Here is a 60,916-nt window from a genome sequence, read left to right as displayed (position 1 = left end):
ATGCACTTAGATCTTACAAGTTGTGGCAAATGCAGACTGTGGCACATGGGGGCGATAGGGAACAAGATGTCCTAGCTGTGAATTAGTGCAAATGGCTATCACAGGGTGCAAGCTGTGATGGGGGGGGGGGGGCAGGGCTGTCAAGGGGTACTGGCTGTGATTGAGGGTATATGGCTGTATAGTGCATTTGAGTGTCACAAATATTTAATTCAGTTTAAAGACCCAGAACATGTGATGGTTGGCTTCAAGCACATTCTACTCATACAAATAGAAAATCTGCATTTTAATGTCACGTTGACTTGTAATACATGTCAAGGACAGAGAATAGAAAAGAAAGAAAAATGACAAATGTTAAGGTGCATAAGATTATACAATTTGCCTTGTTATAATACATTGATACATTGGAGTTTATATTGTAAAAGTAGGAAGTTATAGGCAGATTGATTTCAAGCCAATTTTAAAATGCTATCACAAGAACAAAGCATTTAATAAATTCAAGCGTTGTCTCCTTTATAGAAATTTTCAAAGTAACATAAGAACTTGGCCTTGCAAAGTTTGCATTTAAAGAAAAAGGATTAGTTTGACAGAACAAAAATCATAAAATGCTATATGAAGTAGAATTTTCCCATCCTAGAGATGGAAGCCATTTGGCTTCTAGAGCATTACATATAGCGAGTTAACCACCTGTGACTACCATCAGTAACTTCTGAAGCCATAATGAGCACTTTTGTTCTACGCTGGCACCAAAATTAGTTTTTCTTTGCATGGCAGTTTACCAGGATTATTTGGATTTGTTATAATATTTGAACTGAATTTTAGAAAAACCTTAGAAATCACTCTGACCTCCCAAAAATGTAAACAAGGGAAAGGACATAAATGCAGTACATGTACCAACCCTCAAAACAAAAATGTAAACAAATCCATAAATGTAAAATTTGTGCTGTAGCTGAATTATTTTAATTACAGTAATTTAATATGTATAGCAAAGGGCCATGCTGACCAGGCAGGTTGGCAGCTTTCAAGACTTTTGCAGCCATGTTTATTTGTATGTACACTGACACTAAAAGTCACCCAGTCATACAACATTCCTGTTAGGCATTTTGCATTTCTTTTCCAATTTTGTAACTAAGAATCTTGTTCCAGTCAATCTTCGTGCGTGTCACTGGCAGTTGCCGGCGTAAGGCTTTGAAGGTAGTATCAGACATGGTCTGGTAGTTCTCACTGATTGCAGTCTAAAGACAGGAAGAAACACAAATGGTTAAAATCATGACAGTCAAAAAGTACAGGAGCACTAGATTTACAAAGCGGTTGTATGTAGTTATTCATAATAATGTTTATTAAGTCAAGACAGTTTAAAACTCAATTTTGCAGTTTTATGCTGACACCAAGCCTTTCCAAAATGTCTTTATGAAAATACAATTTTTTGTACTTGCCTTATTTTCTTGGAGTTTGTACAGGGACACAGGATTCAGTTATTTTGCATCAACTGGGTTTTATTGCCGTCTTAAGGAGGAATTGGACACTGGCAGGCAAAAAAAAGCCATTAGCCAGCCAGGTGTAACTTCTCTCACTCCAATCTTGCCTTTTTTTGTAGAAAAACAGTTAGTAGGAGTAGATCACAAACATGGTGGGTTGGGACTTGTGTCCTTTAATGAACATTTAATGAAATGGATGTAATGGCAAGTACAAAAACGGGATTTTTTTTGTACTCACCGTAAAATCTCTTTTGAGTTCATTGACGGACACAGCTGCTGCTGCTTCTTCTTAATCCATTACCAAGCAGGGTTTTATAGCCCCTCCTACAGGAGTAGAACACTAGGCAGGAAAAAAAAAAAAAGACCTGGCACCTCCTATGGGTAGTCCTCTCTGGGTATAAAACCCTCTCTCTGCTATAAGTCTCCAGTCAGTCTCAATCAGTGTTAAAGGAGACATCTCCATAGAGAGGTGGGTGCTATTGCCATCAGTGAACTTGGAGAAAGGGATTCTACGGTGAGTAAAAAAAAAATCCAGTTTTCTCCTACGTTCATTCACGGACAGAGCTGCTTCTTAATCCATTACCAAGCAGGGATGTCCTCAAGAAGTGCCATAATGAGAGGTTAGCACACCGATCAATGGGGAAAAAAACCCAGGGCAAAATGCCAACACTCCAAAAGGACCCCAAAAGGGGTGCCCAGGAACCCTAAATAGCCACCTCCAAAAGTAGCATTGGAAGATGGCAACACATCAACTTTTTAGAACTTGGTAAATGCATACACAGACAAGCAGGTTGCTGCTTTGCAAATTTGAGAAACAGACACCTGATGTCGGAATGGCCAAGAGGCGCTAATCTCCCTAGTGGAGTGCCCCGTAACCAGGAAAGGAGGTTCTCGCCCTCTAATAGCATACGCCTGTACAATCGTCTGCCGAATCTAACAAGAAATAGTTGCAGAAGAGGCTGCCAGGTCCTTCTTCGGACCATGCATGAGTACGAAGAGAAGATCAGACCTCCGAAAAACAGCCGTTAAAGAAAGGTACACAAGAGTCGCATAAACCACATCAAGGGAATGCAGGGCCACCTCTTTAGGGTGTGTCGGTCGAGGAAGAACAATATCCTCATTCAAATAAAAATCTGACACCACTTTTGGAAGAAAAGAAGAGGAAGGTCGAAGCACCACGGTGTCCACAACCATTTAAGGCCAGAAGTGATAGCGACAAGAAAGGCAACTTTTTGCGAAAGCGTAAGCATGGGTATGTCTCAAATGTTCTCATAGGGAGGCTTCTGAAGAGCTGACAGCATCAAATTCAAATACCACAGTGGCAAAGGGGAGAACACAGGTGTGACCACGTGACGAACCCCCTGAATGAAAGTGTGAACCAAAAAAAGTGCAGTGAAGGGTCGCAGAAAGAAAACAGCCAGAGTAGAAACTTGACTCTTGATCGTACTCAACGCAAGCGTCTAATTCACACCACGTTGGAGGAAGGCAAACACCCGAGCCACAATGTAGGAACGAGGATGGAACCCCAAGGCTTCACACCAAATATAGGCTTTCCAGGTGCGATGATAAATCTTCCGGGAGGTAGACTTACGGGCCTTCAACATAGTAGAAATCACAACCCCCTTTCCTTCAGAACCTGGATCTCAAGAGTTACACTATCAAAGCCAGCGATGGTAAAGCAGGGTGGAAGACTGGCCTTTGCAACAGAAAGTCTTCCTGAAGAGGCAGCCTCCACAGAGCATTTGCCATCAATCACACTACGTTGGCGTACCATGGACGAGGTCAGTTCGAAGCCACAAGGATGACCGGGATCCCTTGGGCCTCTATCCTGCATAGTAGACGAGGAATTGGAGGGTTGGGAAGGCGTAGATGAGAGTGTACTAATCCCATGGTGCCACTAGTGCATCCGCCAGGGGATCCAAGGTTCAGGCAACAAACCCTGAAACCTTCAGATTGTGCCGGATGTCAGAAGACCCATGTCCAGTATCCCCAGGCAGACACAGAGCTGATGGAACACTTCCAGATGTAGGAACCACTCACTCTGATCCAGTGTCTGACAACTGAGATGATCTGCTTGCCAGTTTGAGGCCTGGAATGTGTATGGCAGACAGGGCCGGAACAAACCTTCGCCCATGACAGAATATGACATATCTGTAACGCCGCTGCTGTACTTCTCGTGCCCCCCTGATGATTGACATATGCCACCGCAATGGCGTTGTCCGAATAAATCCTGGTTGGCAGACTGGACAGGTGATCTGTCCCATCTGTCAGCGATAACCTGATCGCCCAAAGCTCAAAGCGCTGCCTGAAGGAGCTAATAACCGAAGCTGGTATCAGATAAAGCCTGAACATCCACCTAGTAAAACTTACATAACGGGTGCACAGAAGAGCAGGTGGTAGTCTTCCAAATTTGGGAAACAGCTGCCTGATGCAGAAAAGCCCAACGGCCCAACCTCGTAGTGTGCCTTGACAGGAGAGGGTGACCCTCCACAGTCAGGGTGTCCAGTTATGTAGGGATAACCAAATCTCTTGCTGCATGTTGATCAGATGAGATTTTTCTTTCACCTGCCCCGACAAAGTGTCAGATTCCTTAGCCCTTACAGAAGATTTGCTTTTTAATTCCAGACCAGGACAATTTGGTCTGTGGTGTTAGGAGCGTTGGTTTGTCTACAGATTAAAGAGATTTGTCCCACAACGACAGTGTTGTGTTGCGGGGTCTGGAGTGAAAGTGAGCAAATAGAACTCCTCAAAAGACGACTATCATCACTCTCCAAGAATAAGTGTTGGATGGTTACTGGACTGTACAGTCCTAGTCAGGAAGCATAGAGTGAAGTTTTTCTTCGGGCTTGGGCTGTATCTAGGATGAGACCCGGGTACTGCAAGCAATGTGTTTGGTTTTCTAAAGGTTTAGGATCCAATCAAACCTTTTAGGGCCTGGAACATTTTCAGTTAGTGTTTGTGCCTATCGCTCCCTCAACAGGAGACTATCCTGGTATCCTACAATGGGAATACCCTGGGGAGCGTAGAAAGTTATCACTGGTGTCAATACCTGGGAGAATAGAATTTTAGCTTGCAGCTCCTGGAAACCACTTCTTACCCAAGCATCCAAGGTGTTTTCTGATCAGGTGTTGACAAACTAAATTAGAGATATGGCAGGTTGCACAGAAGGGCCTGCTTGCAAAAACAATGCATTGGGAAGGGATTTCTAAACGTTTGTCAATGGGATCCTTAAACACTGGCGCATCCTCACTATATATGGTCAGTGTTTTATTAAGGCAGGACATCGCTGGATCTACAATAAGAAAGGCTCACTTCTTGAAAAATGCCTCCTCAAACAGGTATTGGTCTGTAGAGTGTTTGGGAGGAGTGATTAGTTTATAAGGAGTTTTTCGCTCATCATATAAAATGGGTTCAAGTAAGAATGTACCAAAAAAAGTATTGACAGCCAGGAACCCTAGTCTATTAACACTTGTAGCAGCTACAGGTTGTTCTAATTTTAATTTGGTGACATACACCACATAAATAGGAACCAATATAGCATCTTTATGCCAGAAAACAATGTGGCTCCTCAATAAGAAAAGTTTACATTAAAGTGTTGCTAAACCCATGACCCTGCATTCACTATATCTGGTCTCCCACAGTACACACCAACAATGGAAATGTTTTTAGTAAAACTATATAAACTGCTAAATACATTTTCTCATCAGCAGTATATAGCCATCTAGTGACTTCTATTAGGGTCTGGCCAAGCACTGGTTAATCTTGTAGGAGTTTTCATTCTCCTCTGACTGTCCTATGTGGCTGCAATATCCCTGACCCTCTGTCCAGACAGTGCTAAATGGCCCTGTGCCGATCACATGCACCCTCCAAAGTAAAAAAAAAAACCCTCTAGCAATAAAAACTAAATTGAGCATGTGCAGAGCAACTCCTAGGGCTCTGTTCCATCAGCAAATGGATTGGGGACTGTGAATGAAGGGGAGGATCAGATATGACTGTATCAAAACAGACTTTTTAAACAATGCAGAGGATATACTCCTTAGGTTCCACAGTGAGTATAGCAAGCATGTTTTACTGCATATACAGACTGATTTTACTGTTGTGGGTTTTTTTTTCTTTTTGTGGGGTATAGTAGTAATTGCAATTTGGCCAATAAATAGAAGTACGGCTGCTGAAAGTTCCTCTTTGGATAAGGCAGATGAAGGGGGCAACAGTCGACAGAGCTACTGAAGACACCAAGGAATGTATTGCTCTCCTTGCACCTACGATCCAACATTTTCACTGCTGAACACAGGCAACTTAATTCACATCACCAATTAAAAACTATGGGTACTCACAAACCTGCAGCTGAGATCCAATAGCCAAAAGGAGAGCAAGTCACTGTAGGCGTCAGCAAGGACTAACCAAGGTGAAACCTTGCAAACAGGAGCAATGTCGGGAAGCAGCTACCTCATGCTTAGAAGGTAGGAGCAGAGTGTAGACAACCCTCTTTAGCACTTCATTTTGGATACAGTAAGGGAGGGTTTATAACCACTGTCAGATTTTTTTTTTTTACATCAGTGTCCCATAGGGGAGATATTCCCATAGCCAAAACAGGAAGTGAGAAGAAATCCCTCCAAAGTGAGGGAATCCCAGCGTGTCACCAGAACTAGTGTTCGCAATGGTGGATTTCCCCTCTAGTACTGTTGCAATCTCTATCCAAAAGCTAAAAAGTTTTGCCTTTAGTTACACTTTAAGCCACAACAAACATACCTGGTATTCATTTTCAGCATCCTCTACAATCTTAATGAACTCCTTTGCAGTCTGAATTTCATTCTGATAAATATAAATATAATAAAAAATCAGAAATGTGTACAAAAGAGAAACTGGGAAAAGGTTGTTGGCAGAAAAGTTCCTCACAATGGTATCATGACCCAGTTTTCTTGGGACAGAACTGAGGTATAACCAACCAACCATAAATCACAAAGACAAGTGTTGCCATCCAAAGTACTGTCACCAGTCAGGGAGTAATATAATGTAAAAACAAACAACGAACTTACATAGTTTAAAATCAATTACAGCACTGGGTTATCAATCTTGATCCCTGATGACGTCATTTGTGACTAAATGCGTCGGATGGAGCTTGGGAATACAATACAATAACCATGCACACGTGCACGCTCGCGCCCATCTTGGAAGTGGGAACACGCGGAACCTTTTTTGGATAACACAGAGCTGTAATTGATTTTAAACCATGTAAGTGCATTTTTATTTTGGTTCAAATAAAAGTTTAAATGATTTTATGCTATGGGAAGCTTTTTCATTCCATGCACATGCTACTTATATGCCTGACAACGCATGTACCGATGATCCATTTGGAGTGGGTGAACGTATCTGAACCATCATTGGAGATTTTGAAGGAGGCTGGAGTGGTTGCCATATGATTGTTCTTGTGCCCATTTTGACCACTCTATAATTTGATGGTCAAATATATTTGTAAGCCTTGAGTATGGAGTGGGGTGACACGTGTTTCACTTGGATAATATTTGATCATCTATCAACTGAAGAACCATGATTGCACATTAATATATTTTTTGAGTGCTCTTTTGGCATTGGGACTTATAGCAAAAATAAGAAAAATAAAGTGAAAAAACTATTTCTATTGATTTGCAAGTGTTGTCACTTTTGGTTTCACTTATGTATAGTTAATGTTATTAGACTTTTTGCACTTTTAGCACCACACTTATAATTGTAAAACAATAGAAGGCTTCCTTTCATGCCATCCATTGTATACAGTTGTGTTGCTAGCTGTAATTGGGCACAATGATTATATGGTAAAGACGGGGCCAATCATAGCCCATAATCAATAATAATGTGTAAAAAAAAAAAAAAGAAAAGAAAAATCGATCATTTCCCCACAGTACAATGTTACTATGGTAACATATTACTCGGGTCACAGTGTGTTAGGAAAATAAAAAAATAAATATGTATGTGAATTTTTTCTTTTTAATTTCTTCAATTTTCTACAAAACTATGACAAAAAAATGACAACTTTAAAATTCTCGCCATACCTCTTTCTAAATACCTCGGATTGTCTACTTTCCAAAAAGGAGTAATTTGGAGGATATCTGTACCATCCTGACATTTTTGGGCCTCAAGAATTGAGAGGCGTCCTACTGTACTGACGGCCTATTGATTTTCAGATATATACACAATAGTTTGTGGACTCTAACTTTCCTACAGACTAAATACAATACACGGATTTGGGTTATTTTCACCAAAGAAATGTATCAGTATACATTTTGGTCTAATTTTATGAATTTATTTGAAAATTTTATAACAAACAAAAGAACCCCCCCCCCCTTTTTTTTTTAGTCTTTTTTTTATTTAGCAAAAAAATTTAAAACCCAGTGGTGAGCAAATACCACCAAAAGAAAGCTCTAATTATGTGAACAAAATGATAAACATTTCGTTTGGGTACAGTGTTGCATGACCACTCAATTGTCATTCAAAGTTCGACGGTGCTGAAAGCTGAAAATTGGCTTGGGCAGGAAGGGGGCAGTATTAGGTCACAATTTATGTTGCTGTAACGGGCATAACTGATATCTTGCAGTTCTGCACTTTTACAGGCTAAAATTAACAAGTAAATTACGGTTAATCAGCAGATTATATTTTAAGTTTCTGACTTCAGTTACTGAAATCTTATTGGCTATGGATCACTGCATGTTCTAATGCTTTCATGGGTGATCCTCAATGGTATTCAGGCATCTCAGCTGCTATTCTAACCATCTGCATCTTTTATCAAATGGGACTGCAGTCCTGTAATTTTTAAAGTTTCTAATATAGACAGAGATCCACACAACACATTTTAAAGAAAAAGGGCAAAAAAAATCTCTACCACACTACAAAAACAACAACAAACTATACTACATGCAATTATATAAATAAGAATGATGGTCACATAGAATGGGGAATTTTTAACCCTGAAAATTACTGAAGCTATAACCAAGGTTATTATATGAAAAGTGGATATAGTACAGTATTATGAGTGGTCTTTTCACTGACCACAATATCCTTAGTTGCCCATTTGAACAACAGAAAGCATTGAATAACCAACACAACACTCCTCAGCTACTGATATAACGTACACTGGCTGCATCTGTGCTACACCAGTGGTTCCAGCTGTACAATTAACCAAATGAATAAAAAAAGTAATGATTTGTAGGTCTCTGGATACTATCCTGTAATAATCCTCTGGGATATTCGACCAAAGTTTAGTAGTACTTTGTTAAAAATAATTTACTTGTCTGATCAGATTTAGAATCTGGGGGACAAATAGAATTGCTTTTGAGAAACATCCTGCTAACCTATTAGTATTTAAAGGTGGATGGATATTCTCAGTGTATTACTGAAACACAACAATATGCCATTTAATCTGGATGGGTGAAGAACATACTTACAGACACGGTTAGTGATTCTTCAATATCTTTATGGCTCACTAACTGTACATTTCCATCTTCATAATAATGGACCTATGTAAAATTTACAAAATTCTGTTATGCGCTACAGGAAGTACTACCATGCTGAGGGATTTAATGAAAGAAATAATTACTGATTACATGTGCAACCAATCAGTAAACAAATGCAAATTAGGAAACACTTAAAACGGTGTTAAAAGTCAGAACGCTCACTTAATTTTTTTTATACCCTAAATTCTGTGTATTCCACTGCAGGATGAAAGCAGTTATTCCATCACAGTGGCTCTAGAAATATACACCCTGATGCCTTAGTTACCTTCACTCTTCTTTTTTGCCATTCACAATTTAGCATCCAACAAAAGGTTTGAATCTGACAGATGCTTGTGAGAAGCCTCTTAGCACTGCAGGTGAATGGTAAGGGTGGCCCACTTAGACACCCTAGCAGTCAGCAGCTTTGAGGCAATCACTTAGGCTGTACTACTCCTGCACAATACATTCTGCATTGGAAACCAATGGGGGTGTCCTAAGGCTGCCCGAAAAAACCTGTACAGTGAAAATAGCTGAATGTTTGTGCAATATTGTATAATAAAAGTAAATAAATAATACTGTGTATTACAAAACATGTTTGCATTTTGGGTGAACCTTAATGTAATTGATCAGAAAGATATTGCTTTAAAAAGTAGGAACTCTCAAAATCCCGGTATTTAACATAATCAGATTTATATTTACAGTATGTCTCTGAGCCCACCTCCTTCAGACCTAGTGAACTAAAACAGGCTAAAGGGGAGGAGTGACCACAAGCAGAGGTAACCTCACTTCAACAAAAATGGGGGCACCATAAAAGCATGCTGAGCTTTCAAAAACTGTAACTCTCATATTACTATAAAATAGTGCTTACCAAAGTGTTATGTTTTTAATCTTTGTAGTCAAGTTATTTGAATGAGGAGCCTTGGGCAGCTCCAGCGATTAAACAAACATTCAGCCACTTGGATTTAATTCACTGCACATTGCAATATGGGCCATGTGGGAAAAATATGTACCCTCTATCAAACAAAAATAAATATAAAAACACACATGCACATTGCAATGCCCACGTCAGCAGCCCCTATGCGGACCTTTTGACACTGTCAGACACCCAAACTTTGTACAGTATGCTACAAAGGCAATCTGCTCACAAGCCCCCAGCTTCAGATGCACCTTTAAATGGTGCTACATCCAGCCATCAGATAAAAGGAGTATCTGGATCACAGCATCCTTTGCAGCTGTCATAACCTAGCAGGGGAATTCAGGGACTGGAAACTTCCCTGTATTTGGCAGTCCAAGAAAGATGTGAATGGGGCTGGAGAAAATGTGAGAAGATCTTCTGTGTACAATACTATACATGGAGTTTGGGTGATAGGTGACAGAGCAGTGAGATTGTTTTCCACCCTCCATGCAGATGTCAGATCAGTTTAACTCTTCTTCCCTACTCCCCCTCATAATAATAATAATAATAATAATAATAATAATAATACTACTTCCCCACCCCCCCCCTTCCCCAGCTGCATATGAATGTGTTTCAGAGTAAACTTAAAGACCCATTCACACCTTAGCGATCCCTTGCACCTTATTGTTTGTTGTGTTAAGGCAAGCCATTTCTTATGGATAGGTTGCCAAACCACAACGGAAAAAAAAAATAGACATTATCAGCAAGGCAGGGCACGACAACACATGGTATGCAGATTGTGGTGTGTTGCATTGCATCTCCTGTACATTGTGTTGGGGTGCCAAACACAGTGAATAGCAGCGCACAGAGTGGGTGTATTGCAAACCATTATGGTAACTCATACATTCTATCATACTTTGCCACAAGCACAATGGTGGATAGGCCCTAAGAAATAATCATCGTATCTTTCACATCAACTAACTTAAAATATCGGCTGCTTCAAAATATACAAAATCAACACCAACTCCATATTCTAATATTTACATCAATACAAATAAGCAGTAAAAATGAATGTTTATGATATTTACATGAACAAAAAACGGACTGCAATATACAGTATAAAGGTTGTATTACCACCACAGAAAGGAAGACTAAATATTAGTTAAATACCTGAATTTTCAGAATTCCCACCACTTTTGTGGTAGACTGTGTGATGGTAAATTTCCATTCTGACCTCCAGCGTCCATTCCTGGAAAAAAAGAATTGACAACAAACGGTTTCATACTGCACTATTGTTCAAATACAGTTACTGTAATGTTACTAATTCCTGCATGCTATGAGGCAAACAATCATTAACCACTTGCCCTCCTGAGGATCTACCCCCCTTCCTGACCAGGCCATTTTTTTGCATTACGGTGCTGCGTTACTTTAACTGGCAATTGTGCAGTCATGCAAAGCTGTACCCAAAAGAAATTTACATCCTTTTTTTTCCCCCGCGAATTGAGTTTTCTTTCGGTGGTATTTGATCACCTGTGCATTTATTTTTTGTGCTAATAAAAAAAAAGACCGACAATTTTGAGAAAAAAAACCCAAACCTATATTTTGGACATTTTGGTATTAAACATGTCAAGTAAAAAAAAACAAAACAAGTCATAAATTTAGGCCAAAATGTATTCTGCTACGTTTGTGCTAAAAAAAATCCCAATACGTGTAAATTAATTGGTTTACGTGAAAGTTATAGCAATTACAAACGGTGGTATAGATACTGGAAATTTTTTTTTTCTTTTTATACTAATAATGGGGGCGATCAGAGCTTTTGTGGAAGTATAGTTTTGCTAAAAAAAAAAGCTAAAAAATAAAAAACGCTGAAAAACGTGACAAAACTTTTGTTTTTAACACAGCATTCTACAGCTACTGGCATTTTTATAACGTCCAGAGTTCATGAAGTCTTATAAGAAAGAACAAAAATAACCCACACAAAACAGAAACAAACCCTTACCAGAAGTTTTTAGCTTGAAACTGATGACTCTCTATACATACAATTATTGTTTGCTGTCCATCAATTGTTTTGCCATATACCTAAAGTAAAATGCAATAATTATTAAAAACGTGTGTGACTGAAAAGAAAACTATATCGATGTTTGCCTAATTTAGAGAGAAATCCTGAAAATGAAAAGGTTTATTTCTACTTACAGTGCTAACTCCACTAGGATAATGATCTTTCACGTACGATCTCACTGCACTGTCCACAACATTCCTCCAGGATTCTATGGCATTTTCTCCCTCATGGGGCCTGGGATCACTGGCTTCCTTTCTTAAGTGATCAAATTTGAATGAAATCTTGTTCTTTGGGTCCAAAAACCTCCCATTACCAAGGTCTCCATGTTCTGTTATTAATACCTAGGGAAAAAAAAAAAAAAAAAAAAAAAAAAAAAGTGTTAAGCTGGCCATACACATGTAGCTTTTCGGACTAGACTATTCGTAAGAAAAAGTTGTATGAAAATTCTTAGCACATTCGATGAATGGACGAAGGTTGTTCGAAAATTGTCTTTTACTTTTAACATATGATTTTAAAATGAACGTAATTTCTGAATGATAACCACATACACAGGCCAACAATTATTTGATTGAGTAAGGTTTTCCTTCCTACCACTTTGAATTTTCCTGACACTGTTGTCGAAAATGAACATTGATTTGACCCCACTAATTAGAAAATCAAACAAATATTTTTAAAACGAAAATCCTCTAACAAAAATCTATACGTGTATGGCCTGCTTTATGTTTGCTTCTATTATTCTGGGAAGAAGAGTATAAATCTCTAAAAGCACACACACCATTTTTTTTGTAATATATAAAAGAAGATGATGTTATGCCAAGTAAATAGATTCTAAACATGTCACGCTTTAAAATTGCGCATGCCCGTGGAATGGTGACAAACTACAGTACACAAAAATCTCTATAGGCAATGCTTTAAAAGCCTTTACAGATTAACAGTTTAAAGTTACACAGGAGGTCTGGCACTAGAATTATTGTCCTCGCTCTGACAATTGAAGCAATATCTCATGTGTAGTGCACTCACTGTTTACATATACGTGACCTATGTTTGTGTTCGCATTTGCATGTGGCCACAGGGAAACTTAAAATTTTATTAAAATTTTTTTTTTTTTTTTTTTTTACACTGCCCCTAAATTTTTTTTTTAATCAAATTTTTTGCTATCACAAGGAATGATCAACATCCCTTGTGATAGCATAGACTGTGACAGGCTTTTTATGGAGAGATCTGGGGTTTATTAGACCCCCATATCTCTCCTATGGCCTCAAAAGCATCTGATTATATCGAGATTGGTTTGATCAGATGCTGTACATGCAGGTAATGGCTTTTAAAAAATAAACCAAAACCATAAGTGACAAAATCCATGTAGTTTCAGGTTTCTTTCATCATAGAAGGAAGGGAGTGCTTCACTAATCCAATGGGGTGGCGGTACCGGGTAGGGTAGGGGGCCCCTTCAGCACCCTGTAACAAGGGGTTGGGCAGCTGTAGATTGGATCACCTCTACAGAAAAGCCCATCACTTGCTGAAAATTTTGGTACTGGAATGATAGCTGCAACCATCATCCCGGGGCAGCCAATTCAACCCGAGGACGTACGGGTACGTCCTAAGGGGTTGAAGTGGTTCAGAGAAAACAAGACAAAAAAAACAAAAAAACAAACAAAAAAACACACAAAAACCTCTAAAATGCACATAAAAAAAAAAAAAAAAAAAAAAAAAAAAACACACAGCACCAGTGCTCAGTGTTTATTATTCTCATGTAATTATGTTTTGTTTTTTTTTTTGTAAACTTTTGTTTCACTTTTTAAGCAAGGCTGCACTGCAATCTCACAATATCTGGCAAGATCACAGACAACCTTCCCCTTCTTCTCAGATCACAGCCATGAAAAAAAAAAAAAAAAAAATCTCTTTTCTGCTAAGAACATATGTATTCATGTTCATAAACAGAGAAAGTGTTTTTCCAGAGAACTGGCAAGAACTGAGTTGAAGATAAACTACTTCAGTTTCGCAAACAAACACCTTTATCATATTTCTCTGGGAAATCTTTAGGCACATATACTAGTTTCTTTAACTACTAGCCTACAGGGCACTTATACCCCCTTCCTGCCCAGACCAATTTCCAGCTTTCAGCGCTGTCACACTTTGAATGACAATTGCGTGGTCGTGCAACACTGTACCCATATGACATTTTTATCATTTTTTAATGACAGATAGAGCTTTATTTTTGTGGTATTTAATCACCTCTGGGTTTTTTTTTCTTAAACCAAAAACCACTGAAAATTTTGAAAAACAAAAAGTTTTGATTTTTGTTTTCAAATTTTGTAAATGAGTGTTTTTTCTTCTTCACTGATGTGCGCTAATGAGGCTGCAGTGATGGGCACTGATGGACACGGATAGGTGGCACTGATGAGGAGGCACTGGTGAGCACTGATGAGGACGCACTGGTAGGTGGTACTGATGGGCACTGACAGGCATCACTGATGGGCACAGAAAGGCAGCACTCCTGTGGCACTGACTTGCACTGTTAGGCGGCACTGATGCACACTGATAGGCAGCACTGACTGGCATTGATAGGTGGCACTGATGGGCAGCTCAATGGGCACTGATATGTGGCATTGATGTGCACTGACAGCTGGCACTGATGGACACTTGCAGGTGGCACTGGTGGGGCTACACAGATCATCAGTGCCGTGATGATCAGTGTACATGTCCCCTCCGAGGAATGCAGATTACCAGCTCTCCTCTCGAGCTGTCAGCAGGACAGCTCGTGAGGAGAGAAATGCCGATAACCGGCATTTCCCTACTTACATGCGATCAGCTGTGATTGGACACAGCTGATCACATGACCGAGTCGACATCTTCGGCCCTCGGTTGCATGCGCGGTTAGAATGGGAGGACGTCATATGACCTCCTCCCAGAACGAGAGAACCGCCTTGCACCCGTCATTGTACTATATGGCGGGCGGGAGGCAGTTAAAGGCCAGTTCTCCATTTAGATGCTTTACTTATTGGGAAATACAAGGACAATTAGGTGACATCCAGTGAAAGACCCACAAATGGCCTTTGAAAGTTGGCATTTGGGACAACTAGAAAGATGCCACTTTAGAGAATTTGGCCAGAGTTAGGTATGCCTGATAATGTATGTTTGAATCTGACACTCCCCTGCATATAAGGATACTTTAGTGGGTGCCAATAAACATTCCTCTCATTCTTTTTCTCCCTGATCAATAATATCACTTAACCAGGTCTCATAAGCCTTCTGAATTGTGAACTTGGCCCTCATGCCTGCTAGCTATCTATAACCATCTGTAAAGTTCTCCTATTAGACCTTTCCTGCATACCAGGTAACCAGTGGAACTTGGGATTTGGTCCTGTAATGATTCTTGAAGTTTTTGCCTAAATTGCAGGTAGTGAAAATAAAAGGAAAGATCATAGCTGCAGTTAAACTGAGAGTATGATTTCACGGATCCTGATGAGAGTACATGCCCCAGAAACATGACTTTTAGATTATATAGTATAGTCGGGCATTGGGCCATTTTCTCAGTTCAGGTAGGGCCATGTAAAGGGAAGATTACAGTTAAAAAAAAAAAATGAACAAAAAAAATATTATTCCAGTCCCATATATGAACAGCCCATCTAAATATAGTAATGAGAAAAGGGGTCATGCTATATTTACTTTTAGGCAAATCATAACAACCATGCTTGCCCATGTTGACCATCAAAACCAAACAATTGTGATTTGTGTACACTACCCTTCTGTAACAAAATGTGCAACATGAGAAAGGGCCAGTCTCTCTGGATTGGAGGGGTTAGCAAATACCTGAAATGGGAGCTGAAATTAATTATGGCTTCAGACAGATTATAGGAGTGGAACATTCAATTTCTGGAATGGAAAAAAATAATATATACCAGAGAAAAAGTACGCTATGCAAACAGACATACCTGTTCTTCATAACCTTCAGTTTTTACTGGAGTGAATTGATCCAAGTTGTATTGTGCAAAAGCACTAAATATAACAAGAAAAAAAAAAGTAAATACAAAAAAACGGAACTACCATAGCATAAAAGTAAATAAATAAAATAATTAAAAACCACATGTCACACAAACCAATAGACCATATCAAATTCCATTAGATTATTTTCTTTTTCAAGCCATTCACCTTAAACCTAGAGCAAGAGCACTGTGGACGTTTCAGGTCATTTTACCACTTCAAGTCCGGACACTTTCACCCCCTTCCTGTCCAGGCCAATTTTCTGCTTTCAGCGCTACCACACTTTGACAATTGCGCAGTCATGCAACACTGTACCCATGTGAATTTTTAGCATTTTTTTGAGAGAGATAAAGCTGTATTTTGGTGGTATTTATTCACCACTGGGATTTTTTATTTTTTTTGCTATATAAATGAAAGTCCAAAAAGTTTGAAAAAAAGTGTTTTTCTTATAAAATTTTGCAAATAAATAATCTTTCCTCATAAATCTTGGCCACAATTTATTCAGTTAAAAAAATAACCCAAATTAGTTTATAACCAAAAATAATTTTTTTAAACTTTTTTTTTTATTATTTATGTTTTGTGGGGGGTTATGAAGATTTTTTTTTTTTTTACACTAATTGATTTTACACCTATAAAGGCTGTAAAAAGCAATCATTTCTCCTTCTCTCTGGCTGCATTCTTGCAGTCATTGACAAATACTGTGTGAGCTGTGATTGGTCACAGCTTGTCACATGGTACAAGGAGTGACATCTTGCTCACTACTCTTCATGTGATCACTGATTGGCCAAATCAGTGATCCCATGACCGGGACCTCCCACAGAGGTCCCGTACAACAATCTGTGTTCCATTGTGTCCGGAGGACACAGCGGGCACTGGATTGCGGTGCTGCGCAACCCCCCCCCCCCCCACAGGGATCGCGCACAAGCAGGGGGCGGGGAGGCCGTTTATAAATGGCCACCCGCTCCTGCACTGCCACTGTCTGGCCGTTTATATACATGGGCTGGACAGGAAGTGGTTAATGACTGCTGTCTACTAGTTTTTTTATCACATGCTTTTTTATTGAGTTTTTAATGGTTTAATGCAACACCAACAAGACAAAGCAAAAAAATATTCAGTAGTTTCCTTGTCATAAAGCTGATTCAATCATTAGTGCCTTGAGTAGCTTCTTCTATATCTTTTAACATATACAAACACAATGAATATGAATGTTCCCTCAGAAAGAATAATCCCCCCCCAAACTATCAGAGTTTGTCAATGTCTTTGAGGGTATTATTGGCATAAGCATTTCAGACCACAAGAGACAAATAGAACTTAATCTTTAACACCCAATACCTCCAGAGCTAGAGGGTATTAGGCCACAGAGATAGCAAAAACAAACATGAAAAAGCATTTCTTATTTTAGGGATTAGTGTGACAGTTTGTTTAGGTGTAGTGGTAAGCAACCCAGGTCCATGTTATTCACTGAAGGAGTTACTGAAATAGGCTTTGTTTAATTAGCGCAACAGGTCCCAGGACCTGGCATGGACCATCATGGGCCAACAGTTTAAGAAATTCCTCTCTGCTGGAATACTGGTTTCTCCTTTTGAAGAATGACCAAAATAAATTCATCTTTTTCCAAAGATTGGTGGACTGGGGACAACCATTTCTGTGCTATTAATTTGTGTGCCACGAATATGAGCCTAATAATAGAGGACAGTATCTGTGGGGTATAATCTTCATCCAATGGGTTCAGTTAGCATATGCAGGGATCCCAGGGTTTTTTAACATGGAAGATAAATATTAATAGTGTCTATCACTGCCTGCCAGTGTCTAAAAAGGTTGCGGCACCTCCATAGCACATGAATTAAGCATGTGGGACCATACTATCATCTAGGGTAAATCAGAGCTGTTTCTGTGGTGCCACTGAAAGTGTGTGGGGGAAATTATTTTTACTTTTTTTTTTTTTTTTTTTAAATTTGACCGTCTAGATTTGGATTGATGAAAAGCGGGTCAGCAAAGCAGAACCTACCCATGTGCAGAGCAAAGACAGCTGCCAGTCACATACACAAAAACAAGATAATCAATATATTAGTGTGGAATGACAAGCAGATTAACATATATGTATTTCAATACTGTGTTTAAGGGGTTGTTACATATACGCAGTGAAGTGACTAGCCTCAGGGGATACAAAGAGATGCAACAAATCCCCCTGCATAAGTTATACCAGTCTCTGCCTTTTGCTCCTCTCTACATTCATACAAAGTGCAGAATTTATAAAGCTTGTCTGAGAGTTCAAAAAGGGAAAAAAAAAAAAAAATGGGGCGGGGAGCTGAAGTTACACTCTGCAGAGCTCAGCAAGGCGAGTGAAGAGAGCTCTAAGAGCTCTCCCCCACAAACACACGAGCAGAGTTGAGGCGGTCAATCTGCAGGAGATCCCTCCCTGTCACCATTTTTCTCTTGGTGTCAGGAAAACTTGTCAAAAGTGACTCCTGCTGATAGAGGAACGAAGCAGCAGACAAGTACACACTATAGAGGGATAAACCTTGTTCATAATTTATGTCTGAGGCATACAGTCACTAACGGATTACGCTTCAAAAAGATTTGTGCTTCAGCTTAAGTTTTCATTCACACACACCACTGCCATACTGCATAGCCAGAAGAGAACTCCTCAATTCCCACTTCCACCTTTACAGTTTTAATGCACTGTCCAATAATCAGGCGGCTAAAACAGGGCACCTGCCTGGATGCATAGTGAAGCAGAGGTATTGTAGATCACAAAACTGGATGAAAAGACCAAATCCACCATTAAAAAAAATAAATGCACATATGTTTGCAGGGAAAAAAATGTGCATTTATAATTTTTTTTTGCATAGTTCCCTGCAAAGCATTGCAACTGCAAATACTGGATCGCAGGTGCAAAGCCAGGCTCCTGCAGATTCTCTCCAGCTCTCTATCCGTACTGAGCTACGGGATTTCAGTTGAAGGAAGTGTCAATGGATTGAGAGTACAGTGATCGCCACACTCAGGTGCCACTGAGAACTACAATTAGGCCACAGAGGCATACAGGATATGTAGTTTTATTCATTCACAGATACCCAGTTTGGTGGTGGGTACACCATGTTACATCCTAAATATGGGTGCATCATGGTGTAAAAGGTGGACTTAGCCTTTAAATCCTTTAGCATATCAAATGATCGAGAATATGCATTTCAACTTTATATTTAGACGTTCGCCTGAAATTTTGCTATATAGAAAAGAATAATTATTATAGGTTTGTTACTTTAGCTGTTCCCATTGGAAAAATCTCTTATTTTATGTGTGGGGACAGAAAAGTAATAAATTACTCTAATCTTCTCAGCAGGGACAAAGCAAGCCACAAAAACCTGACAGAGGTTTGAACCCTACCAAGTTTATCCCCATTTAAGATGTAATTGATCTAAAATTAGATAAACAAGGATGAAAATTGTATACTGATACTGGTCATACAGTACCTGCAAAGAACATTAAACTAATAGTTGCATACTGCAGGGAAATTAGGTTTTACTGCCAACAATTATGTGATCAGCTGTATATCACTTAATTTCCTTGTGACTTGAGAGGATGAACTGTAACTGATTATATATTATTGATCAGTGCTCCTTTGGTGGTTTATTGTTAGGGCATACCCACCAGGTATACTAGACAGGATTAGAAGTACTATTTAGCAATAACAGAATTATGAAAAATCTTTCTGAAAAAAGTGCTCTGTCAGCAATTTGCCAGGCTCATATCAACATATATTTTTTAAAATTCTTATTTAGAATATTATTTTGTCTGTCAGTCATTTTATTAGGAGGTTCTTAGAAGATTCAATAAGGAATTTATAAACTAAATGAAAGAAGAGGTGATCTGCTGGCAGGAAAAAAAAAAAAAAAAAAAAAAGGCTTTATACTTGCTGTAAAATACTTTTCTTCTTTACTTCATTGGATGGCACAGCAGGCAACTGGTAGGTATCTATGCCAATGTCCCTTGGCAGTGGACACCAATTAAGCACAAGTAATCAGAAGCGTTGCTCTTCTCTGTGGAATATACCCTTCAGCACATCTAAGAAATAGCTAGCCATCAAGTAGGTGTACTCAATTAACCTTAAAGAATTGTAATTTGGGCAGGGATCTGTGGCCCCAATAAACTACTTAACCACTTCCCGACCGGCCGTTGCATATAAAACGGCCGGAGGTTGGCACTGCAGGGTCGGGTGGCCGTTTATAAACGGCCTCCCCGCACCCTGCTTGTGCGCGCTCCCTGGGAGCGCGCAGCACCGCGATCCGGTGCCCGCTGTGTCCTCCGGACACAGTGAAACACCGATCGTCGGACGGGACCTCTGTACGAGGTCCCAATCATGTGATCACTGATTGGCCAATCAGTGATCACATGCAAAGCAGTAAGCAAGATGTCACTTGCTAACAACAGGACCCTGTACCCAGTGATCTTTGATTTCTCCCATGTTGCTCCGGTAGATCTCCACCTTCGAAAAGCCATCCCTTCTGTAAGCAATGTCATTTACAGTGCTAAAAAAAGAAGTGCTACTCGATTTTCTCATCGTGTATACCAGGCATAAGACTTGGGCAATGGCAAGGCACAAGAAAAGCAAATATAGTTACAGTTTCTCAATATAAAACATTTTGATAAAGTCAGTGCATGGTGAAATGTAACCACAGCTATTAGGACTATCAAAGACTTGTAGCTATAAAAGTAGAAATTAGTCAGGCCACTTTTGTGCCAACATTCATTCTCTTAACTTTCATAATGCCATCCTGGAGTAAACATAACATGAACACTTACTGAGCAGCGCCTTCCCTGAGTAAAATGTCATTGTTAAGTAGGAACCGAACATCTGTACAGAAAATGCAAGAGAAACGTATTAGAATTATTACGAAATCAATTATTACTGTTTTATATGTATAATCATACTAAAGAAAAAAGTCAAGTTCACAGCTAAAAGTAATACAGGTTTTTCAGCGAAGGCTTATTTCTGTACATTTAGATGTATGCAACACTGCCCACTTGTTGGCATCTACTACAACTTGTAAATATTACAGTCATTCATACAGCACACTAAAATGTTAAAGCAGTAGTAAACCGCAAAAAAATAAATCTCCCTGCAAGCTAAGAGCATAATGTGCTAGTATACATCACATACTAGCACATTATGAAAGACTTACCTGAAAACTAAGCCTCCAGCGGAGTGCTGTCACGGCTCCCCGGGGCTTCCATTTTCAGCCAGTCTTCCTTTTGGGTTCCCGGACTGCAGTCGTTTGACTGGCCGAGCCGTGGTGACATCACTTAGGCCGCGACATGGCTCTCTCAATGGATGGCATGCCATTTGACTGGCTGAGCTGCGGTGACATCACCCAGGCTGTGGCATGGCTCTTTCAATGGACAGCATGCCAGTCATTGACAGAACAGTAAGCATGCACCGGTGGCATCACTGGCGCTTCTGAAGTAAATATACACAGTTTAAGAGATATTTACAGTACCTACAGGTAAGCCTTAACCACTTGTCCTCCAGAGGATTTACACCCCTTCTTGACCAGGCCATTGTTTCTGTTACGGCGCTGCATTCATTTAACTGACAATTGCAAAGTCATGCAATGCTGCCCCCAGATTAAATTTATGCCCTTTTCCCCCCCCACAAATTGAGCTCTCTTTCGGTGTCATGTGATCACCTGTGCATTTTTTTTTGTGCTATAAGCAATTACAATTTTGAGAAAACATTTTTTTTTGTCTTTTTGCTATTAAACATGTCCAGTAAAATTAAAAAAAAAAAAAAAAAAAAAAAAAATTCGTCATAAATTTAGGCCAAAACGTATTCTGCTACTTCTTTGCTAGAAAAAAAAAAAAATCCCAATACATGTAAATTAATTGGTTTACGTGGAAGTTATAGCGTTAAATGGCGGTATATATACACACACACACGGATTTTTTTCCCCCCCCTACTAGTAATGGCGGCGAGCAGCGACTTTTACCGGGACTGCGGTGGGCATTCTGAAACGGGGGGGGGGGGGAGACTAACTTGGTGTCACGGACATCCGCAGTGACACCAATACAGTGATTAGTGCTAAAAAAACAGCACTGACACTGTACTAATGACACTGGGCTGGAAGGGGTTAATGTGAGGGGCAAAGGGTTAACTGTGTGTAGGGAGTGTTTTACTACGGGGCGGTGCTTCACTGTAATCACACTGCTGTGAATGAATGTGCACAGCCATCCCGAGCAGTGTGCCCAAGCTGACAGGGAGGAAGGCTGTTTGTAAACAAAACAGTCTTCCTCCCCGTCAGTGATTGTTGGTAATCACCTGCCACCGGCGGGTAATCACCGGCCTGGACCCGGTGGTTGACATCCACAGCTGCGAATGGCGGCGCAGATAGGGCTTGCGTGCACCTCCTACCTGGAAATGCAAAATCACGTATATATACGCATGTGATTTTGTGTGCCCATGCCACCGTGTAGAAATATATCTGCTATACGGCGCCGGGTAAGCAGTTAATAAAAGGCTGACCTGTAGGTAAAGCATGAAAAAAAATGACTTTACTACCACTTTAAGGCAACATGCCTCTATCATACCAAAGAAGAATTTTTTTATGTTTTACTGAAATCAGCCACATAGTAGTAATGCATTGTGGCAACTGTCTGCTTTGGGACAGCATGAGTAAGCTAGTGCATGGATACAAGGAAGAGAGTTAAAAAATAGACATAGTAGAGCCAGATCTTAATGTTTACATGCGACAAGCCAGCTGTCTTCTACTGCATGTTTTTTTTTCATGCATGCGCAGTGAAAACTCCATTAACTTCTATGCAGCAGGGGGAGAGTTCCCTTCTATCTGCCCAATAGAAGTAGAAAGGGTTCTAATGAATGTGTATGAGCAGAGGAAACAATTGATTTTTTTAAACTTGCCTGTAAGAAAAAATTTTTTTGGACATTTTCACGGGACACAGAGCCATCAAATTATTCCTAAGGTTATGTGCCAGCTACAGGCGATATATACTGGCAAAAAAAACACCACACACACACACGGTATGAATCTCTGTCTTGTGATGAAGAAATTAATTTTACAGGTAAAAAGTACAAAACTCTAGGATTTCTTTATCATACATCATGAGACACAGAGCCACCATAGAATTCATTGCTCATTGGGATATCCCAAAGCAATGCTTATGAGGGGAGGGAAAAAACAGCCACCACAGACAGTAGCCTACAAAAATACTGACACCAATGCAGTATGTCCAATGACTTACACTCATCTGGTAAAACCAAACAAGGTTTGAACTGAAACAGCCAGGTTGCAGCCTCACAGACTTGAGACACTGAAACCTGGTGACAGTCAACTCAGAAGGCACCAACTTGTAGAGCATGCTGTCCCCGGAATAGCAGAGCCCTTTTTTTTTTTTTAAGCCATAGGCTTGAGAAAAAAAAAAAAAATGCTGTCAATTCTAAAAACGGTAATGGTTGACTTGATAGCTACTTGACCCTTCCTCAGTCCTTCAGGAATTACCAAAAACCAAGTGTTACTGTGGTAGTCAAATTCAAATACACTTAATGTATGTAGGGCCTAGCAACGGAGACCTGGGAAAAAGAAAAACCATTGCTATGGTTTTAGATTTTGAAAATGTGACTGGACAGGCTGCACCATGCACATGACCTTTGAACAAAGGCATGCACCCAAAAATAGGAAGCAATAGGATTTTTGAATTTGAACTGCCAAGGCAAAAATATATCTTCGGATTGTGCTCAAAGCCAGAATCATATCCACTGAAGGAAACCAAAAATCTGGTCCACAACCTATTTTCAAGGATAACATCTTTCTACCATCTCACCATGCCACATAGGATTCATGGTCCTGTGTCAAACCCACAGGCTCTCAAGAACGTGTGAATGACTGTGTCAGACATCCCCTTATCCTTAAAAAAAAAAAATCTGGCTTTAAACAGCCAAGCCACCAAAGCTAGCGACCATAAAAAGGCTGGAAGATCAGTCCAGAAGATCTGACTGAACTGGAAGAGTCAGAGTATCATCCATTGACATGTGTGTGATGTCAGTATACCAAGTTCTCCTTGCTCAAGCTGATTTGACCAGAATCACTGATTCTCACTCCATCTGAGAAGAACTGGTCAATGTCACTAGGGCATCTACTGCAAAGGCCTGAAGATCGCTAGACCTGTAAAAGAATATGTCCTGCCATGCATAGCACCTAGATGTCAACAATCCACATCTGATGTGCTGCACTGTTGGCAGACTGTCCTGAATGCCTCCTGGTGAAAGGACCACTCCCCTGGAAATGACTGCCTGTGCTGAGGAAGTCCACTTTCCAACATACTACTTTCAAAAAGAGAACCACGGACAGATCTAAAACATGGGATTCTACCTTGGACAGGATGAGAAACAACCTCTTCATGGACTACATTGTTCCCGATGACCTCCTGATAAATATGCATGTTGTGGCATTGTCTGATTGTACGCTTACCAGAAGTCCCCGCAACTAAGCAGGAGAATCACTCATATTTTCACAATATTGATAGGGAAGGTCTTCTTCAACAAGTCCCCGTTAAGACGGCATCCAGCATCAGCATCTTCATCTTCTAAGATATGGGGAGAATAGATTTCTGTCTCCAACCTTAGGGGAGACATCCGCCAGTCTAAGGACTTTAATGGTGTTGAGACTTCAGCCATCTGTGACGGAGTCTTCCGGTCCCACACTAACACGACATTCTCTTGCAAAGTTCTGAGAGAAGAAACAAGCAAAAGGAACCACCTTAAACAAGGTGACCATCTTTCCTAATACTCCCAACACAGAGATAAATCGAGAGTTTTCTCAGGAGTTCTGAGAAATTCCATCAAGTACCTCAAAGCTTCACACAAATCAGAAAGGATCCCCTACACCTAGACCGAGTCAAGGAGACCCAGACACTCCAGACGATGTATTGGCACCAACCTGACTTGTGGAAATTGAGCAGCCAGATACCTTCCCCAGAAAGCGTATCATGAGAGACACGTGCTAGATGATGAATTGATCACTCCTTGAGCAGAGTATCCCAAGAGTGGTATTCTCCTTGACCTCTACAGGGCCTAGAATCTGAGCAGAAATATTTGTGAATCCCTGGGTGCCATGGACAGGCCAATAAGAGCACCACGACAGAACATGCTGGCTTTTACAGCAAAGTGGAAAACGCCTCTTGCAGAGGGAAGACCTGGACAAGTGGGTATGCATCCTTTATGTCCACTGAAGTAAGGACCTCCTGTCTGAAACAAAGCCATTACTGTATGCCCTGATTCCAGAAAACGCCTCTACACTTGGAGACCTTTGTTGAAATACTTGAGGTCCCATATGGCCTGAACATTTGACACATAGAACAAATTCAAATACAACTAGTGAAAATGCTCTGTTCTCTGGCACAATCAGTCCCAGAGAAGAAGGTGATTGAAGACTGGACAGAAATAATCTGTTTTGCCGATTGATAGAACATTTAAAGCCTAAAATGTGAAGGGGAAAATCTCGGAATACCAAATTGTAACCGTGAGCCATTGTATAACAGCAATGCCTGCAATCCTACCCACCTAAACGTGTGAGGGCACCCCTCCATTGAGAGGGAGATTTAGTGATCAACTTCTTCGCCCTGAAGGATGAAGTCCACAGGAGTGGAAATAAAGGGAATCGGCACCCTATAACATGTTCGTTTTACTCCTCTTATGCAGAAGTCCAAATAATGCATTCCTTCAAAATGAAAATCCTGCCAACAATTTCTTGCAGGATGAATCCAAAGACCAGCATTTTAGCTCAAAATTCTGTGCATGTGTACAGACAAGTCCTAAGCACAATATTTGCTGAATGGAATCTTCCAAAGCATCCCTAGCAAAAGCAAAGAGCCCAAGGGAAATCTGCTAACCTTAACCCAGGTCAGCCTTACTTGCTGCTGCAGTTTTTGTAGCTGCAGACTTTTCATTTTTTTACATAGGAGACTGTAGCTCTGCTTTAAGTAATCACAGCAAAATCATGTTCACTGAAGAAATAGCAGCTCCTGCAGCAGACTTGCCAAGCGTACAGCCTCACAAGTCACAAGCTCAGGCCACATCTCATCCCTTGGTACCACTTTCCTCATGAAGGGGAAACAAGAATACTCTAAAAATAACAGGCAGCATAAAACAATGTAACCCTCTGGGACACTCACCAATCTTGCCACAGGATTCTCCCAAAGGCAGGCAAGGATCCAACCTTCACCCATCATAGCGGGCTGACCCCCATGGACTTGATCCCTGTAAAGCACCCTACCAGAAACACCTTGGTCAGTTATTACTACACAGGGTTCTGTATTTGCAGGGTCCAGCACTGAAGAGTCGCATTGCAGGCAATCCCCACTTAATTGTTCCTCTTCTCTTGTAGAGGGGCCTGGGTACCATCCATCTGAGCAATATAGCTGTAGGAATGGATCCGAATAGCACCAATCCCCTGATCCCTGTTGGAACCGTTTGGGTGTCTGGCAAAATTGTGGAGACCTGCATAACAGTAACCATCACCTTCAGATACTGATGAAAAGAATTGAGGTACTTTCTGTATGGGAGGGGTTATATAGGGGAGGACTTTGTCTTTATTTTTGGCAGTGTCCAATCACCTGTAGGTGGTGCATAACTGAGTAAAGAATAATATGGTGGCTTTTTGTCCCTTGGCGTTTATGGCACTTTGGTGGAACCTCCGGAAACCTGATGCCAAAACTTGGTAAAGTATTTGGTGGAAGAAGGCGATGGTGAGTTAGATTGACAGGATGAGATGAGGGGAGGGGGAATGGAGACTGGGGGAGTTTAAAGACATGCAAACTTTCCTGGGATCTTGGAAAAATAGTTATACAGTACACTGAAAAGACACTTAAATTCTCAGGCTAATAAAAATGTTCTAAGAGAACATGAAGGATTTACTGCACTACAAAAAAAATGAAATAACTATGTATGAAACTCTCCTGTGCTGCTTAATAAAATAAGGAAAGAAAAAAAAAAAAAAAAAAAGTATTTTGCAGTTCAGTTGCGTGGTAAATCCTTCCTATCCTGGGTACTTTTTTGCCAGCAAGATGGATCAGACAAGCAATTGACCGTGGTTGTAACAGCAAGATCCCTTTGCAGACATTTGCTTGATTTTTATCTGGTAAAATATGTTCTCTTCAGTCTGTGCAGGAATATACAGATAATCTACATGTCTGTGCAGGAATATACAGATAATCTACACATCATTAAAAAGTCCAGTTTAACTGTTCCACTAAGGATCATAACTTATATTTCCTTGGAAACCAATCCCGGGCTGCAAAGCATTTTAAAAGCTGCCTATTGGTTTTAGCTGTAAATGTCAGTAAAGAGCAGCAAATAGAATGACATTAGCTGGATTACTCACCATTAAATACTTCGTTGAATTCTCCTGGTGGAGCATGGACGATGAATTTTGCTGCTACACGTACCTAAAACAAAAAAGGCAGACACAATAAATCTCAATGATAAACACACAACTATAGTATAACACAAACACACACACCCCAAAAAGAATCATTGATTAGTTACAAATTTATTTTTAAAAGACATTGTCAAATTATCTTGTACATCTTTGAACCAACACAGAATAATTGAACTTCTGGTGCACCAAAATTAAAATACTGGACCAAAACAGAAAATTTAGGATGCACTTGGCCTAAAACTGAATTAGTTTCTTTTTTAACTCCTTGGTACCGAGGGTATGCAAATATGCGGCCTCTCAGTGGTTGGGCCTTGGGGGCTGTATATTTGCGTACCCAATGTAAACAAAAGATGTGCCGAGAATGCACGCCCCCGGCACATTTACCAGCACCTCACAGAAAGGTCTGATCGCTACTTGCGGTCGGGAGCTTTCCGATCATGAGACTGCCAATCACAGCAGTCACATGACCCTAAACACCGCCCCACCTCCCAGCATCACAAACCCCTTAAATAGTGGGTTTTGTTTCATGACAGACAAGGCTACCTTTTGGCAACAGTATCTTGTAAAAAGTATGTAATTTTTCCATGCAATCTAAGACCTCACGCAGATAGACGATTTCAGGCATAAAATATGCCTAATGTAAACCCCCCCCCCCAAAAAAAAAAAAAAACAAAAAAAAAAAAAAAACACACACATGGCATTTTACTGTGCCCAGGGAGCCATAGATGGGGTATACAGTTGGCCATAGAACTGAATAACTGTACGCCCCTATACTTGTGTAAACATTGATGTTGATGCTTCTGTGCATGGGCATTTACCCGCACATGCACATACAAAGTACTTTCCTAAATTCGGACGTTTGAGCCGATTAACCTAAACAGCTTGTCTTTGGAGTGTGGGAGGAACATGGAGTACCTGGAAGAAACCCAGACAAGCACAGAGAACATGCAAACTTCATGCAGATAGTGTCCTGACTGGAGTCCAAACCCAAGTGCTGCAAGGCAGAAGTGCTAAACCACTGAACCACTGTGCTGCCCTAAACCTCCTTTAACCTTATATACCATCACCCTGTTTTGTTTATTTTTCTTAATTTAACCTTGTTTATGGATTGAGGAGTTTTTTTTTTTTGCTTTAGCCCCTGTGATGTTGGGGGCAGAAACAAACCTACATCATTAGAAGCCGAGAGCAGGACGTATCCACTGAGGCAACCCGTGGCATTTCTAATGAGCCCTGAGCCTACTGATTGTGTCTATATGTGGGTTCGGGTATGTTGATATTTCTGTGGGTGAGTTTAGGTGGCGACAGGATATGTGACAACTTTCTTCAGTGGGATAATACTGTCAGCATAGTTGTACAGAAGAGCAGCCCATGTTAATATTCCAGTATTCTGGCATTGCTTGAATTAAAAGCAGCATACACAAGACTCCTGTTTAGCAAGGCTTCCTCTCTCCCCACCTCTGTTCTGTGCTTGTATACAAGGCCCGTGTGACACTGCTAGCACAGGAAGGAAATGATCGTAAGAAATGTAGGAGCCCGGCTGCACAGCTTAGACAACACAGCCTCTTCCTCTACCCCACCTCTGTGCAACTCCACTCCATGTTCTGACCTGTCATCACCTGATGGAATGCAAAGGATCAGGACTGCACAGCTCAAAAAATGCTCAGCTCCTGTGCTGGTACTTGTGTCAAATTATTATGGACTATCTGTGATGTTGCTATGACACTGGTTTGCTTTGTAGTTCTGCCTGAAGGTTTTTTTGTGTTTCCGTTTGCTCTGCTAGAAAGTCTTGTTAATTGTGGTAGTGTTCAACCTAATGTCGGCAAACAGGAAAAAAAGCTACAAAAAAGGAAGATTCACTACGTCCAAAGCCACAAACGCTGGAGCACTTTTGCTAAGGGAGGCAAATGCTAAATAAAATAATTTGTTGTCTGTGGCTAGACTTCTGCTTTAAACTCTCACTAACCAGCTGACCCAGCACAGCTTTATACCAGCTCTGAAGTGACAGGCTCCAGATCAGCTTCTTTTCTGGTGTGATGCAATGTCAGCCTTGGAAACACCAACAGCCTGACAAAGTTCACTTCCTACTACTTTTCTGATAAAAACAGAAAAAAAACAAAAACTTGGATTTCAAGAAAAGTATTATTTCATGATACGAAAATGCACACAGATGTAAATTGGTCTGTTGACATATTTAATAATACAGGTGTACCTCGGTTTACAAACGCCTCGGTTAATATAACTTTCTGTTTACGAATGAAAATATATTGAAAATAATGCCTCGGTTTGTGAATTTTTTTCGCAATACGAAGTGTATGTCAGTGTCGATTTTTCAATACAATTGCCGGCGTTTTTTTTTCCTTCACTATAGCTCACAGAGCTGTCACTTTACTAAAAGGAAACATTATTTCCCAAAGTTAAAAGAAACAAACTAAAAAGAAACGCTCTTTTAGCTGGGGGGAAGTGACAACTGAATCTTTGGAAAAAAAAACAAAAAACAAAAAAACAGCGTGGGGTCCCCCCTCCCATTCTTACCAAGCCCTTCAGGTCTGGTATGGATTTTGATGGGAATTTCCATGCCAAAATTAAAAAAAAAATAAAAATAAAATAATAATAAATAGTGTGGGGGTCCCCCCCAAAATCCATACCAGACCCTTACCCGAGCATACAGCCCGGCACGTCAGGAAAGGGGAGGGGGGGGACGGGGGGACGAGCAAGCACAACCCTCCTGAACCATACCAGGCCACATGCCCTCAATATGGGGGGGGGGTGCTTTGGGCCCCAAAGCACCTTGTCCCCATGTTGATGGGGACATGGGCTTTTCCCCACAACCCTGGCCGGTGGTTGTGGGGGTCTGCGGGCAGGGGGCTTCTCGGAATCTGGAAGCCCCCTTTCACAAGGGGGCCCCTGGATCCCAGCCCCCCCCATGTGAATGAGTTTGGGGTACATGGTCTCCATACTCACTCACAAAAAACAAAAATTGTAGTGTGAAACGACAGGGCATGGTCTTTGACAAGTTCTTTATTAAAAGAAAAAAACTAAAAGAATGTCACCCACAGCAGATCCAACGTCAATCACGATGCCCACCGCCTCCGACCCCAAAAAAAATAAAAATAAAAAAGGCACTGCTTCCGACGAAGGCTCCCGCTGTCTGCTCCTGTGGTTTGACAGTTCTTAAAAATAGGTAAGGGGCGAGGCCACTCAGGGACATCACATATGTGACCCCACCCCATGTGACATCAATGTCACATTGGGCAGGGTCACTCACGTGATGTCCCAGGGTCACCCCGCCCCTTACCTTCACGAGGGCTCAACACAAGCTAAAACGTGGATGAACTCAGAGAAAACAGTGATTTCACTGATCTGTATTAGAAGCAGTATTACACTCTCCACATAGGGGAACAACTTGGCAGCAGTTGTTGAGCACCAATGACTTTAACAAAACACAGAAGAAGAGGCAAGCATGTCTTAAAAGCTTGTACTACAATCTATTTAGTTAACCAAGAAATGGCACCAATCTAAATCCAAACTTCAAACACCACTACTACTTAATACTGAATCTTAGCAAAAAGGAACCTACAGGCCTACAGATAGTAAATTGCTTGTGCATGCCATTCCACCATTACAATGATGTTAAGCTATTGGACACGTAGTGTACATCAGCTGTTCCATCAAACTTCAACTGGCCATTAGAATTTAGTATGAAAATGTTAAATTTTTGGAACATTCATTCAATTTTCTAATGGCGGACAAACCAATAGTCATTTTTGACTGCAGTGTTGAGAAAATTCTCAGAACAGTAATTTTTTCTGGAATGAACAAATATCTAACAGTGTATGTGGTTTTCATTCGGGTAATGACATTTATTCCATAATTGATTGTTAAGTTAACAATATTTTCAAGTAAGTTTGAAAGACATCTGACAAGTCTCTGTAGACATTATGGAATGCACTGACAAGATTTTTCAAACAAACATTCGTACAAAAAACTACTAGTGCATGGCCAATTTTACCCTCGGTTCACGCTATTGCCAACAGCGTTAGCTCGGGTACAGTAGCCTATTCATTTGAATGGGCTGCTGTGCCTTGCATTTCTGCACAAAAAAAAGGTGCATGCATCTTTTTGAAAACGAGGCCGCAGGGAAACCACATGGTCAATTTGACCATATGGTTTCCCTGCAGTTCTGTACCCATGCTGTGCACTGAGATGCGTGGGAGTGCCATTCAGAATGAATGGCATCCCCATGCACCTTGTAAGGGGAGAGCGATTCGGTTGTGGATGAGGGAACAGATGCCATTCCCACACCTGCAACCAGCCCGTATAGTGTGAACTGAGGACTACACAAGCTAGTTCAGGGGGCTGGGCTGATCCAGGAATGTTCACTGTGGAGAAGTACAAAGAGCAGATCCAGAATAAAGAATCTCTGAAATTTGACATTTACAGTGTGGTCTTGCAAATGGAAGTGTGGGCTGCCTGAGACACTGACACACACATACAATCCAAATCAATACGGTGGTAACACATTTTATATATGTTGATGTGCTGTGATGGTCATTGTAAATGGCATCCCAATACACCTGTGATGCTGGGAAAATTCTGCAGGACCATTGCGTTACATTAGGCAGCCCATTCAAATAACAGAGCTGCCTTAAAAGGTTAAGTTTACCTTTTCGGGCAGAATTTCACTTTTCACAATATATAGGAGCATTTCTTAATGCCATTTCTGGGCCAGCCATTCAAATGTGCTTAAATCTCACTTACCCCATCTACAAAAGCATTGAACTTTTTTGTACACAGAGGTGAGACTGGTTAATGGGCCCTTACTGGCAAGTCTAGCTTCAACATTTTATCAAGGGAAAAAAAAAAAGAAGAATCTTTATGAAAATTGGGTGAACATAAAAAATATATGCGTGCATAAGAGAATCTTCAGCTACTTTAAAACAATATTAGAGAGCAGAGGTGTTTACTCGATGCTGACAAAACGGACTTATTTCAAGTCTTACTGGTTGATCAATAACCTACTTCACAATCATATTGGAGTGTTCATTAAGTATGTGTAGGGTGCGTGCCCATGCCATCTGCACAATCACACCTAAGGCAATGCAAATGTGTGAGTGTGAATGGGCCTTTATGGTATCCCTTTAAAAAAAACACAAATGCATAGATGTGAACCAACCACAAAGGAAAGAACAGAATTAACACATGATACATCTCATTTGGTGTACAGCATGCTGGGAAATTGACACTCCCAGCAGTCTTGATCTCTTGCATCCCCCACAGCGTTCACTCCTGCCCAACTATGTACATATACAAGTCCCAGCAGTGATACATGGGTCAGCAGGAGGAACTTCTGAGTGCTTTCAGGGATACAGGAGATTGACACTCCCTTAAAGTGGTATCAAACCAAAAACTTTTTTTTTTTTTGTTAAATGCTCTATGGTGCAGTCACCCGATCCCTACGCTGTGGCTCCCCTGTGTCAGTGGGGAGCTTGACAATGGAGATGAATGCACAGAGCCCACTAGCTTCCGTTGTCACCACCCTGCATGGTCAAAGCTCAACCTCAGCTTAGGGATTACCACGTCAAAGGGCAAAAAAAAAGGCATTTACAAAGCTATTTTATAAACAGACATTTTTGAAATACGGCGCTGCATTACTTTAGCTGGCAATTACACGGTCATGCAACGCTGTACATAAATGAAATTTATGTCCTTTTTTTCCCCCACAAATGTAGTTTTCTCTTGGTTGTATTTGATCACCTGTGGTTTTTTTTTTTTGTTTGAGCTATAAACAAAAAAAACAGAGAAGACCAACAATCAACAATTTTGAAAAAAAAAAAAAAGGAAAACTTATATATACCGTATTTTCCGGCGTTTAAGGTGACTGGGTGTATAAGAGGACCCCCTAATTTTCCAGGTAAAACAGGTTTTGGGCTATACCCGTCGTATAAGACTACCCCTCTTCCAAGGCAACACCATTTAACCCCTAGCCTACAGGGCACTTATACCCACTTTCCCCCAGGCCAATTTTCAGCTTTCAGCACTGTCACACTTTGAATGACAATTGCGCGGTCATGCAACACTGTACCCATATGAAATAGGTGGCACTGATGGGCATTGACAGGCATCACTGATGGGCACTGAAAGGCAGCACTGATACATGGCACTAATAGGTGGCACTGAAAGGCAGCTCAGATGGGCACTGATATGTGGCACTGATGGACACTGACAGCTGGCACTGCTGGGGCTACACTGATGATCAGTGTACATGTCCTCTCCGCGGAAAGCAGATTACTGGCTCTCCTCTACTCTCCTCTGTCAGCATGACAGCTCGAGAGGAGAGAAATGCTGATAACCGGAATTTCCCTGTTTACATGTGATCAGCTGTGATTGGACACAGCTGATCACATGATCGAGCCGACATCTCCAGCTCTTTCCGTGATCCGCTGTGTCCGAGGGACACAGCGCATCGCCGCGCATGCGGAGAATGGGAGGACGTCATATGACCCAATCACAGCAAGTGATGTATTCTATAAATGAATACAGAGCCTGCTCGGATTGGCTGCGTCAGAGAGGCGGGCTGATGAGGTCACAACTTCAGCCAATCCGAGCAGGCTCTGTATTCATTAATAGAATACATCGCTTGCCGTGATTGGCTCAGCGCGGTACACTGTATGTAGCTGAAGCTACCGTACAGTATGAAACGCACATCCAGCAGTTCTATACCCGGTGTATAAGACGACCCCCAATTGTTGCGGTATGTTTTTAAGTAAAAAAAGTCGTCTTATACGCCGGAAAATACAACACACACACACACACAATCCAATTTATTCATAAATGTAGGCCAAAATGTATTCTGCTACATGTCTTTGCTAAAGAAGAAAAATCCATGTAAATTAATTGGTTTATGTGAATGTTATAGCATCTACAAATGGCAGTATAAATACTGTAATTTTTATTCTTTTTTATACTACTAATGGCAGTGATCAGCGACTTATAGCGGGATTGCAGCGGGCATTCTGGACACTGGGTGGGAACTAAGCAAAAAAAAAAAAAAGTTTTCTTTGTTTCGATTATAAAATTTTGCAAACAGGTAATTTTTCTCCCTCACGGATGTAAGTTGATGAGGCTGCACGGATAGGCAGCACTGATAAGGTGGCACGGATAAGCAGCACTGATAAGGTGGCACGGATATACGATTGGCACCGATGGGCAGCACTGACGGGTGGCATTACTAGGCTTAGGTGGGTGGCACTGCTGGGCTCTGATCATCAGTGCCCTGATAATCTGTGCCAATCCGTCCTCTGACAATTGCATGAGGAAAGTGCAGCCGACAACCGGCAACTGAATTTACCGGTGATCTGCTGTGTCATTGGACACAGCTGATCACGTGGTAAAAGGCTGCTGTGATTGGCCTTTTACCACATCATATGATCAGCTGTGTCCGCAGAACACAGCAATCACGGAGATCGCCAGGTGAGCGCCCCCGGGTGCACGTGGTATGGCACTTTCTGGGAGGACGTCATATGAAGCCCTCCCAGAACTGGACAACTGCGCTGTAGCTGTCATTTGGCAATAGCACGGTTTGCAAGTGATTAAATGTAAGGAATCCAACTCATTCTTGCTGGTAGTTAGAATCTTTAATATTTGCAAACCAAATGAAGGTTTCCTTTTAAGAATAATAAGCTGTCAGGTTATTAAAACAGTGATATTAGAAACAATTTTAGGATACTAGTTTAATCACACATAGCTGGAGAACTACTCAGATTCTTTTATTTTTTGTTTTTTCTCATGGTTACTGTGAAATTGTGTGAATCAATGCAATGCATGTTATCTCAGCTTGCAGAGCTTGGATTCACTGAATGCGGTTACAAAAAATGTAAATATTGCAGAATATATAGCCTCATGCTACATAACTAAACTCCATTTCATGCTGAATAAAGTCAATTATTAATTTATCCTTAATAGAAAAAAAAAACCAAAAAAAACAAAAAAAAAAAAAAAACTATCTTTACATAGATTTTTACTCCAAAAGAATTTTATTAAAAACAAATTTGCTAAAAAAAAAAAAAAGAAAAAAAAAAAAAAAAATCAATTTAAATAAAAACAGATTTTTAAAAAAAAAATCATCGATTTTTATCCACCCTGGTGCTTCCACTATCCTGGCATTTCAGGGCCAACATAAGAAGCTTATGCCAGACATCACCCACTTTTCTAACCATTTGAAGACCAAGCCTTTTTTGCCACTTTTTGTTTACTTGGGAAAAAAAAAAACTTTTTTTTGCTAGAAAATTACTTTACATTATATATTTTTAAAAATCAGAGGCCATAAAAACTTTCAAACACCCACGGTTTTAATTTCTATGTCACACAGTATTTGGGCAGCGATTTTTCAAATGCAATTTTTTTTTGGAAAAAAATACACTTTTTAGAATTTTAATGCCCAAAAAACACAACATATTGCCCAATTGTTTGATAAAATATAAGATATATTACACCGAATAAATGGATACCCCACATGACCCATTTTAAAATTGTGCCCGCCCGTGCAACAGTGACGAATCACGTAATTTGTAATATCCATAGGTGACGCTTTAAAAGCCTTTACAGGTCACCACTTTAGATTTACACAGAAGGTCTAGTGCTAGAATTACTGACGTTTGCGGTGATACCTCACATGCATGGTGCAGTCTGTTTACATATCGGCATGAGTCCACTGCTTGTGTTTGCCTTTGTGTTTGAGCATGGGGTTGAATTTTTTTTTTTTTTTAATTATTACATTTATTTTTACACTTTACCTTTCATTTTTTTTTTGATCACTTATATTGTTATCACATGGAATGTAAATATCCCCTGTGATAACAATAGGCAGTGACAGGTATTCTTTTCTGAGACATCTGGGGTCTATTAGACGCTAGATCTCTCCTCTGCCCTTAAAGCATCTGATCACACCAAGATCGGTGTGATGAGGTGCTTTCCCAATTTAAAAATGTTCATATCTGGCGAAACTGAAATAATGAAATGCTTGTTGCTTCCGGTTTCTTAGAACATAGAGAATACTGGAGCCATTCTGGTCTCTGATCAACTCTATGGTCAGCCGGTGGAAACACCAGCTGCATTCTCGGGTTTCCCAATGGGACGGGAGAGCCTGAGAAAGCTGAGGAAGGAAGGGGGGTTGGGAGCGTCCTGTCCCGCTGCTTGTAAAAGCGATCCAGCGGTTAATTACCTGCTAGGATTGCTTTTATATGAAAGCCATCTGCCAGCTGAAAAAAACGATACAAGGAAGATGATGCCTGTAGCTGCAGGCATCATCCTGGTTTAATCACTCAAAGTCCAGCGACATAGCATTACGTTGCTTGTCCTTGTTGGGCATATATGTCACAACAGAGAACATGGACATAAGATGAATTGAGTCTGTGGACCAAAGTGACCGCAATTCATTCTTTTTTTGTTCAGGCTTAGGTCCAAAAAAGTTTTAAATTCGGAAACCATGATAGGTTTCCATGCGAATTGTCTGGCAAGAGCTGAATTTGGATAGACAGCAATGTATTGTTTGTATAAATTGGTTTGGCCCATAATCAATTGATACAAATCTCCTGTGAAAAACAGCTAGTGCTGGCAGCGAACGGGGCTGATCATGCTAACACTGCGTTTTTGAGGACACTATACTAAGGGGGGTACTAGTATAGTTATGTTCTTGATCAATATATTGATCCGTACTAGTAATGGGGGGTGATCAGCGAGCTATTGCGTGAGCGCGATAGTGTGCAGGCGATCTAACACTAGCTGACCCTGACGCTGTCTGATGTGGCTAGTAGCATTAAGCCAGTGATCAGTGAAAAGTCCTATATACTGACACTAATATTGGTGCTGGGTGATGGGGTGATTAAAGGGTTAATAGGGGCGATCGAAGTGTTAATCTAACATGCGTGTATAAAATGTAGTGGTGTTCTTTCTTTGCTCCTTGGCCCAACGTGGGGAAGCAGGAAAAGCACGCATGTACACTCATAGCTGGAAATAGCGACATAAGGGTACATCGCTTTGCCCAGAGCCGCCGCTTACCCGCACATTGCAGGCGGTCAGCAAGGGGGGGGGGGGGGGGTTAGTGATCTTTTTTTTTTCCTTTTTACACTTCACTTTGCAGGAGCAATAAAAATGATTGCTTCTGCAATACTTGCTTTGAACTGTCATGAATGGGTTAAGTTCATGACAGGTCATAATACTAGTGATCTATTAGCTACAGCTAATCACATGGTACAGTGTGCTGTGATTGGCTCATGTACCATGTAAGAGCTGTGAGTTAATCACAGCTCACTAGGCAGGGAACTTTGGCTAGACTTACACCGTAAAGAAGAAGGGCTAAAGTCTCTTTTCTAGTTTGAAATAGAGTGGGAAATTAGATCTTGTGTTGGGTTTTTACTGCTATCCAGAGCCTATTCAGTACAACCCGCCACACCCAACAGGGGGTTTTAACCACTTTACACCCACCCTATAGAAGTTTTGCTGCTACAGGGCAGCTCTCCTGTGCAAACTCACTTGTATATATACGTGATTTTGCATATCCACCTCACGGGGGTATGCACCGCCAGCAGATTGCTTCTGCCGTGAACTGTCACAGCAGAAGCGAATCTGGGAGTCCTGACAAACAGATGTTTGCCGCACCCACAGATTGTCGGGCAGTGAGGAAGAACAGAGCTGTACCTATTTACATAGGCACAGCTCTGTTTTGACAGGAGGGGTGATCGATCGTGTGTCCCTGCAGAGCTGGGAACAGGATCCATCACTTCCTCTTGTACCAACGCCATCAAGTGTACACCAAGCACATAGCTAAGCCACACTTAACCCTTTCATCACCCTAGATGTTAACCCCTTACCAACCAGTGTCATTAGTACAGTAATCAGAGTATATTTTTAGCACTGATCACTGTATTGGTATCACTGGTTCCCAGAAAGTGTCAGTTAGTGTTAAAATGTCTACCCACTATTAAGTCGCTGATCGCCAGCATTACTCGTATTTAAAAAAATTCTAGTATATGTCCCATAGTTTTAGACTCTACAACTTTTGCTCAAACTAATTCATACACGCTTATTGGGGGTTTTTCAAAATGGTCAGTCTTTTCTTGTTTATAACTACGAAAAGAAAGCTCTATTTGTGGGAAAAAAACAAACAAAACAAAACAAAAAAAACCACACACTTCATTTGGGTACAGCATTGCATGACCGAGCAATTGTCAGTTAAAGCAACACAGAGCTGTATTGCAAAAATGGCCTGGTAAGGAAAGGAGTAAATCTTCCAGAGGGAAAGTGGTTTAAGTGCTATTAAAGCTTCAACATTTTTTTTTTGTTAATTAAAATAACAAACAGGTTATACTTGCCTGCTCTGTGCAATGGTACTGAGTAGAGCAGCCCCTATCATCTTCTCGGGTTCCCCACCAGTGCTCCTGCTCTTCAGCGAGTGCCCAGCATAGAAAGCAACTTTCTATGGTGCACTAGTGCAAGCTCAATATTGAGCCTCCCTGTCTGCATCTATTGACACAGACATGGCAGCTCAGCCCTGCCCACTACTCCCATCACAAACTTTGATTGACAGCAGCAGGAGCCAATGGCTGCTGCTGCTATCAATCTACCCAATGAGAAGGGAGAATGCATTAAGGTAAAAGATCATCAGCCTTTATAACCACTTTAAAGCGATTCCAAAGGTTAATTTTTTTTTTTTTTTTTTATAAATAACAAACCTGTTATACTTGCATACTGTGTGCAATGGCTTTGCACAGAGAAGCCTGGATTCATTCTATAGATGATGCTCTGATGTCACAATGAAAGGCTGTCCATACAATTGGATGGTACAATATCATTTTGATCTATGATCAACTATGAAATATGAGCTCCTGCCCAATTTGATACCAAGTGAGTATCTTGTCCTCATGTTACATTTTTTTTGTGGGGCAAGCTTGAATTCCCTTTTAACCACCTCAAGTCCAAAAAATTTCACCCCAAGCCAATTTTCAGCCCTTTTAAAAATGATCAGTACTGATGTACAGATGGCTAAAAGGCATAATGAGTCTTTTGAAAATTACATTTTTTTTCCACAAGTTTTTGGAAAATCTAGGAAACAAAATGAATTAACCACTTAAGGACCGCCTGCCATGTGCTGCAGACGGACAGCAGCTACAGGTAGTACGTGTGGCTGTACTAACAGTACACAGCGGTAATTGGGACCCGGTGGTCATATGATCAAAATGTTAGCAAAGCTGATATGAATCAATCTGATTCATAACAGCTTTGCTTCCCTGCCTAGTGAGCTGTGATTAGCTCACAGCTCTTAAATGGTACATGGGCCAATCACAGCACACTGTACCATGTGAATAGCTGTAGCTAATAACAGATCACTAGTATTATGAACTGTCATGAACTTAACCCATTCATGTCAGTTCAAAGCAAGCATTATATCGCAGGAGCAATAATTTTTATTGCTCCTGCAAAGTGAAAAAAAAAAAAAAAAAAAAGAAGGAAGATCACCCCCCCAGAGTAGTACAATGCTACTATGGTGAGTGACATGGAACTACTCTGATGAAAGTATTTAACCAATTCAATACCGAGCATTTTACCCCCTTCCTGCCCAGGCCATTTTTCAGCGCTCTCACACTCTGAATGACAATTGCGCGGCCATACAACATTGTACCCAAACCAAAAATTTTATCATTTTCTTCACACAACTAGAGCTTTCTTTTGGTGGTATTTAATCACCGCTGGGGTTTTTATTTTTTGCCAAACAAAAAAAGACCGAAAATTTTGAAAAAAAAAACCACGTTTTTCTTTGTTTCCATTATAAAAGTTTTCAAATAAATAATTATTCTTCATAAATTTAGGCCAAGATGTATTCTGCTACATGTCTTTGGTGAAAATAACCCAAATTAGGATGTATTTTTTAGTTCGTAGGAAAGTTATAGAGTTCACAAACTATGGTATATATCTGAATATTGATCAATCCTGAAGTAGACAGCCAATCTAATTTCTTGAGGTCCAAAAATGTCAGAATAGTACAGATATCCCCCAAATGACCCCTTTTTGCAAAGTAGACAGTCCTACGTACTTCATAAGAGGCATAAGAGGCATGGTGAGTTTTTTGAAGTTGTATTTTTTTTGTCATAATTTTTTGGAAAATGAAAAAATAAAAAAAATGATTTTCACTATTTTTGTTTACATACTGTCACCAGTGCAGTACAGCGTCATCATATAACTGGCATGGCGGTGATCAGGGACACTGACTGGCGACAGTGTGAAAAAAAAAAATATATATATATTTTTATTTAAAATTTTTTATTACATTTTCCTTTTTTTTTTTTTAAGATTTTTTTTCATATTTCACTATGTCCAAAGTAGTACAATGTTACCATAGTAACATTGTACTACTTTGGGGAAGTGATCAGTATTTTTTTTTTTTTGTACACAATTTGCTTATAGCAAAGAATTACTTTGCTATAAGCAAGCATTTACCTGAATGACCGATTCATTCTGGTTTTTTTTTTTGTGTGTTTAGCTGTGATTTGGCCACAGCTAATCACGACATGTGCATGTGATTAGCTGTGACCATTCAGAGCTAGACACTAGTATACAATGGATGGCATGAATGAAGCCATCCATTGTATACAACTGTCATGTGACCTGCTGTGATTGGTCACAGCAGGTCACATGGTACCGGCAACGGGGCTGATAGTCAGATGCGCCATCGGCCGTGTACGAAGTACATGGCCGGTGATAGATTGCGCCGCTGCGTGGCTCTGCAAGTGCGCGAACTGCGCATGTGCGGGAGTACGCCATATGGCGGCTTCCCAGAAAGCTAGTGCATTTTTCCGGACACCATACGGCTATTGGCTGGGTGTCAAATGGTTAAAAGAAAAAATATTTAATCAAAAATTAATATTGAAGGGGTTTTTAACTACTTGCTGACCGCCTGCAATGTGCGGGTAAGCGGTGGCACTGGGCAAAGCGATGTACCCTTATGTCGTTATTTCCGAATATGAGTGTACATGCGTGCTTTTCCTGCTGCCCCCTCCCCCCCCACGTTGGGCCAGGGAGCGAAGAAAGAACACCACTACATTTTATACATGCATGTTAGATTAACACTTCAATCACCCCTAGTAACCCTTTAATCACCCAGCCAGTGCCATTATTAGTGTCAGTATATAGGATTTTTCACTGATCAGTGGCTTACTACTACTAGCCACATCAGACAGCGTCAGGGTCAGTTAGTGCCCCTCCCAGTCAAGGTCAGCTAGTGTTAGATCACCTGCACACTATTGCACTCATGCAATAGCTCGCTGATCACCCCCCATTACTAGTACGGATCAATATATTGATCAAGAACATAACTATACTAGTACCCCCCTTAGTATAGTGTCCCCAAAAACGCAGTGTTAGCATGATCAGCCCCGTTCACTGCCAGCACTAGCTGTTTTTCACAGAAGATTTGTATCAATTGATTATGGGCCAAACCAAGTTATACAAACAACACATTGCTGCCTACCCAAATTCAGCTCTTGCCAGACAATTCGCATGGAAACCTATCATGGTTTCCGAATTTAAAACTTTTTTGGACCTAAGCCTGAACAAAAAAAGAATGAATTGCGGTCACTTTGGTCCACAGACTCAATTCATCTTATGTCCATGTTCTCTGCTGTGACATATATGCCCAACAAGGACAAGCAACGTACTGCTATGTCGCTGGACTTTGAGTGATTAAACCAGGATGATGCCTGCAGCTACAGGCGTATCGTTTTTTTCAGCTGGCAGATGGCTTTCATGCAAAAGCAATCCTAGCAGGTAATTAACCGCTGGATCGCTTTTACAAGCAGCGGGACGGGACGCCCCCCCTTCCTTCCTCAGCTTTTTCAGGCTCTCCCATCCCATTGGGAAACCCGAGAATGCAGCCGGTGTTTCCGCCAGCTGACCATAGAACTGATCGGAGACCAGAATGGTTCCAATATTCTCTATGGTTTAAGAAACCGGAAGCAACGAGAATTTCATTATTTCAGTTTCGCCAGATATGAACATTTTTAAATTGGGAAAGCACCTCATCACACCGATCTTGGTGTGATCAGATGCTTTAAGGGCAAAAAGGAGAGACCTAAGCAGGCCATAGATGGGTCGAAAATCGGCCAATTTTCGGATCGTTAGTGGGTGAATTGGTCGGCCATTTTTTGTGATTTTGACACATTTTTTTTAATCGGTCATGTTGGAAAAAAAAAAACGGCCGATCTTGTCCATCGTCCGATTTTCACTGCAATGATGGGCAAATCGGCCGATCTTTTTACTGATTAAAAAAAAAAGTGCATGAGCCGTGACCTGCAAGAAAAGAAGATGATGAAGACAAAGAAAAAGAACATCTGTATCTATTTGTATCCATTTCGGATACAGATGTTTCTATTTAGATACAAATAGATACAATGTTGCAACCACAATAATTTTAAATGTCAAATATAATAGCGGAGTCCCTGCAGAGAGCTCCGCTATTATATTTGACATTTAAAAGTATAGCGGTTGCAACATTGTATCTATTTGTATCCGAATAGAAACATCTGTATCCGAAATGGATACAGATACAACGTTGCAACTTTGCTATACTTTTAAATGTCAAATATAATAGCGGAGCTCTCTGCAGGGACACCGCAATCATATTTGCCGGCCGTAGACAAGACAAAAATCAGCCGATTTTTTTTTAACAATGGTGGTAACGTTTTGTTTTTAAAAAACGGCTGGTTTTCTCCCCGTCTATGGCCTGCCCTAGAGTTTAACAGGTACTCTTTTCTGAGAAATCTGAGGTCTGTCACTGCCTATTGTTATCACAGGGGATTTACATCCCCTGTGATAATAGGTGATATAAAAAAAAAAAAAAAAAAAAAAAGCTTGCATGCAAAGTCAAACGCAATAGCCAGTCTCGTGTCAGTATGTAAACAGAGATTGCGCCATGCATGTGAGGTATCACCGCAAATGTCAGGGCAGTAATCCTAGCACTAGACCTCTTGTGTAAATCTAAAGTGGTAACCTGTAAAGGCTTTTAAAGTGTTTCCTGTTACAAAATTTACATAGTTTGTTTCCTTTGCACCAGCCAGCACCATTTTAAAGCATGTCATGTTTGGTATCTATTTACTCAGCATAGCATCATCTTTTGTTTTATTAAACAATTGGGCAACATATTGTGTTTTTGTGCATTAAAATTAAAAAAAGTGCATCTTTTGCAAAACATTTGCTTTTGAAAAATCACTGCGTAAATACTGTGACATAACAAAATGTCAGCACTCACTGTTTTATTCTCTAGGGCCCTTGTGTTAATAAAAAAAAAATTGTTTGGGGGTTCAAGGTAATTTTCTAGCAAAAAAAAAACAAAAAAACAAAAACAAAAAAAAACACAAAACTTCTCACGTAAACAAAAAGTGTCAGAAAAGCCTTGGTCTTCCAGTGGTTAGAAGAGTGGGTGATGTGTGGCATAAGCTTCTACTGTTGACCCTGAAATTCCAGGATAGGAAAAGCACCCCCTAAATGACTCCTTTTTGGAAAGTAGACAGGGTATGGTGAGTATTTTGCAGATCTCATTTATTGCCACAAGTTCTTGGAAAATGAACAAAGAAGAAAAATGTTTTATTTCAAACACCGTGACAAACATGATATCTCCAAAATACTCATCAAGCCTCTTATCAAATTCCTTGCGGTGTCTACTTTCCAAAAATGATCGGGGGGGGGGGGGGGGGGGGGGGGGGGGAGGGGGGGAAGAGAGTGTCTATGGGAATGTTTGACTATTCTTCCAGAAGTGCATTTGTGAAGTCAGGCACACTGATGTCGGACGAGAAGGCCTGGCTTGCATTCTCTGCTCCAATTCATCCCAAAGGTGTTCTACTGGTTGAAGTCAGGTCAGTCAAGTTCCTCCACCCCGAACTTGCTCATCCATGTCTGCATGGACCTTGCTTTGTGCACTGGTGTGCAGGCTGTCCACATGGTTTAGGAGTGCGTCTATAGGAATGTTTGACCACTCTTCCAAGACCACATTTGTGAGGTCAGGCACGGATGTCAGACGAGAAGCCCTGGCTCCAATTCATGCCAAAAGTGTTCTATTGGGAGGTCAGGCCAGTCAGGTTCCTCCACCCCAAACTCGCTCATCCATGTCTTTATGGACCTTGCTTTGTGCATTGGTGCACAGTCATGTTGTAACAGGAAAGGGCCAACCCCAAACTGTTCTTGCAAAGTTGGGAGCATAAAATTGTCCAAAAATATCTTGGTATGCTGACGCCTTAAGAGTTCTCTTCACTGGAACTAAGGTGCCAAACCCAACCTTCGAAAAAAAAAAAAACCCACACCATAACCCCCCCTCCACCAAACTTTGCACTTGGCACAATGTAGTCAGGCAAGTACTGTTCTCCTGGCAACTGCTGAACCCAAACATGTCCATCATATTGCCAGAAAAGCGCGATTTATCACTCCAGAGAACAAGTCTCCACTGCTCTCTACGCACTGTTATTGTGCTAATCTGAAGGCCACACGATGTTTGGAGGTCTTTAGCTAACAACTCTGCAGACAGTTGGCAACTTTTGCGTAATGTGCGCTTCAGCATGCGCTGACCCCGCTCTATCATTTTACATGGCCTAGCACTTCGTGCCTGAGTTGCTGCTGTTCCCAGTTGCCTCCACTTTGGTATAATACCACCAACACTTGACTGTAGAATATTTAGTAGCAAGGAAATTTCATGGACGGTACCTATCACGGTACCACGCATGAATTGCTTGAGCTCCTGAGAGCGTGATTGGAACACCTGAATCCAATGATTTGGAGGGGAGTCGCAATACTTTTGGCAATATACAGGTAAAACTCAAAAAAATTACAATATCGTGCAAAAATTCATTTATTTCAGTAATGCAACTTAAGGTGAAACTAATATATGACATAGACCCATTACATGCAAAGCAAGATAGTTCAAGCCATGATTTGTCATAATTGTCATGATTATGGCTTACAGCTCATGAAAACCCCAAATCCACAATCTCAGAAAACTAGAATATTGTGAAAAGGTGCAATATTCTAGCCTCAAAGTGTCCCACTCTAATCAGCTAATTAAACCATAACACCTGCAAAGGGTTCCTGAGCCTTTAAATGGTTTCTCAGTCTGGTTCAGTAGGAATCACAATCATGGGAAAGACTGCTGACCTGCCAGTTGTGCAGAAAACCATCATTGACATCCTCCATAAGGAGGGAAAGCCTCAAAAAGGTAATTGCAAAAGAAGTTGGATGTTCCCAAAGTGCTGTATCAAAGCACATTAATAGAAAGTTATGTGGAAGGGAAAAGTGTGGAAGAAAAAGGTGCACAAGCAGCAGGGATGACCGCAGCCTGGAGAGGATTGTCAGGAAAAGGCCATTCAAAAGTGTTGGGGACTTTCACAAGGAGTGGACTGAGGCTGGAGTCAGTGCATCAAGAGCCACCACACACAGACGGATCCTGGACATGGGCTTCAAATGGCGATTCCTCTTGTCAAGCCGCTCCTGAACAACAAACAATGTCAGAAGTGTCTTACCTGGGCTAAAAAAAAAAAAACAGACCTGGTCTGTTGCTCAGTGGTCCAAAGTCCTCTTTTCTGATGAGAGCAACTTTTGCATCTCATTTGGAAACCAAGGACCCAGAGTATGGAGGAAGAATGGAGAGGCACACACTGCAAGATGCTTGAAGTCCAGTGTGACGTTTCCACAGTCTGTGTTGATTTGGGGAGCCATGTCATCTGCTGGTGTTGGTCCACTATGCTTCATTAAGTCCAGGGTCAACGCAGCTGTCTACCAGGAGATTTTGGAGCACTTCATGCTTCCTTCCGCAGACAAGCTTTATGGGGATGCGGACTTCATTTTCCAGCAGGATTTGGCACCTGCCCACACTGCCAAAAGCACCAAAACCTGGTTCAATGACCGTGGGATTACTGTGCTTGATTGGCCAGCAAACTCGCCTGACCTGAACCCCATAGAGAATCTATGGGGCATTGACAAGAGAATGATGAGAGACGCGAGACCGAACAATGCAGAAGAGCTGAAGGCCGCTATTGAAGCATCCTGGTCTTCCATAACACCTTAGCAGTGCCACAGGCTGATAGCTTCCATGTAACGCTTCATTGAGGCAGTAATTGCTGCAAAAGGGGCCCAAAACAAAGTACTGAGTACATATGCATGCTTATACTTTTCAGAGGTCCAATATTGTTCTATGTACAATCCTTGTTTTATTGATTGCTTGTAATATTCTAATTTTCTGAGATTGTGGATTTGGGGTTTTCATGAGCTGTAAGCCATAATCATCACAATTATGACAAATCATGGCTTGAACTATCTTGCTTTGCATGTAATGAGTCTCTCTCATATCTTAGTTTCACCTTTTAAGTTGCATTACTGAAACAAATTAACTTTTGCACGATATTCAAATTTTTCGAGTTTCACCGTTTTCTGGAGCCATTTGGGGTGTGTGGAAAATTCCTGTTGCTTGGCTGGGAGGGGGCGAAATTTAGAGGCTCTTCCAGGGGAAGAACTGCACTAACAACATTCATTTTTTCACCCATTCATATAGAATGAATACACAATCACCTTTATTGCATGAATCGCTATGAGAGTTCTAAATACACCCTGCAGTGTAGATCAAGAAGTAAAGGGAATGCTCCCAGAGAGGAACACAGGCAATATACACTGCTCAAAAAAATTAAAGGAACACTTTGAAAACACATCAGATCTCAATGGGGAAAAATACCATGCTGGATATCTATATTTATATGGACTGGGCAATATGTTAGGAATGTAAGAATGCCCCATTGTTTGATGGAAATGAAAAATTATCAACCTACAGAGGACTGAATTCAAAGACACCCCGAAAATCAAAGTGAAAAAATGATGCAGCAGGGTAGTCCATTTTACTGAAATTTCATTGCAGCAATTCAAAATGGTACTTAGTAGTTTGTATGGCCCCCACGTGCTTGTATGCATGCCTGACAACATCAGGGCATGCTCCTAATGAGACGACAGATGGTCTCCTGGGGTATTTCCTCACAGATCTGGACCAGGGCATTACTGAGCTCCTGGACAGACTGAGGTAAAACCTGGTAAAGTTGGATGGACCGAAACATGATATCCCAGAGGTGTTCTATTGGATTTAGGTCAGGCAAGCATGGGGGCCATTCAATGGTATCAATTCCGTCTTCCTCCAGTAACTGCCTGCATACTCTCTCCACATGCGGCCGGGCATTGTCATGCACCAGGAGGGACCCAGGAGCCACTTCACCAGCGTAGGGTGTGACAATGGGTCCAAGGATTTCATCCCGATACCTAATGGCAGTCAGGGTGCCATTGTCTAGCCTGTAGAGGTATGTGCGTCCCTCCATGGATATGCCTCCCCAGACCATCACTAACCCACCACCAAAACAGTCATGCTGGATGTTACAGGCAGCATAATGTTCTCCAAGGCTTCTACAGACCCATTCACGCCTGTCACATGTGCTCAGGATGAATTTGCTCTCATCTGTGAAAAGCACAGGTCGCAAGTGGCGGACCTGCCAATTCTGGTGTTCAAAGGCAAATGCCAATCGAGTTCTATGGTGCCGGGCAGTGAGCACAGGACCCACTAGAGGACGTCAGGCCCTCACGAAGTCTGTTTCTGATTGTTTGGTCAGAGACATGCACACTAGTGGCCTGCTGGAGGTCATTTTGTAGGGCTCTGGCAGTGCTCATCCTCCTTGCACAAAGGAGCAGATGATATTGGTCCTGCTGATGGTTTAATGACATCTACGGCCCTGTCCAGCTCTCCTAGAGTAACGGCCTGTCTCCTGGAATCTCCTCCATGCCCTTGAGACTGTGCTGGGAGACACAGCAAACCCATATTAATGTACCATCCTGAAGGAGTTGGACTACCTATGCATCCTCTGTAGGGTCCAGGTATCGCCTCAAGCTACCAGAAGTGACACTGACCCTAGCCAAATGCAAAACTAGTGAAACACAGTTAGAAAAGATGAGTAGGGAAAAAAAAGTCAGTGGCCTCCACCTGTAAAACCATTCCTGTTTTGCCCATCTAGTGCACCCATTTGTAAATTCATTAACGCCAAAGCAGATGAAACTTATTAGCAACCGCCTCTACTACTAAACCTCCCTGGCGGTCCGATTATGTCAATATTTTTGAATGTCAAAGAAATACATTGTTTTGCATGGAAATTTGTTGTTTTATATAGCGTCGGTGCAGAGCCGTGTGTGGATCGTTGGCGCAGAGCTCTGGGCTGTGATCATACACAGCCGATCAGCAGGTCTGAGCCCTGAATCATCGGCTGGGACATGTTGACAGGCTCCCACTGTGTACAATCATAGAGGAAGTAGGCAGGCGGGGCGAACATGCTCAAACCTGGAAACATGCAGCAATGTATCAGTACGTTGCTTTGCCTGCACAGACCCGCCTGTCTGCAGTACATAGTTGGTGGGCAGTCTGGAAGTGGTTATTGAAGTTTCAACAACTCCCTTTCTATGCAAAACAGAATTCTACCTTAAATTAAAACTAAACCTTTTTTCTTTAAGTTCTAGACAGAGTGGCAATGGAGTAGAACCCCCATCATGTTTTTATTGCTGCCTGTGCCCCTTTTAAGGAGATTCACCTGCTCTATTGGGCCTGTTTATCATTATCATCAAGAGTGAAAGTAAATCCCAAATGCTGGGTGGTCACCAGAACAGGAAGAGAAGGAAAAGGTCTGGTGACACCTCACTTTGGAGGGATTTCCTCTCACTTCCTGTTCTGTCTATGGTGTGGGGATTATAGTAATAGAAAGGCTGAAGGAAGTGACACAAAACACACAAGATGGGGAAGTTCCCACTCAGTAATACCCAGACATCTCACAGGCCCATCAGACAGACTCATGAGAGGTGGGGCGGGTGGTGCAGGGTGTCCAGAGACAGGGATGGGGGGGGGGGGAAGAGATGTCCTGCCACTGACAGCCAGCCACAGTCTGATCCGGACAGGTCTCCGCCCTTCTGCCTCCTATTTTCGGCTGAGGCCGTACAAGGAGCGGACCGGCTGGGAGGAAGAAGAGGCGGAAGTCAGCCAACCCCACCCTGAGCGGAGCCCACTCACCTGAGACACCTCAGCCGGGCCCCGCCAGGTCCCCTCCCCCTCACATCCCGGGACCCCCTACACAGGACCCCCCGCACCCCTCCGTCTACAAGGACCGGAGCCCAGAAGGCCGCTCATCCCTCACACACATCACAAGGCACCGACCTTCTCCTCATCAGACAGCTGCTCCTCCACATCCGCCATCTTCTTCACCCCCTTTTCCTGACTGAGTGCGCGCGACCCCTGTGGGCGGACACTGACGTTCCATTCACGGCCCGCCTCCAGGAGAAGAGGGGGCGGGGGCGCGCCCGGGCTAGTGTGACGAGAGCCCGCTGTGCTGTGACAGGCGGGAGGGGAGGACGGGATTTGTATAGTTTGGTGTGTCCCAGAACCTCACCGCCCACACCGGGGATACCACACGAGTTCAGTTTTTGGATTTTCTGTTTCTCCTATAGATGGAGGGAGGATATTGTAGTTGATAATTATACAGGAGAAGTGTTTATGTCTTTCTGTCACCTGAGGGCACAGGCCTTCTAATGGTGAGCCCACCTCTGGGAGAGGGAAGGGTTAGAACCTCTATCAGGTTTGTACACTGCTCAAAAAAATGAAAGGTACACTTTTTAATCAGAGTATAGCATCAAGTCAGTCAAACTCCTGGGATATTGATCTGATCAGTTAAGTAGCAGAGGGGGTTGTTAATCAGTTTCAGCTGTTTTGGTGTTAATGAATTTAAAAACAGGTGCACTAGATGAGCAACAATGAGATGACCTCCAAAACAGGAATGGTTTTACAGGTGGAGGCCACTGACATTTTTTCCCTACTCATCTTTTGTGACTGTTTTTCACTAGTTTTGCATTTGGCTAAGGTCAGTGTCACTACTGGTAGCATGAGGCGATACCTGGACCCTACAGAGGTTGCACAGGCAGTCCAACTCCTTCAGGATGGCACATCAATACATGCCATTGCCAGCAGGTTTGCTGTGTCTCCCAGCACAGACTCAAGATCATGGAGGAGATTCCAGGAGACAGGGAGTTATGCAGGTAATAGACGGATCGAACATTGGCCAATTTAAAAAAAAAACGAAAAATCAGTCGTTTGGTCAGGAGACGTTACCACCAACGGTAAAAAAAATCGGCCGACAAAATCATAAAGTTCACCCCATAACTTCTGTCCCTTGCAGGTCACGGTTCAAGCGTGGATTTTTTATCAGTAAAACGATCGGCTGATTTGCCCATCATTGCCAAGAAAATCGGCCGATCGTCAAAATCGGATGCAAATTTTCCAACATGACTGATAAAAAAACTGTGCAAAAAAAACGAAAAACGGCTAACCAATTAACCCACTAACAGTGCGAAAATCGGCTGATTTTTTCTTCAGCCAAAACATCGGCTGATTTTCGACCCGTCTATGGCCAGCATTGCTCTAGGAGAGCTGGACAGGGCCGTAGAAGGTTGTTAAACCATCAGCAGGACCAGTATCTGCTCCTTTGTGCATAGAGGAACAGGATGAAGACTGCCAGAGCCCTACAAAATGACCTCTAGCAGGCCACTGGTGTGAATGTCTCTGACCAAACAATCAGAAACAGACTTCATGAGTGTGGCCTGAGGGCCCGACGTCCTCTAGTGGGCCCTGTGCTCACTACCCTGCACCATAGAGCTCGATTGGCATTTGCCATTGAACACCAGAATTGGCAGGTCCGCAACTTGCGCCCTGTGCTTTTCACAGATGACAGCAGGTTCACCCTGAGCACATGTGACAGACGTGAAAGGGTCTGAAGAAGCCGTGGAGAATATGCTGCCTGTAACATCGTTCAGCATGACCATTTTGGTGGTGGGTCAGTGATGGTCTGGGGAGGTATATCCATGGAGGGACGCACAGACCTCTACAGGCTAGACAATGGCATCCTGACTGCCATTAGGTATTGAGATGAAATCCTTGGACCCATTGTCAGATCCTACGCTGGTGAAGTGGGTCCTGGGTTCCTCCTGGTGCCCGACAATACCTGGCCTTATGTGGAGAGAGTATGCAGGCAGTTCCTGGAGAATGGAGGAATTGATACCATTGAATGGCCTCCATGCTCGTCTGACCTAAATCCAATAGAAAACCTCTGGGATATCGTTTCGGTCCATCCGACGCCGCTGGGTTGCACCTCAGACTGCCAGGAGCTCAGTGATGCCCTGGTTTAGATCTGGGAGGAAAAACCTCAGGGCACCATCTGTCATCTCAGGAGCATGCCCCAACGTTGTCAGGCATGCATACAAGCACATGGGAGCCATACAAACTACTGAGTACCATTTTGAGTTGCTGCAATGAAATTTTAGCAAAATTGACTAGCCTGCTGCATAATTTTTTCACTTTGATTTTCGGGGTGCCTTTGAATTCAGTCCTCTGTAGGTTGATAATTTTAATTTCCATCAAACGATGGGGCATCCTTATGTTTCTAACATATTACCCAGTCCATATTGGTATACAGTAAGTGAAGGAGCAGGCAGCAAGGTATCATGGGATATGTAGACCCTAGAAATTGAAATTAACCAATTGGTAACCACGCTATAGCTGAATGACGTCTACAGCTCAGTTACCCAGTTATCATACGATGCCCTCCCAGAATGTGCCTTCCTGTTCTTCCCCAGCAGCGCGGAACCGGTGATCTCCATGATCGCTGTGTTCTATGGACAACGCTGATCATGTAATGAGGTAAAAAGCCAATCACAGCATCCTTTTACCACGTGATCAGCTGTGTCCAATGATACAGCAGATCACGGAGTAAATGCAATTGCTGGTTATCAGCAGCACTTTCCTCACGCTGTCACAGCATGAAGAAAGTACTGCCATAACCGGCAGCTCTCACAGAGCAGATCGGCACTGATGATCAGTGCCCTGCAGTGGTGCCCAGCAGTTGCATCCAGTTTTTGCCATCAGTCAGTGCTGCCAGTTAAGGCTGTCAGTAAATTGCCATCAGTCAGTGCCACCTATCAGTGACCAACATTGCTGCATATCAGTGCAGCGTCATTATTGCCCACGAGTGCCGCCTCAACAGTGCCACCTGATCAATGCCCATCAGTGCTGCCTATCAGTGCAGCCTCATCAACGCACATCAGTGAAGGAGAAAATTTACCTGTTTGCAAAATTTTATAATGGAAACAAAAACTTTTTTTTCAAATGTTTTGCTCTTTTTTTGTTTATAGTGCAAAAAAAAAAAACCCAGTGGCGATTAAATACCACCAAAAGAAAGCTCTATTTGTGTGAAAAAAATACAAAAATTTCATATGGGTACAATGTTGCATGATCTCCTAGATTGTAAGCTCCAAAGAGCAGGGCCCTCAATCCCCTCATGTTTTGCATTGTATTGGTATTGTTCTGTCACATGTTCTGTCCCCCTTTGTACTGTACAGTGCTGAGCAAACTATTGGCGCTTTATAAATACTGTATAGTAATAATAATAATGACCACGCAATTGTTATTCAAAGTGTGACAGTGCTGAAAGCTGAAAATTGGCCTGGCCAGAGGGGAGTATAAGTGCCCAGTAGGCAAGTGGTTGAAGAGTAGATGAGAAGCTGCAAAGCATGCAGGGAATCCAGGAATTTCTGTGAAGAGATGGCCAGCAGACAGACAGCACTTCATAACATATAAGTAAGATTATGTTGGGTTGTCAAATATAATCATTTGCCCTCCAGAAGATTTACCCCCTTCATAACCAGGCCATTTTTTGCTACACAGCACTGCGATACTTTAAGTAACAATTGCTTGGTATTGCAACACTGTACACAAATGACATTTATATGTAATTATATAGTATATTATTATATATAATATATAATTATATATTATATATAATTGTTTTCAAACAAATAGAGCTTTCTTTTGGTGGTATTTGGTCACCCTTGGGCTTTTTATTTTTTGTGCTTAAAATGAAAAAAGACCGAAATTAAAAAAAAAAACAATATTTTTTACTTTTTGCTACAAAGCATATCCCATAATAAAATAACACCCAGAGCAATAAGAGCCAGACAAGGGGTTTACTACTATATCCAAATCTAAGCAAAAGCTTTGGGTAGACTTCTCATTTCTGTACCTTGTTCCACTTTCTATTTCTGCTTTTAGTTTTAGTTTATAGTTTGCACGAGCACTGTGTTCTGTTTAGCTTATACAGGTGAAACTCGAAAAATTAGAATATCGTGCAAAAGCTCATTTATTTCAGTAATGCAACTTAAAAGGTGAAACTAATATATGAGATAGACTCATTACATGCAAAGCAAGATAGTTCAAGTCGTGATTTGTCATAATTGTGATGATTATGGCGTACAGCTCATGAAAACCCCAAATCCACAATCTCAGAAAATTAGAATATTGTGAAAAGGTGCAATATTCTAGGCTCAAAGTGTCCCACTCTAATCAGCTAATTAAGCCATAACACCTGCAAAGAGTTCCTGAGCCTTTAAATGGTCTCTCAGTCTGGTTCAGTAGGAATCACACTCATGGGAATGTCAGGGCAGGGGCCGAGGAACGGACAGGCAGGCCTAACAATGTAACGCACTGGCTGACGACAACCACCACCCACAGACCGAAGTCCTTCAGGGCGCGGAGTCTAAGTCCCAGGCTGCCCTTCACCAGGGCCCCTGATGGTGGGGACGGACTTGACGCAGCCAGGAACCAGGTCGCGGCCCCCAAGACAACTCAGCTGCGGTAATGGCCGCCGCCAATGGCGTGTAGCTGGTGGAAGAGACAAAAGAGTAGTCAGACAAGCCGGGTCAACAACAACGGGACAAAACAGTACAGGACAGCAGACGAGAATCACAGGTCACGAGCCGGGTTCAGCAACAGAGGGTCAGATCAAAGGAGAATACAAAGAATAGTCAAGTCACAAGCCGAATCAGATACCAGGAGAGTCACGAGAGTCAGAACAGAGTAATAGCAAAGGGAGATGCCGTGGAGACTTATTCTGGGCACAGATCGAACATGCCGCTACATAAGAGGCAATGTCGGCATGGAGGGTTGGCCACCAGAATAAGCGAGAGACGACCCAACACAGCTGGTTCTTCCCCGGATGCCCGCCAGTTTTGGCGTTATGGTAGGTACGCAGCAGGCGGGTGCGCAATCCCTCGGGTACGAAACATCTACCCTCCGGCTTCCCGGGAGGAGCATCAGTTTGAGCCGCCAAAATCTGCTCCCCAAGAGGAGAGGTCAGACTGGTGCGAATGGCAGCCAGGATCTGATCTGGAGGTATAAGTGAGATTGGCTCAGAGTCTTCCCTGGACAACTCAGAGTATTGCCGTGATAACGCATCAGCCCTGACATTCTTGGAACCAGGCAAATATGAAACCACATAGTTGAAGCGTGACAAGAACAGAGCCCATCTGGCCTGGCGGGGTGTCAATCTCTTGGCCTCCGAAAGATAAGTCAGGTTCTTGTGATTGGTAAGAATGAGGACCGGAACCGCGGAACCCTCGAGCAGGTGCCTCCACTCCTTGAGAGCCAGAATGATGACCAACAACTCCCGATCTCCAATCTGGTAGTTGCACTCTGCAGAGGAAAGCTTCCTGGAGTAGAACCCGCAGGGAAGTAGGGGTCCATCGGGCGACCGATGCTGAGACAGGAGAGCCCCTACTCCCGTCTCGGAAGCATCAACCTCGAGGACGAAGGGCAACCCAGGATTGGGATGTGAAAGAATCGGAGCCGAAGCAAAGGTGGCTTTCAGAGCCTCGAAAGCTATGATGGCCTCGGATGGCCACTCGTGAGGGTTACTCCCCTTCCTGGTTAGGTCAGAGAGAGGCTTTGCCAATGTGGAGAAGTTCCTGATGAACTTCCGATAGTAGTTGGCAAAACCCAGAAAGCGCTGAATGGGCCGAAGACCATTGGGACGAGGCCACTGCAGAACCGCAGCAACCTTCTGAGGGTCCATGGAAAATCCCTCCACGGAAATTATGTAGCCCAAAAAGGCAACTTGGGATCGATGGAACTCGCACTTCTCGAGTTTACAAAAGAGTTCGTTCTCACGCAATCGTTGCAGCACCTGCTTGACATCCTGGACATGAGACTCCATGGAGGTAGAGTAAACCAAGATGTCATCCAGGTAAACCACTACGCACTGCTGCAACAAATCACGAAGGACATCGTTTATGAATTCCTGAAAAACCGAGGGCGCATTACACAATACGAAGGGCATCACCAGGTATTCGTAGTGCCCGGTTCTGGTGTTAAACGCGGTCTTCCCCCTGTCTGATCCGTACGAGGTTGTACGCCGCCCTAAGGTCGAGTTTGGTAAAGACTGTTGCTCCCTTAAGGCGGTCGAACAACTCAGAAATCAAAGGAATCGGATATGCATTTTTAATGGTAATCTGATTGAGACCCCTATAATCGATGCAGGGCCTTAATTCCCCACCTTTCTTCTTTACGAAAAAAAAACCTGCTCCTGCTGGAGAAGTAGACTTATGAATGTGCCCCCGGGAAAGCGCATCCACAACGTACTCCTCCATGGCCTTATTCTCCGCAACCGAGAGAGGGTACACCCTGCCACGCGGAGGAGTGGCCCCGGGTTGCAAGGATATGGCGCAGTCGTAAGGATGATGCGGCGGTAAGGTACCAGCGCGTACCTTATCAAACACGTCCCGGTACTCCCCATAGTCGGTGGGCAACGCAGAGTCCGAGGAGGCACACAATACCTTAACCGGCCCCCGGATGCACCCGGCCCCACACTGTGGAGACCATGAGAGAATCTCGGCTGTTTGCCAATTGAAGGTTGGATTGTGCCTCTGGAGTCAGGGATACCCCAAAACCACCGAATAGTGTGGGGAAGAAATCACCTGAAAACAGGCCAACTCCCTGTGAACAGCCCCAATGGCTACCTCTATTGGCAGAGTCTCGTGGGTAACCTGCGGTGGCTGCAGGGGCCTGCCATCTATGGCTTCGAGAACCAATGGGGTAGCACGAGCCTGCAGGGGAATGGAGTGCAGTGCAGCAAACGAGCTGTCCAAGAACAACCCACCGACCCCAGAGTCTACCAACGCCTGGGCCGTCACCGAGCCCTCCGTCCAAGAAAGGACCACGGTGATCAGTGGCTTATCCTTGCGGAACGCCGGGGACGAGGAAACTCCACCCAAGATCTGTCCCCGACATGATCTCAGGTGCGAGCGTTTCCCGGACGGACCGGACAAGACTGCCGAAAGTGCCCACCGAGGCCACAGTACAGGCAGCGACCCTCCCGACGTCGAGCGGCCCGCTCTCCCTCGGAAAGGCGAGCAAACCCCAGCTGCATGGGTTCCCCACCAGACAAGCTATCCCCAGGAGGCGTGGGAGGAGAGGGAGGAACGGGTGGGACAGAAAACGCAGGTGCCAGTCGATTGGAAGGCCTCCGCAGGCGTTCCCTGAGTGAAGGCCTCTCCCTGAGCCTGGTGTCAATCAGGATCAGGAAAGAGATGAGCTCCTCCAACACCACAGGCAGTTCCTTAGCTGCAATCTCGTCCTTCAATGTGTCAGAAAGACCATGGGAAAACGCATCCACCAGAGCCTCATTGTTCCAACCGACCTCTGCCGCCAGGGTACGAAACTCTATAGCGTACTCGGCCACGGTCCGTGAACCCTGATACATGGTCATGAGCAGTTTGGCCACCAAGGCGGAACGAGCCGGTACGTCGAATACCCTACGGAAGGCATCGACAAAACCGGAAAAATCTTGAATCACCGAGTCGTTCCTCTCCCATAAGGGATTTGCCCAGGCCAAGGCCTTGTCTGAGAGTAGTGAAATTAGGAACCCCACCTTTGACCTCTCAGACGGAAAGGCGTGGGGTATTAATTCAAAATAAATACCCACCTGGTTGAGGAACCCACGACACTGACTAGGCTCACCCCCAAAGCGCTGTGGAAGAGGGGCAGAACCAGTCATACCTCTGGGCGCCGCTGATGCAGCCGTCGAGGTGGTGGACGCAATAGGCGGAGAAGCTGCGGGGGAGACCACCGGAGTGACTACCGGCCTAATAGCACCAGGATCAAGGTGTGCAGTGCGTGCAAGCAGAGTTTGCAACGCCTGAGCGAATTGATCCAACAGGTGATCCTGTTGATCGAGTCTGGCGACTAGCATTGGGAGCGAAGGCGTGCCTGCACCGTCAGGGTTCATGGCACTTGTGTAATGTCAGGGCAGGGGCCGAGGAAAGGACAGGCAGGCCTAACAATGTAACGCACTGGCTGACGACAACCACCACCCACAGACCGAAGTCCCTCAGGGCGCAGAGTCTAAGTCCCAGGCTGCCCTTCACCAGGGCCCCTGATGGTGGGGATGGACTTGACGCAGCCAGGAACCAGGTCGCGGCCCCCGAGACACCTCAGCTGCGGTAATGGCCGCCGCCAATGGCGTGTAGCTGGTGGAAGAGACAAAAGAGTAGTCAGACAAGCCGGGTCAACAACAACGGGACAAAACAGTACAGGACAGCAGACGAGAATCACAGGTCACGAGCCGGGTTCAGCAACAGAGGGTCAGATCAAAGGAGAATACAAAGAATAGTCAAGTCACAAGCCGAATCAGATACCAGGAGAGTCACGAGAGTCAGAACAGAGACAGCAACACAAAGACACAAGTGCAAAGAGCATGTGCGGGCCACAGGCTTATATGTCATCAGCCACACCCCTCTGGGGGATGGACCACAGAGACCTGAAGGCATAAAAGGATTCCCATCATGCACAGCAGAATCCAAGATGGACGCCAGCACATGGAGTAACATAACCTCAGGGAAAAGGTAGGACCTTGACAGGGAAAGACTGCTGACCTGACAGTTGTGCAGAAAACCATCATTGACACCCTCCATAAGGAGGGAAAGCCTCAAAATGTAATTACAAAAGAAGCTGGATGTTCCCAAAGTGCTGTATCAAAACACATTAATAGAAAGTTATGTGGAAGGGAAAAGTGTGGAAGAAAAAGGTGCACAAGCAGCAGGGATGACTGCAGCCTGGAGAGGATTGTCAGGAAAAGGCCATTCAAAAGTGTTGGGGACTTTCACAAGGAGTGGACTGAGGCTGGAGTCAGTGCATCAAGAGCCACCACACACAGACGGATCCTGGACATGGGCTTCAAATGTCGTATTCCTCTTGTCAAGCCGCTCTTGAACAACAAACAACGTCAGAAGCGTCTTACCTGGGCTAAAGAAAAACAGACCTGGTCTGTTGCTCAGTGGTCCAAAGTCCTCTTTTCTGATGAGAGCAACTTTTGCATCTCATTTAGAAACCAAGGACCCAGAGTATGGAGGAAGAATGGAGAGGCACACACTGCAAGATGCTTGAAGTCCAGTGTGACGTTTCCACAGTCTGTGTTGATTTGGGGAGCCATGTCATCTGCTGGTGTTGGTCCACTGTGCTTCATTAAGTCCAGGGTCAACACAGCCGTCTACCAGGAGATTTTGGAGCACTTCATGCTTCCTTCCACAGACGAGCTTTATGGGGATGCTGACTTCATTTTCCAGCAGGACTTGGCACCTGCCCACACTGCCAAATGCACAAAAAGCTGGTTCAATAACCGTGGGATTACTGTGCTTGATTGGCCAGCAAACTCACCTGACCTGAACCCCATAGAGAATCTATGGGGCATTGCCAAGAGAAAGATGAGAGACATGAGACCGAACAATGCAGAAGAGCTGAAGACCGCTATTGAAGCATCCTGGACTTCCATAACACCTCAGCAGTGCCACAGGCTGATAGCTTCCATGCCACACCGCATTGAGGCAGTAATTGCATGCTTATACTTTTCAGAGGTCCGATATTGTTCTATGTACAATCCTTGTTTTATTGATTGCATGTAATATTGTATTTTTCTGAGATTGTGGATTTTGGGTTTTCATGAGCTGTAAGCCATAATGATCACAATTATGACAAATCACAGCTTGAACTATCTTGCTTTGCGTGTAATGAGTCTATCTCATATATTAGTTTCACCTTTTAAGTTGCATTACTGAAATAAATGAACTTTTGCACGATATTCTAATTTTTCGAGTTTCACCTGTATAGATAGGTCCATATATATATTTGGACACAGGCACAATTTTAGTTTTTCAGGTATTTACCAAAACATATTCAAGCTATAGTTATATGATGGATATGGGCTGAAAGTGCACACTCTCATGCTTAATTTGAGGGTATGTTCATCCAAATTGGAGGAAGGGTTTAGGAATTACAGCTCTTAAAATTTGCCATTCCCCCTTTTTCAAGGGACCAAAAATAATTGGACAATTGAATCAAAAGCTGTTTCATGGCCAGGTGTGGGCTATTCCTTCATTATTTCTTCATCAATTAAGCAGGTAAAAGGTCTGGAGTTGATTTCAAGTGTATTTGCATTTGGAATCTATTGCTGTGAACCTACATCATGCGTTCAAAGGAGCTGTCCATGCAAGTTAAATAGGCCATTGTAAGGCTTCACAAAGGAAACAAATCCATCAGAGAGTTAGCAGCAAAATTAGGAGTGGCCAAATCAATAGTTTGGTACATTCTGAGGAAAGAAGAACGCACTGGTGAGCTCAGCAACATAAAAAGGCATGGACGTCCATGGAAGACAATAGTGGTGGATGATCGCAGGATCCTCTCTATGGTAAAGAAAAACCCATTCACAACCTCAAGACAAGTGAAGGACACTCTCCAGGAGGTGGGCATATCATTGCCAAAGTCTACAACCAAGAGAAGACTTCACAAGAGCAAATACAGAGGGTTCACCACAAGGTGCAAACCATTCATAAGCCTGAATAGAAAAGCCAGATTAGACTTTACTAAAAAAAGGCTAAGAAAAGCCAGATCAGTTCTGGAAAAGCATTCTTTGGATGGATGAAACTAAGATCAATCTGTACCAGAAAGACGGGAAGAAAAAAGTGTGCAAAAGGCTTGGAACAGCTCATGATCCAAAGCACACAATGTGATCTGTAAAACATGGTGGAGGCAGTGTGATGGCATGGGCATGCATGGCTTCCAGTGGCACTGGGTCATAGGTGTTTATTGATGATGTGACAGAAGCAGCCGGATTAATTCTGCAGTGTTTATAGATATACTGTCAGCCCAGATTCAGCCAAATGAAGCAAAGTTGATTGGACAGCACTTCACAGTACAGATGGACAGTGATCCAAAACACACTGCAAAAGCAACCCAGGAGCTTTTGAAAGAAACAAAGTGGAATATTCTGCAATCACCTGATCTCAACCCAATTGAGCATGCATTTCACTTTCTGAAGGCAAAACTAAAGGCAGAAAGACCCACAAACAAAGAAAAACTGGAGACAGCTGCAGTTAGCGCCTAGCAAAGAATTAGAAAGGAGGAAACCCATGTCCATGGGTTCCAGACTTCAGGCAGTCATTGCCAGTAAAGGATTCTCAACAAAATATAAAAAATGAACATTTTATTTATGATTATATTAATTTCTCCAATTACTTTTGGTCCCTTGAAAAAGGGGGGATGGCTACTCTTAAGAGCTGTAATTCCTAAACCCTTCCTCCAATTTGAATGTACATACCCTCAA

The 60,916-nt window shown here is 42.5% G+C and overlaps 1 protein-coding gene across 1 annotated transcript; it reads right to left on the bottom strand.

The window, feature by feature from the left end:
- Nucleotides 1–262: 262 nt before the first annotated feature.
- LOC149467156 (F-actin-capping protein subunit alpha-2) lies at nucleotides 263–49,734 on the bottom strand. Its single transcript, XM_089672086.1, has 10 exons — nucleotides 49,600–49,734; nucleotides 27,285–27,348; nucleotides 20,695–20,746; nucleotides 15,846–15,909; nucleotides 12,048–12,254; nucleotides 11,854–11,933; nucleotides 11,025–11,103; nucleotides 8,912–8,983; nucleotides 6,225–6,287; nucleotides 263–1,232 (listed from the first exon to the last, which is right to left on the bottom strand). The coding sequence occupies exons 1-10, from the start codon at nucleotides 49,636–49,638 to the stop codon at nucleotides 1,092–1,094; spliced, it is 861 nt and encodes a 286-aa protein (XP_089528212.1). The 5' UTR covers nucleotides 49,639–49,734; the 3' UTR covers nucleotides 263–1,091.
- Nucleotides 49,735–60,916: the final 11,182 nt, after the last annotated feature.

This window comes from Staurois parvus, unplaced genomic scaffold, assembly GCF_062004578.1.
Source record: "Staurois parvus isolate SC_StPar_1 unplaced genomic scaffold, SC_StPar_1.0 ptg000120l, whole genome shotgun sequence".
NCBI lineage: Eukaryota > Metazoa > Chordata > Amphibia > Anura > Ranidae > Staurois > Staurois parvus.
Note: the sequence above shows the minus strand (reverse complement) of the source record. Positions and strands in the feature narration are given on the sequence as shown.

Bases quoted from the DNA above. Each gene is read 5' to 3' on its own strand.
- LOC149467156 (XM_089672086.1), bottom strand. From the start codon at position 49,638: ATGGCGGATGTGGAGGAGCAGCTGTCTGATGAGGAGAAG. The intron at 27,349-49,599 runs GTCGGTGCCTTG...TTTTTGTTTTAG, and splicing joins AGCTGTCTGATGAGGAGAAG to GTACGTGTAGCAGCAAAATT. The intron at 6,288-8,911 runs GTAAGTATGTTC...TATATTTATCAG, and splicing joins AAGAATCACTAACCGTGTCT to AATGAAATTCAGACTGCAAA.